General features: G+C 36.0%; 10 protein-coding genes, 1 long non-coding RNA gene and 2 pseudogenes across 16 annotated transcripts; 9 read left to right on the forward strand and 4 right to left on the reverse strand.

Annotated features, from left to right (window-relative positions):
• Positions 1–7533: 7533 nt before the first annotated feature.
• LOC103959206 (ankyrin repeat-containing protein At5g02620-like) lies at positions 7534–11018 on the forward strand. The gene is made up of 3 exons (XM_048575383.1): positions 7534–8918; positions 9037–9572; positions 9945–11018. The coding sequence occupies exons 1-3, from the start codon at positions 7880–7882 to the stop codon at positions 10617–10619; spliced, it is 2250 nt and encodes a 749-aa protein (XP_048431340.1). The 5' UTR covers positions 7534–7879; the 3' UTR covers positions 10620–11018.
• A 101-nt stretch (positions 11019–11119) lies between these two features.
• LOC125473026 (protein GET1-like) lies at positions 11120–13424 on the reverse strand. The gene is made up of 5 exons (XM_048575241.1): positions 13410–13424; positions 12641–12745; positions 12413–12492; positions 12154–12224; positions 11120–11425 (listed from the first exon to the last, which is right to left on the reverse strand). Exons 1-5 carry the CDS (start codon positions 13422–13424, stop codon positions 11340–11342), a joined length of 357 nt encoding a protein of 118 aa, XP_048431198.1. The 3' UTR covers positions 11120–11339.
• Positions 13425–13453: 29 nt separating this feature from the next.
• Positions 13454–14891, forward strand: LOC125473027 (annotated as a pseudogene).
• Positions 14892–15534: 643 nt separating this feature from the next.
• On the reverse strand, positions 15535–22332 carry LOC108868072. Its single transcript, XM_018650355.2, has 5 exons — positions 21904–22332; positions 21717–21800; positions 21314–21472; positions 16034–18304; positions 15535–15900 (listed from the first exon to the last, which is right to left on the reverse strand). The coding sequence occupies exons 1-5, from the start codon at positions 22076–22078 to the stop codon at positions 15818–15820; spliced, it is 2772 nt and encodes a 923-aa protein (XP_018505871.2). The 5' UTR covers positions 22079–22332; the 3' UTR covers positions 15535–15817.
• A 2479-nt stretch (positions 22333–24811) lies between these two features.
• Positions 24812–26816, reverse strand: LOC125473037. The gene is made up of 3 exons (XR_007254965.1): positions 26235–26816; positions 25940–26028; positions 24812–24906 (listed from the first exon to the last, which is right to left on the reverse strand). It is a non-coding gene; the product is annotated as an uncharacterized LOC125473037 (long non-coding RNA).
• Positions 26817–27099: 283 nt separating this feature from the next.
• Positions 27100–31939, forward strand: LOC103959205 (annotated as a pseudogene).
• Positions 31940–32384: 445 nt separating this feature from the next.
• Positions 32385–34623, reverse strand: LOC103959180 (protein GET1). Its single transcript, XM_048575345.1, has 7 exons — positions 34435–34623; positions 34208–34287; positions 33948–34018; positions 33292–33362; positions 33104–33185; positions 32944–32993; positions 32385–32596 (listed from the first exon to the last, which is right to left on the reverse strand). Exons 1-7 carry the CDS (start codon positions 34549–34551, stop codon positions 32525–32527), a joined length of 543 nt encoding a protein of 180 aa, XP_048431302.1. The 5' UTR covers positions 34552–34623; the 3' UTR covers positions 32385–32524.
• A 1724-nt stretch (positions 34624–36347) lies between these two features.
• LOC103959178 (high mobility group B protein 3-like) lies at positions 36348–38066 on the forward strand. The gene is made up of 8 exons (XM_009371529.3): positions 36348–36507; positions 36709–36764; positions 36887–36976; positions 37111–37168; positions 37285–37329; positions 37433–37513; positions 37600–37692; positions 37792–38066. Exons 2-8 carry the CDS (start codon positions 36721–36723, stop codon positions 37810–37812), a joined length of 432 nt encoding a protein of 143 aa, XP_009369804.1. The 5' UTR covers positions 36348–36507; positions 36709–36720; the 3' UTR covers positions 37813–38066.
• Positions 38067–40757: 2691 nt separating this feature from the next.
• Positions 40758–42424, forward strand: LOC103959177 (high mobility group B protein 3). Of its 2 annotated transcripts, none has more exons than XM_009371528.3 (8): positions 40758–40903; positions 41017–41064; positions 41215–41316; positions 41437–41494; positions 41639–41683; positions 41777–41857; positions 41950–42042; positions 42146–42424. In XM_009371528.3, the coding sequence occupies exons 2-8, from the start codon at positions 41024–41026 to the stop codon at positions 42164–42166; spliced, it is 441 nt and encodes a 146-aa protein (XP_009369803.2). In that variant the 5' UTR covers positions 40758–40903; positions 41017–41023; the 3' UTR covers positions 42167–42424. The 2 variants fall into 2 exon arrangements, with proteins under 2 accessions (XP_009369803.2, XP_048431531.1); XM_048575574.1 differs by having other exon boundaries at positions 40811–40903; positions 41014–41064.
• Positions 42425–43625: 1201 nt separating this feature from the next.
• Positions 43626–48417, forward strand: LOC103959176 (disease resistance protein RPV1). The gene is made up of 6 exons (XM_018650371.2): positions 43626–43815; positions 43914–44773; positions 44993–46100; positions 46228–46524; positions 46637–47494; positions 47572–48417. Exons 2-6 carry the CDS (start codon positions 44277–44279, stop codon positions 48106–48108), a joined length of 3297 nt encoding a protein of 1098 aa, XP_018505887.2. The 5' UTR covers positions 43626–43815; positions 43914–44276; the 3' UTR covers positions 48109–48417.
• A 1230-nt stretch (positions 48418–49647) lies between these two features.
• On the forward strand, positions 49648–50934 carry LOC103950156 (high mobility group B protein 3). Its single transcript, XM_048575242.1, has 6 exons — positions 49648–49775; positions 49946–50003; positions 50148–50192; positions 50285–50365; positions 50458–50550; positions 50654–50934. Exons 1-6 carry the CDS (start codon positions 49648–49650, stop codon positions 50672–50674), a joined length of 426 nt encoding a protein of 141 aa, XP_048431199.1. The 3' UTR covers positions 50675–50934.
• A 1482-nt stretch (positions 50935–52416) lies between these two features.
• LOC103959204 (TMV resistance protein N-like) lies at positions 52417–57268 on the forward strand. 4 transcript variants are annotated; one of them, XM_048575452.1, is made up of 7 exons: positions 52424–52565; positions 52661–52891; positions 53003–53506; positions 53724–54831; positions 54970–55266; positions 55405–56250; positions 56366–57268. In XM_048575452.1, exons 3-7 carry the CDS (start codon positions 53010–53012, stop codon positions 56756–56758), a joined length of 3141 nt encoding a protein of 1046 aa, XP_048431409.1. In that variant the 5' UTR covers positions 52424–52565; positions 52661–52891; positions 53003–53009; the 3' UTR covers positions 56759–57268. The 4 variants fall into 4 exon arrangements, with proteins under 4 accessions (XP_048431410.1, XP_048431409.1, XP_048431408.1 ...); XM_048575453.1 differs by having other exon boundaries at positions 52417–52565; positions 52664–53506; XM_048575451.1 differs by having other exon boundaries at positions 52661–53506.
• A 2300-nt stretch (positions 57269–59568) lies between these two features.
• LOC125473110 (disease resistance protein RUN1-like) lies at positions 59569–65414 on the forward strand. Of its 2 annotated transcripts, none has more exons than XM_048575449.1 (6): positions 59569–60939; positions 61247–62132; positions 62264–63169; positions 63290–63433; positions 63575–64528; positions 64642–65414. In XM_048575449.1, the coding sequence occupies exons 1-6, from the start codon at positions 60344–60346 to the stop codon at positions 64717–64719; spliced, it is 3564 nt and encodes a 1187-aa protein (XP_048431406.1). In that variant the 5' UTR covers positions 59569–60343; the 3' UTR covers positions 64720–65414. The 2 variants fall into 2 exon arrangements, with proteins under 2 accessions (XP_048431406.1, XP_048431405.1); XM_048575448.1 differs by having other exon boundaries at positions 59571–60939; positions 63284–63433.
• Positions 65415–67930: the final 2516 nt, after the last annotated feature.

A 67930-nucleotide genomic window follows, 5' to 3' on the forward strand; every position in this document is an offset into this window, starting at 1 on the left:
CTAAACGCTATCGTTTGTAAAAATAAATAATAATTATTATTATTATTAAAAAAATACTATGTGAAAGTAAATAAAAAGACATAATTTTTTCAAATATTATATACAATCCTTTTCTTTAAAGCGCTCTTAGTTCAATCTGGTAGAACGTTGGTCTCCAAAATCCCATGTCATAGACTGAAATCCTACAGAGCGTGATTCCATCCTTGTTAGGTCTAATTACAATGAAATAACTTTACTACTTCAATAGCAACCTCAATTTTTTAGCAAGTTGGTGAGGCAATAGCTTACCAATGTGATGATGGGGTTCGAATATTGTCTTTTCCGTTTTATTTGGGTAAGAAGCTGCTAATGATGATGAAGAAAAACTCTCAATTCTATTTTTTTTCCAAATTAATCCCGCAGATACATATAATTTTCAAGAATATGTGGGTGCTCGGGCGATAACACCAACAATTTGGGTTCCTTATGGATTTCCTTGTAGATCAACATATATAATTAAAAAAAAAATGTGTGTGAGAATACAAAAAGACTTAAAATTTTTTAAAGTACCATAGAAAGACTTTGTGAGAACAAATTAAAAAAAAAAAAAAAAAAAAAAAAAGAAGACGTAAGTATTTAAAATGCCATAAAAAGACTTTGTGGGAACAAATTTAAAAAAAAAAAAAAAAGACTTGAATTTAAAAAAAATGCTATAGATTTTGCGAGAACAAATTTAAAATAAAAGACTTACATTTTTAAAAGTGTCGTGCCATAGAAAGACTTTGTGTGTGACATCCCACATCGCCCAAGGGAGTGATCCTTATATGTATATTCTCATCTCTACCTAGCACAAGGCCTTTTGGGAGCTCACTGGTTTCGGGTTCCATGGAAACTCCGAAGTTAAGCGAGTAGCGTGCGAAAGCATTCCCAGGATGGGTGACCCATCGGGAAGTTCTCGTGCGAGTTCCTAGAAACAAAACTGTGAGGGCGTGATCGGGGCCTAAAGTGGACAATATCGTGCTACGGTGGTGGAGTGGGCCTGGGAAGTGGTCCTCCCCAGGGCGAGATGTGACAATTTGGTATCAGAGCCTAATCCTAGTCCTGTGTGTGCCGACGAGGACGTCGGGCCCTTAAGGGGGTGGATTGTGACATCCCACATCGCCCAAGGGAGTGATCCTTATATGTATATTCTCATCCCTACCTAGCATGAGGCCTTTTGGGGGCTCATTGACTTCGGGTTCCATGGGAATTCGGAAGTTAAGCGAGTAGCGCGCGAGAGCATTCCCAGTATGGGTGACCCATCAGGAAGTTCTTGTGTGAGTTCCCAAAAACAAAATCATGAGGGCGTGGTCGGGGCCCAAAGCAGACAATATCATGCTACGGTGGTGGAGCGGGCCCAGGATATGGTCCCTCCCAAACGGGGATGTGACATTGTGAGAACAAATTTAAATCAGAGACTTAATTTTTTAAAATGCCATAGAAAGACTGTGTGAGTACAAATTTAAAACAAAGATTTAAATTTTTAGTCAGTACAAGTTTAAAACAAAGATTTAAAATTTTAAAAATGCCATAGAAAGACTTTGTGAGAACAAATTTAAAGCAAAGACTTAATTTTTAGAAATTCCATAGAAAGACTATGTGAGAACAAATTTAAAACAAAGACTTAATTTATAAAAATGCCATTGAAAGACTTTGTGAGAACGAATTTAAAACAAAGACTTAAATACTTAAAAGGGTTTTTATCATAAATGGTCCTTGAAATTGACCCTTACCATCAAGATGGTCTCTGATATTGAAAATCAATCAATGTAGTCTCTGAAAATAAGTGTCGCAAATCAATGTGATCCTTCTGTGCAATTCTATTAAAAATTCCTTCAAGTGCTGATGTGGCACATAAATGAGCCCCGCAAGATTTATGGGTTTTTTTTATCACAAATGGTCCCTGAAATTGACCCACACCATCAAGATGATCCCTAAAATTGAAAATTGATGAATGTAGTCTATCAAAATAGGTGTTGCAAATCAACATGATCTTTCTGCCACAATTGTGTAAAAAAATTTGTTATATGCTGATGTGCGTTTAATAATTAATTTAAAAAGTTGCCTAAATACCTTTTTGCACAATGAATTTTGTTTTTTATAGTAGGGCCTACTCCGCAGATAGATCCCTTCCATAAATTCTCAAGGGCACAAGGCTTAACCAAGGCCTAAGAGGGTGTTTGGAAATAGTTTTCAACTAACAATATATGCACCTTGGTTACAACCTCATTATCTCAAGGCAGACCTTGCTATTCTTTAAGACACCAAACCATCAGGGAAGCGCCGAACGAGCTCTCCAAGAATAAAATTGCGAGGATGTTGATCCCTTGAATGTTAACGGTGATGTCCCAGAAGTCATTGCCAATCGATCAAGCCATCAGCAATGGTAATCTCATCCAGGTTCAATTTTGTGAATGGTATCGAAGTGTTTAAAGATGAGTGTATTGAGATTTTTATTTTATTTTAGAGAATAGACATCGAATGAGGTAGAGGAATGTGGACTATGATCGGAGGTGATTGCAAGACTGGGTTTTCGAGTTGACAACTTTTTATTAAATAATAAACTATTAAACCTATTTGTAATTTTTTTTTAATTTAATTAGACTTGTGTGACCATTTATGTGTCACATCAGCACATGATAGAATTTTTGATAGAATTATGACGGAATGACCACATTGATTTGGGACGCTTACTTGTAAAACTACATTGATCAATTTTCAATTTCAGAGACCATTTTGATGTCGCGAGTCAATTTTCATTTTGCAATTTATTTTTTCAATATATTGTAAGAGACTTATTGTAGACTTAAATGAACACACATTATAAGTTTGTTATCTACGTTTTCACTATGTTTCACTACTTCATAATATATATGTTATTATATTTTGTAGTTTTTGATAAAATTGTTTATTTTTTTAAGTATAAATTGACACTTATTTACACGAAATATAATAGATTTACATAAATCCGCCTAGTCCGGCTCCAACTCACCATCCGACTAAAGTCTAGCGTCTTTTAGAACTTTGATTTTTGAGAGAGAGAGAGAGAGAGAGAGAGAGAAAATAGACGTCTTAGGGGTATGTTTGTAATTATATACCGTGATGAGCGCACGTTTTTTGTGTTACTATTTTTTGGATCTCAACATTTGTAGTGGACCCATTCAAACCCAACGTCGGCCCATTAATTTAAGCCGAATAATACCCCTCGCCTACCAGTCCCTCAACACCACTTGAGCTAAACCTAACCCTGATGTGTCAATCATTGGGTCAAGTTCTATCTTTCTTACTTGCCAGAAAAGATTCTAAGCCTGGTTCTCCGTCACCCTGTGGAAAGAGTCATAGGGTGAGCAGGACATGGCACCGCTCGGCTCGATCCAATCGAAATCGACCACCAAACCAACGGCTTCACAAATCAAATTTCACATATTGAGACCAACCCAGCACTGAGCATCCACCTGCAGTTTCAGTTCACCGAAAATATGGGAACGCTCTTTGGAGTATTCAAACCGGTTCCTGACCTATTCAAGGAGACGGTTGCCAAGTACCACACACAAGTGGCTACATGGAGTATCTCCCAAACGCTCAATGCCAGCTGGACACTAATTAAAACAACCTATTAAAACTTAGTCAAATAAGTCCTCTGATTCCGATTAAGATAATCATCGTCATTAAGTCAATCTGTCATCAAAACTAGATCCGTAAGCATCGGACTTAAACGTGGGTGGGGATACAAACAATGTGTAATGCGGGGGGTGGACATACACGTGAAGTGTATGAGCCTCACATAATTAGATCCGTAATCATCGTCATTTAATTTTGCTCCTTGACTCTTCCAACATTTTAAAAAAGGTGGATCGTCCATTGACTCGGGCCGTGGATCGGCATCTTATTTCTCAACATAATTTTTAATATAATTGTGATAGAATGATCACATTGATTTACGATACCTATTTTCAAAGACTACATCGATTGATTTTTAATTTCAGAGATCATGTGTGATAAAAAAAAACTTTTTAAAAATGTCATAGAAAGACTTTGTGAGAACAAATTTAAAACAGACTTAATTTTTTAAAATGCCATAGAAAGACTTCGTGAGAACAAACTTAAATCAAAGACTTAAAATTTTAAAAATGCCATAGAAAGGCTTCGTGAGAACAAATTTAAAACAAAGACTTAATTTTTTAAAATGCCATAGAACGGCTCTGTGAGAACAAATTTATAACAAAGACTTAATTTTTAAAAATGCCATAGAAAGACTTTGTGAGAACAAATTTAAAACAAAGACTTAAATTTTTTAAAATGCCATAGTAAGACATTGTGTGAACAAATTTGAAACAAAGACTTAATATTTATCATAATTAAAAAAAATGTTGTGTGAATAACATCTTAACCAAGCAACATTTTAATAATTATCAGAATATCATCTTTGCAAAATAATCATTTGAATCATATCGTTTATGCATTTATATGTATGGAAAAAATCAACGGTATAAGTATCAACTAACATATCCATAATTTAGTATATTTAAATGACTAAATGATCGACTATCTAAATATTTTTCAATGGTTAAAAATATGTTATTCGTAAAAAATGAGATATGATAACCTTTGAAATACTGTAGGCTGACCATCAGGATCAAGGCAATCATGTGAAACCACCACCCAACCTCCCATTGACTTTGATTTTTCTCTTATTCTTTTTTAAGTGACGCGGGTTTTGAAAACGAAGTAGGATTCTATTTTTTTTTTTTCCTCTCGTTTCATTCTTTCTTTTTTAAATAATCATGATTATGTCACGTTAATATTTTATATTAATTTATTATACTGTTTTAAAAATCCTCGCCTAGTGCTGCCTATGCGTTAGAGGTTGGCCACCATCTCGATTAATGCTTAGGCATTTAAAAATTAAGAAATGACGCTTAGACCTGCTAAGGTACCCGCCTAGTCCGCCCAGACCCGTCTAGGCACCTGCTTAGGTTGCGACTCACTTAAACAGAAAATAGATAACTTTCATTTTGCATTTTATTTTTTCAGTAAATTGTAAGAGACTTATTTTAGACTTAAATGAACACACATTATATGTTTGTTCTCTATGTTTTCACTATGTTCCACTACTTCATATTATATATATATGTCATTATATTTTGTAGTTTTTGATAAAATTGTTTATTTTTTTAAGTATAAATTAACACTTCTTTACACGAAATATAATAGATTTAAATAAATTCGCCTAGTCCGACTCCAATAATCCTCCCTCTTTCATTCATTCGGCCATTCTTCCATATGTAATCAAATTTATTGCACATGTGACATAGTCTTATTGGGTGTTGCATCCTATATATGTTTTAGAAAGCAACCTATAAGTTGAAGAGAGAAGAGATAGTCCACAAGTCAAAGTATAATGAATTTTGAGTTTCATGAAGTAAAGTGATGATTTGTAAGTACGGAAGGTAAAGTGAGATCAAAATAAAATTTTGGAGATGTAACTAAAAATTAGCCCCTTTTTTTAAAAAACGTAAAAGAAAGACCTTGAATCCCTAAATAGCATTTTCGTAAAACAAAGACCTTCAATTTTTTACAAGTACTTTTTTTTGTCAATCTTTTTTTAATCAAAATATAAAAGAAAGACCTTCATTCCCTAAATAGCATTTTCATAAACACAAAGACCTTCAATTTTTTGTAAGTACTTCTTTTTAACAATACATAAAAGAAAGACGTTCAATCGCTAAACAGCATTTTCATAAAACAAAGACCCTGAATATTTTATAAGTACCTTTTTGTCAATTTCTTTTAAAAAACATAAAACAAAGACCTTCAATCACCTAAATAGCATTTGCATAAAACAAAGGCCTTCAATTTTTTATAAGTACTTATTTTGTCAATTTCTTTTAACAAATCATAAAATTAATTCTATTCTATTTAAAAATCAAAATTAACCAAGGGTGTGCATGCTGCGAAAACAAGTGTACAAAAATCGTTTTTCAATTGTCTTGTAAATAATATCAACCAGCTGATCTCCTGTCGGCATATAATGCGCGTCAACTATAGAATAAGAAATGCCAACTTGCTTACCATTTAATAATACATACATATTATGCAATTTACTATGTTTATTAAACAACTTCGCTAGCCCTTAAAGGTTAGCGCGTGTTTAGGGAATCCAAGAATTAAAAATAGGGAGCTTTAATGAAAAATGCTTAGACCAAGATTATTTTAATAAAAAATCACCTTGTAATTTTCTTTAACCAAAAGCACTTCAAAATTAATCATAAGGACAAAGGTCTCCAATTCTACATGGGCTGAATTACAGAGCCCAACAGAAACAAAAATAAGTTAACAAAATTAACCCAACAAGGAGGCGCATGTCTGAAACTTGTTTGTTCTCATGAAGGAGAAAACTCACGTCAGCTCCAAGTAGAGCGTCGATCAGTGTTTCGTTTTTTGGGTTTTTCTTCCTTCATTCTTGGTGCATATATCAGTTTTTTAATTTCCTTGTCCAAATTGGATTCAGATTTGGAGAATAACCAAACTTTGAGAAGAAAAAAATCCCAAATTATTGAATCCAATCTCCAAAAGTACAATTAAAAATAAACGAAAAGGAAAATAGTTGTGCAATTGAATCAAGGAGGAGGACACTCAAATTGAATCCATTTTCCATGGAAGTGGAAAAAACCAAAAATTCCAATTCCTTGCACCCATTTCTCCATAAAACTAGAAAGAAAAATATATCTCTACTTGTGATAGAACCACCTTTCCCAATTACAAAATTTGGAAAAGAAAAGGAAAATGGAAAAAGCAAACGAGAAAGAGAGAGAAAAGTGACTTCAACCATGGCGTTCAACTTTCATAACACTATTTCTGGAAAAAAAAAAATCAGATACAATGTTTGTTTTGTCTGTGCACAAACAAACACTGTATTTGTAAAGAAAATAACCAAAATCCATAAACAGTGATTTAAATTTCAGAAACAGTGACTTAAATTCCAGAAATAGTGACTTAGATTTTAGAAACAATCTATTTTTTAACCTTTGACTGTTTCTTTTATTTTCATGCATCAATTGATTATATTTAAGAAACAAGGTGCTTATTTTGCTTTGAATCGAGATACAGTAAATTTCACTATTTCTTTTCTAGCTTACGTTTAAGATACAATGTGTCTATTTCATTTTAATCCAGAAATAGTGACTTAAATTCCATAAACAGTAACTTAGATTTCAGAAACAATGATTTAGATTCCAAAAATAATGTTACTTAAAATCTAGAAACAGTTTTTTTTTACAGTCCAGAAACAGTGGCCCGTCGTTATTATTGAATAGCATGCGAATCTCAAATTTATTTTCTGGATAAACAAACGATGAACTCCACTAATGAAGAAAAATTGAAAAACATTACCTCAAATACACTGAATAATAACGACAATCACATTTCAATGAAATAATACAAAATATAAATTAAATAGCATAAGGATCTATATTTTTGTTTCAAAGAAAAAGAAGAAGGTCTACAAAACAACGATGAACTCCATTAACGACGAAAATCGACATATCATAATTTATTATAGTTGGGCTATTTTTAGTTGGACTATTTTAATATGGGTCTTGTACTAATCATTAAACAAAACTTATAACATAGTTTTTTTAATTAAAACTAAAACTTTTCAAATCATTTTCATTAGTTTTCCTTTAAAATAACAAAAAACGTAGGAATCATTCACCTAACCTCACTTGCAACAAAATTTTATAGGAATATATAATAAGACCTAAGTGATGAACCTTCAACAGATTGCAAATTGAACTAGTCAACAGAACTGGCCTTGTGATTTTTGCCTTTCTCCCCTTCCTGCATCTTCACCCCCCTCAACATGGATACCTCCAATTTGGCTGATCAGTCTGAGAGTTCTATTATTCCGTTAGCATCAACCGATGTCGGTAACCAGATCGAGCTAGCAGATCAGACCGACGTCCAAGAAGCTGTAAAGTTAGAAGGCAACAATAGTACAGTTTTAATAAGTAGCATGAATCCTGACGTTTTCAACGCTGCAAAACAAGGCAATCTCGATGTCCTTAAGGAACAAGGCAAGAATCTGGACAAAATGTTGACTGCAACTAAGAACACAGTCCTTCATATCTATACAGCATGCTGTATGCAACCACCGTACAGAGAATCTGAAGATGAGATACTCAAGTCAACGACCACTGTGGACGGTATCCTTGAAATGTGTCCAGCACTACTATGGAAGCAGAACGAGAGTGGTGATACTGCCCTACACATTGCAGCAAGATATGGGCGTGCTGGTATACTTAGAGCTCTCATCCAAGCTACAAAAACTTATTATCAAGGCGACCTTGAGCAAGGCTGTGCGATCTCATCAGAAGATGCCCCCTTGCACGTTGTGGCAAGATATGGGCCTGCTGGTAAACTCAGAGCTCTCATCCAAGCTACAAAAAGTTATTATCAAGGCGACCTTGAGCAAGGCTGTGCGATCTCATCAGAAGATGCCCCCTTGCACGCTGTGGCAAGATATGGGCTTGCTGGTATACTCAGAGCTCTCATCCAAGCTACTTATCATCCAGGCGACCTCGAGCAAGGCTGTGCAATCTCATCAAAAGATGCCCCCTCGCAGGACCAAAAGCTCATCAGGAAAACCAACAACAAGAAGGACACAGCACTGCACGAAGCTGTCCGCTTTAATCACTTTGCTGTGGTGGAGATATTAATCAAAGCAGATCCTGAGTTTTCCTACTCTGCTAATGATGCTGGCGAGACTCCTCTCTACCTAGCTGTCGAGAGGGGATACGATCATTATTGTCGTCAAATACTCGAAGGTTGCAAAAATCCAACTTATGAAGGCCCAAATGGTAGAACGGCTTTGCACGCTGCAGTTATCCGCAATGATGAAGGTAAATGTATATAGAAAATAGTTAAAGAATATTCCTTTTATCTGTCATTTCATGATTCATTAATATATATGTGTCTTGAAGTATTTATTTGTGTTTTCTTTTTCTTTTTATACATAAGTAATGACGACAGCATTACTAAAATCGGATAGAAATTTGGCAAAAGCAGCAGACGAACTAGGACACATTCCGCTTCACATGGCTGCAAATTTTGGTCACTTTTCAATGGTTCAGCAACTATTGGAATGTGATAAATCTATCGCCTACATTGCTGACAATGGTGGGCGCACAGCTCTTCACTTTGCAGCGTCCGAAGGCCATTTAGATATAATGAGAGAGCTTCTTACTCATTGCCCTGATTGTTGTGAACTGGTCGACAACCAATGTCAGAATGTGCTTCACTATGCCATAAAGAGCCATCAAGATGACATAGTTGATTTTGTGTTAAAGGATCTGTGGCTTAGCAACATCCTCTTAAATGACAAGGATGCTAACGGCAATGCACCTATCCATTACCTTGCTCAGTATCCCTTCCTCTGGAAGGATGCTATTATACTTGATGCTAAAATTGATATAATGTCATTCAACAAGAAAAACTTAAACGCTTTCGACACCATTCTAGCTAATGAGGACAGCATAAGCAACGCACTTGAGCTGGTATGTATCACCTCTAATTTTCTTTTACATTATTATGCAATTTTTCTTCAACAGTCTGGAAATTTTCTTTTACATTACTATTCAAATTTTCTTTTACATTATTATTGGACGATAAAAACTGATGTTAAGAAATCGAATGGTGAAATTGTTTAAAAAGTCGGGCTACCCAGTAGACTGGACTACAGAAGACAAACCTGTTACTATGTTACCCCACTAAAAAAAATCATTCCGGCTCTGTCCATGAAGTAAATCCTAAGCTATCCAAATAAGGATAACTTGTCCGTACAATTACATAACCGATAATAAGGGTGGTAATAAACTTCGTCCTTAGATTTGTCTGTGAAGATAACATTAGTATTCTATGTCTTGCAGAAAGATTTAAAAATAAAATTGCAAAGGAGGGACGGTAGACCAGGTCACAGAATTAAAAGCCACAACGCTGATGGCAAAGACACTGGAGAAAGCTTAACGAAAGCAAAAGAAACCCATCTGAAATTGCAGAGGAAGGACGGTAGACCAGGTCACAGAATTAAAAGCCACAACGTTGATGGCAAAGACACTGGAGAAAGCTTAACGAAAGCAAAAGAAACCCATCTGGTGGTGGCTACACTGATAGCAACCGTAACTTTTGCTGCGGGTTTTACCATGCCCGGTGGTTACCATAGCGAAAGAGGATCGGACCAGGGTTCCCCGATTCTATTAAGAAACACAGCGTTCAAGGCATTTGTTATAACAGATACACTAGCCATGGCCTTGTCTATTTGTTCTGTCCTGATGCTCCTGTATTCCTCCATTCAACCAAAGTACATGACCCAAACCTCTGATACTTTTCGCTCGGTAGTAAATTTTACAATGTCGGCTTTGATTGCAATGGTGATTGCATTCGTTACTGGCACATACGCAGTACTTGGCGGTCATTATCCGGGATTAGCCATTGCAGCTGTTGTGCTTGGCTGCTTTTTCTTCTACTATGCACTTATCAGTCTCTTCATGGAGAGAAATACTGAAGGCACCGGTTTCCTTCCGGCACCATTTGTATTTATTTAGGCATTGTATTGCTGATAATCGACCGTTAACTCAATTACTGCACTGTTTTAACTTTTAACGCGATGCTCTTGAAGCGAACTTACAGGCCTCGGCCGACTGAGTAGCTGTTGGAGCCTAAATCGTTTCTGGTAACTGGAATTCGAAGCAACAGAAGTAGCAGAAGCAGCAAGAAGTTTACTTTTGTTTGTTTTTTCTTTTTAATTTGACGGCTAGCTAGTTTTAAGGTTTAGTAATAATCAAGTGACAAGTGTACTGTCCAGATTAAATTTGCAAATGGTGTTGGTTAAGTGTTTGTCTTCTAGCTCCATGTTAGATAAGTTTGTGAGTTGGCAATGTACCAAAATTTGGAACATAAATATATAAATGTATTGTGATGTAAGAGCTGCTGCATTTGCACAACCTTTAGCCGTCACCGTACTGAAAATTCCTTATTCCATCCCTTGTCATTCACAGCTCCAAGAACAAGAATCATTTAAACACAAAATCCATAAACAGTATTATGATCTCAGAGCCCAGAACTGATCACTGAAACATTTTTCCACAATCTGAACCCGTTCATATTTACTGGAATTTCCTTATGCTCTATAAATTAAAAGAATCGTATTTTCACAAGAGGTGAGCTTTCTGCATACTACAACGATAAACTCAATTTCACAGCAACTGAAAGAGTAATGCACACTACTGGTACAAATTACACAAGTTGTAGCGATCGAGAACACGTTACCAAAGGGTTGCACAAGTTGTTGCGATATGGAGGCAACACGAACCCTCCAAAACCAGCAAACCAGCACAATATACGTCAAGACCTAAATGGACAACCAAGTGAATCTATTAAGAACCCTATCTCAGGCAATTCTTTGTTATCGAAGAAAGCTAATAAATATTTCGAAAGTCCAAAATACTGAGAACTAACTTTAAGATGAACAAAATTCTCAGATACAAATCATTTGAAAGTTTTATCTCCTTGCTGTGTAATTCTTGATCTGGAAGGCACGTAATATGTTAGAATCAACTCATAATAACTATACAAAAATGAAATGATCGAAATAAATTAAAATGTTTGAGACAAAATGATTATAGTACCGACAGAAAATTTGAAAGGTAAAGCGGGAAAAAGAGGGTGTAGAAACATTAAGCTATATGCGGTACAACAGAAGAGAGGGACGTGACAGACTGAAGAAAAACGGGAAATGAAATTTCAAAGTCATAGATTCACCTAATTGGCATTGAGACAAGACTAAACTTATACTAAACTCATCTCTCTGTATGAAATTTTTGTATCGGGACACCTAGACGCTAATGACATTGAACAACTACCTAAACTGTCTTCGCCATTCAATACTTTGCTTAACAACATCATACTCATAAAATACGTGGACGCTATTATACAAACACAACTTTGAGCCCAAGGATGTCATATAATTACTCTCTGCAACCATATACACGTAGTATACGTGTTTTAGGAATGCCTGGATATAATTATACATATGATCAACATAAACCAATAATCCAAGGGCTGGAGTTGCAAACTAACAATTTGCAAGTTCTTTCTCCTTAGCAGCTGCCATCCTCCGAAGTTTCACAGCTTGCGCAAATGTCGACGGCCTGGATTCAGGCAAAAACAAAGATCATGCAACTGCAAATAATCCACACTAACACCTGATGCTATAAAGCGAAGAAATTTGAAGCTGCAACCATCAATACAATGCCGAAAATCCAAAAATGAAAAAATAAATAAAATTCCATTTGATAAATTGGAGAAAAACATGATTAAATAATAAAAAATCACTCACTGTGACAAGGAGCTTGCCTCCTTCAAGAGGCCTTTAATTTCTCCACGCAATCGGGTTGCCGTAGCACTCTTAACTCCTCCCTGCCAACGAAAAAATCCACCCAAATTCAAATTTTAATTTCAGAATAAATGAAATTAAAGCATAAAAAAAAAGATTAAGAGCTCAATTTCGCACAAAAAATAGGATTAAATTGTTTGAATGCAAGTTAAAAATGGTCGAGGAAATTACCTTCTTTAACTGTTCCAGCCACCTAGAGAGGAATTGGAAAGCGACGACGACGATGAATACAATTGGCGCTGCGAAGGAGCTCCGGTGCGCCGGTAGGGTTTCTAGCTAATGAGGACCACCTTCTTCGCTTCGGATTTTCGATGCTTATCTGCAATCGGGTCAGTTGTTACAGAACCAAGTCTAAAACTCCCCTAGGTAACCCCGATTCAATTGGGCCTGTTGGGCCTAAGTTGTTTGACAATGGTCCAATTAACAAGCTCAATATTGCCCAAATCTTATAAATAACGAGTTTTTAGTTCTTGTAAGTTTTCAAAGAGATTTGTGGTATGTACACCTTAAGATGCAATACAGTTCCCTTCTCCTAAACTTTTTTTTATTTTTTATTTTTTAACAAACGATATTTTTATACTAATGGGATGGGGGAGTAGGCTAAGCCTCACAATAGGTGCAATAATATGGTTCAAATTCGCCTTTGACGAGAATCGAACCTAACACCTCTTACTTACAAATGAAGATGAATAATATAAGACCATATTACTAAGTGGCTTCCCCTAAACTTTTTTAGCAAAATGAAATATAATTCTAGATATTTGATTTGAATGATTTTTAAAACGTCTTAGTACTATTCATTACTGATATTCCTTTTCATTTATAAACAAGAAATTTTAAATTCGAATATTGAGAATGACGTTCAACAAGGAAAACTTCAACGCCTTTGATATCATTCTAGCTAATGAGGACAAGATAAGCATGTCATAAGAGCAGGTACATAATCAGAAGTCATCTCCTTCTTGTGTCCGAAAATTTTGAGTTATGTTTTCCGGCACATTGTCATACGTTTCTGTCTTGCAGGAAAATCATAAAGTGCAATTGCAAAAGCGGGGTGGTAGACCAGGTCACAGAATCAACAGCCACAAAGATGGTCGCGATAAAGTGGAAGAAAATCAAGGTTTCAAGGAAATCGGAAAAAGTTGGAATAAAGCAAAAGAAACACATCTGCTAGTGGCTACCTTGATAGCACCTGTAACATTCGCAGCCGGTTTTACCATGCCTGGTGGTTACCAAAGTGCCAAAGGCCTTGACCATGGTGCCATAGTTCTATCAAGAAGTGCGGCGTTCAAAGCATTCGTGATAATGGATACAATAGCCGTGGCCGTGTCTAGTTGTTCCCTCCTGGTGCTCCTTTATTCCTCCGTTTACACAAATCCAAATTATGAGAATGAGATATCTGACACGTTTTTCATGGTAGTGTCTTTGATTTTGTGGGCTTTGATTGCGATGGTGGTTTCGTTCATTACCGGCACATATGCAGTACTTGATGGCCGGCCCTTCTCCCGGACTTGCCATAGCGGCTTTTGTGTTTGGCTGCTTTTTCTTCTTTGTCTTGGCAAATTCCCTTCTTTCTAATGAAAGAAAAGTACTCAAGGGGCCACATTTCCTGAATCACATGTTTAGTGGCCTTGTGATGCTGATCGCTAAGTTCATGTTTACAGCATGTAGCAAAATACGCCAGATAGCAAAGTTGTTTACATCAAAGAGGTAAGGGTCCAAAGAAAATTAGAAATGGAAACTCTTTTGATGAGAGAAAATCAGTTAAGATGGTTGTACATGTGAACCAAGGGCCAACCGATGCTCCGGTTAGAAAATGCAATTATAAGAGTAAGGCTCAGGGCAAATGGGTAGAGAAAGACCTAGAAAGACTTGGAAATAGACTTTAAGAAAAGACATGGAATACTTGGAGCTAACGGAAGACTTGATGTAAAACCAAGCGCAGTAGAATTCTAGGATTCATACAATTGACCTCACTTAATGGAATAAAGCTCCATTGTTGTTGTTGTTGAAACTCTTTAGTTGAATGTAGTTTCTCTAATTATCTTTGATGCACTTGATTTTTAATCTAAAGTCGTTCATTGTCAGTGATCGTTCGATGGCACCTTGTTGCTCCACTTTGATAGGAGAGGCCATGAATTCAAATTGTACTGATGACATATCCAAGATTCCATCCATGCCTACAAAAGGAGAAGGCATCCACCCCATTTGAATCAACGAAGAGAAGCAATCAACCAAGACAAGAAACAAAAAAAAAAAAAAAAAAAAAAAAAAAAAGAAACAAAGCAAAGAACCAAAAAAAAAAAAAAAAAAAAAGGTGCATTTTTGCTCACCCATATTAACTTTGGTATATGCTCACCATATAACATATTAGCTGCCATGTGTCCCTTCTTCTAACCCTAGTTACTTTTTAATTAAATATATCATTTTCAATTTTTAAAACTAATTTTAAACATTAAACTTAAAATATAAATAAACTAGCCTCTCTGCACGCACTAACGTGCGTGCGAGAGGCATTTTTGCATCACGGGCGCTACGCGCCCCTAAAGGTGTATTGTGTTAGTTTTTCCCATTGTAATTGTCAAGATATACTTTAAATGTATTGTGCAAAGAGGAACTTTTTTTTTTATCATGCACGTCCTAAAAAGTTATCATGTTTTTCATTTTTACTTTGTGTAAAGTAATGATTTAAATGTTATTCATGCACTTATCAAACAACATACGATTTTAGATGCAAGTTCCTACCTAAAGCCTATGAACGATAGCAAGTATATGTAAATAAAAAAAAAATAGTAGATGAAAACAGTAAGTACTCGTAGCAAAATACAAAACAATTTAAATGTCAAAATATAAATCCTACATAACAATATGTACATTATTCACAATACTCATAGAGTGTATATGTCACTGTTTTTTTTTTAAAGAAAGTTTACATATTGACATCAATGCTGCAATTTCCACCCATTTGTTCATGATTGATGCTTCAAATTTTCATTGCCAATCTACAAACGATAGTGAGAAAATTAAAAATCAAATAAAAAGAGTTAATTGATAAGTGAGAAATGCATACTGAAAGGTTATCGTTAATAAAGCTGTTACCTATTAGGAATCACCATAATTAGCTGGAATGAAGCAAGACTTCTTTGTATACTACATTCCGTGTAAATACACCTTGTTGGCCTACTATGGAGCCACTTTTTACTAACACGGTTGTGGTTGACTTTGAGACCCCCCTCGATAAAGCCACATATAATTGTCCATGGCTGAAGACATGATCTGGAAGGTAAACGCCTACATGTGGTATTGTCTGACCTTGAGATTTGTTTATAGTGATAGAGAAACTTAGTTTCACTGGAAATTGCTTTCTTGTAAGTTCAAATGGAAGCCCAGCAGTATCAGTACTTTTGAGAGGGATTCTTGGTAAGAAAACTCTGGATCCGGCAAATTGTCCAGTTAGAATTTCAGCATCAATAAGATTTCGATAAGAACCACGACACAATAATCTTGTACCATTACACAATCCCAATTTCGGATCAATATTTCTTAAAAGCATGATTGGAGCACCTCTTTTCAGAGTTAACTTGTGCGGAGGCAAACCACCAAGTGAGATTGAATTCAAGAACTCTGGCTGATACAAATTCCTTGCGTCATCCTCAACTGAATCAAATGAATACATTGTCTCTTCTAAACCCGGAAACATATTGATTATCTTTTCATTCAACATATCAACGTCTTCATTTGTAGGAGTTACCACTGCCCTTTCCACCATGTAGGTTGCATCATTTATATGATCCTCTAAGTCAGGGAAGATTTTGGCAATTAATTGATTAATGGAATGCTCACTCTCCCATGGTATCACCATGCATTCAGGTAGTTTTACCATATCATCCATAATAACATCTTCATTCCCATCACCAACACGAAGTAAAAATTCTGAAAATTCACAATCATTTATGGATCTCATGTTTTGTTTGAGTTTTAAAATCTTTACTTGTGACCAAAATGATGCCTTAACAACACTTGCTTGGATTAGTTCGGACTTGGTTCCTTTCCGGATAACAGGAAGAACTTGTCGAAAATCTCCCCCAAATATCATTATCTTCCCCCCAAATGGTAAGTCAATATCTGTTAAGTCTCTGAACGTTCGATCGAGTGCTTCAAATGCATGACGATGCGTCATTGTTGCTTCATCCCAAATAATTGCCTTTGCCTTTTGTATTAGCTTTGCTAAATCAGATTGTTTACCGATCGAACACATCGATGATGCATCGAGACTAAGTGGTATCTTGAATTTAGAATGTGCTGTCCTCCCACCAGGCAATATCGTAGCTGCTATTCCAGATGATGCTGTTGCTAATACTATGTGCCCCAACCTTCTCAAGCTTGCTAACAATGCGCGATATAAGTAAGTTTTTCCAGTTCCACCGGGACCATCCACAAAAAAAGTTGCATTATCCGATCGTTGAACTGCACCCATTATTATGTTAAACGCACTTTTTTGGTCATCATTTAAGCGTTCAATTGCATCAAGATCTTGTTGTGGAATACATATGGATATTTCATCTTCAATACATCCCGTCATTCCTGAACTTGATTCATTTCTTCTTGTCATTTGGGGCAAATCAAACTCGTTTATACTCTTGTTAAATTGAACCAAAAGTATGTTCAACTCACGCAAGAGTATGTTGGTAGCAAGTGTGGGAGTTATGTTAGTCATGGAAACATAATCTTCCATCATGAATGGACAGAACTCATCCCATAACCCTCGAACACCAATTGGTGCACAATATACCAATATGGTGACGAATAATCTTCTTAAAGCCGACGGCATCTGAATTGTGGAGGCCTCTAACAAACATTGTCGAATACTGTCATCTCTTTCTAACAAACCTCGTTGTTCTGCTGCCTGCTTAAATGTTGGATGCAAAACCCCATTAACTGTTCTCAAGTTTGTGAAGGATGTTGGTCCTCTAACATGATTAAGAAGAATCCGAAGGTAAAATTTTTCGCCTTCAGCAGGTGAAACTGCATATATTCGCCCAATAACCTTGTTACGATTCTTTCTTTTAGACCACTTTCTTTGAGCTTGAATCCATCTGTAATGTGATGGTGTCTCCATGTATAAATAATGTCGCGCTTCTGCATCCACATGATTAAGTGTAAAAAATTCAGTCAACATTGTCTTTCTTGTACTCTCATCATGTAGAATATTTGTTATGCTTTCATCGGCACGAAACTGAACTTGGTGCATATTAGGAAGATGTATTTGCATTCGCTCAACAGATGGATAAATTCGATTAATAATGAACTTGAATATTTTCCATAATGCCTCTGGTGCGCAAACCCATCTTGCATCCTGAAACTGCTTTATTTCATCGTATTGAGGGTCTGATTGCACTTCAACTGTCACTCTGTCTGGGCCTTTGTAAACATACTTATATAAGTACTTGACACTTTTTATGCTTGCGCAAATTTCGACATTGATGTGACAATCATACCTTAACAGCAACCATGGATTATATGGAATGACCCAACTATTATCAACCATTATGTTTCCTTGTCGATTAAGTGAGACGGGCAATCGATTTCCTCGCCTTTGATAAATTGGATACGAATCATTCCCTTGAACGGTGACTGGTGCAAATGGTTTGGGAAACTTTCTCTTACAACTCCCATTTTTCATACATGGAGATAGAGGATTATGAATCCCACACGGGCCATGAATCATATGCTTTAACACCACATTATAAAGTTGAGGCTCTACATCTTCATTTGGTATTTCAGCTTTAACAATTCGGTCATACTCATCTAGGTTATTGATCTTATCATTTTCATCTAATACAACCAGCATATGCACATGTGGAAGACCACGTTTCTAAAACTCAATAACGTATGCGTAAGCAACAACACTGCCCAATACCCCCTTTTCAATGATGTCTTCTTTTATTTGCTCAAGTTTTGCACGAAATACTCTAGTGAGTAAGTCAGGGCGATCTTGTGGAGTTTGTCCAGCGAGTAATTCGCTTTTGATTTCTTCCCAACTTGGGTTACATGTCATGGTAATAAAAAGATCTGGCTTTCCGAATCTTTGAACCAAAGTCATTGCGTCTTGATATCGTTGGTACATGTCACGTGGGCTTCCAACAAATGATGATGGTAAAATAATTCTACGCCCGATGCTACCTAATAATATTTTATTTTCAATTAGCTATATATATTGTACACACTTTAAACAAAGTTATATTTCTAAATAACAATGACTGAAACGATATATATACCTGCATTGTGTTGACCTGCATTTAGAGAGTCTTCAAGTCCTTTGTAGAGATCCGCTCTAACTGTGGCTTCATTTTGCTGAACGTTAAAGACTGGAACTTTTTGTTAGTGTATAGCAATATACTGTATGATTTATGTAATTTGGATTTGGGAAATTTGGTGATGGGTTGTTTGCTTTCCCATGTTTGGTTGATCATCAACTGCTGCGGATTTGGTGCATTACCCAGTTTTATGAAAAAAATTATTTAGGATTCAGCTACATATGCTAATACGGTATTACAAATAGGTTTTTGTTTTAATTAGTAAAGTTGGAGCCGTTATGTAGGAATTTATTAAATTTGATTGCTAGAAAGATAGGGAGGAGGGGAAGATATTGGTTTTGAGTTGAACGTTATGTTTTGAATTTGAGTGAGTATTACTCATTTATGCGTTTGAAAATCTATTTTAATCATGAATCTAAATTTTCTTGGAATTTGGTATGAAGCTCGATCATGGTAGTTCTTTGGTCTTGCTACACTAAAGCGAGAATTTGTTCACATCATTCTGGATTTGAGTTCACAAAGTTGAATTATGTTTACGTAGTGAGATCAGTTTTAGAATTTTCAATTAAAACATGATTAATTTTGTAAGATTTGTGTAAATTGGTTGTAATCACGGATCCTACGTGCGATGTACAAAGTTATATTTTCATTTTAACATTTATGTTGTTCTTTTTTGATGATTTTAAGAAACTTTTCATTCGAATTTCTCTTCTGGCCTTCTGTAATATTGTATTTTACCACAAGCTATAAAATTCATGTTTCCCACCACAAAAAGTACAAACACCAATAGTTAAAGCACACAATATGTCAATAACAATCTTCTAAATTGTAAACAATATACCCTAATTCTTTTGTGTGTGAGTGCCTATATGTCAAACAAAGTAACATTAAATCAACTGAAATTTTGAATATAATTTGGAACTTGGGATAGTGTCATTTACAATTAATTATCTTGGGCGAGTGTATTTACAACGTAATTTCATCTTTGCATCAACTTGAGCTTAGTCAATTACTTGGAAAGTTAAAGATGCTAAATTAGTTGAATCTTTAATGGAGTTCGATTGCAATTCAAAGTCATTTTAAGTTCTATTGCAATTCAAAGTTCAGGGTTTTTGTTTGGTCATCATTGACGAAGTAAATGTAAGTTATTTCCGGATTTTGGGGTGTGCATTTTGTTTCTAGATCTTCCCAATTCAGTGCTTCTGTTACACTAACGGAAAAACTGTAAACCTAAAAGCGAATGGTTCCTTTTCTAGCAATGATATATTATGCCTCAGTGAACTTTATTGTGTTTAATTTTGCCCTGCTGCGTCTATTGCTTATTAGAACGTAAAACAAGACAGAAAGAAGAGGAAAATTAGTTTTCATTTCTTCTAAGTAAATTTGTTTCATCCCTTTGCCTCCAGTTTTCTGAATTTTTTTTATAAAATCGCTGTCATTGTTTAATTTGTCTAACTATTATGCCCCAATGAAATTTGTCAACAGAGAACTGAGATTTGATGACACGGTTGAAGAAGCCAACGTAAAGGCAAGAGAGAGAGAAGACAGACAAATAAAGAATAAAAGAGAAATACATTAGCTTTCTTCGTTGCTGTCAATTGATATTTTTTCCAAACGATCTTTTACGTTATGCCAAAGCTACATGTCATGTTCTAGCTTTTTAGCCTCTTATTACGGGTATTACACATTTTTAAAGATCCTTTTATATTATATCGACCCCACATTCGTCATTTGTTATATGAAACTATATTTTGGTATATTTTTTCTGCATTTTGTATTATATTTGTAACTGTATGTATTCCTTTACTACACCATTTGAATGTCATGTTTCTTTTCTATTACAGATATGATGATGAAAGCTTTTCTTCACTCGCCTATGGAGAAAAAGAGGCATGCATATAAAAGATGCAACTGCCTAGAACCTTGGTTCACGATGAAGCATGTCATCAAAGGGAGTAGTCAATTTATAGTTGCTACATGGTGTAATTAGCATCTTTTATAGAGTTTTAATTTTTATGTAAATGGCTGATAGAATTTTGAACTTTTTGTATAATGCTGAATAGCTTCGTATACCTATGATAGATGTGGACTTGACATAATATAAAAAGATCTTTAGAGATGTGTAACACCCGTCAATGTAGTTGTATGCTGAAAGATATGCTCTTTAACGCTGATTAGGATATAAGAATATCTAAAACAACATATCTGGTGGGGATTGTATTGGGGGTAAAAAAATTCTTCATTTCAAGCAACACATATTCAAAGTTTCTCGAGCAAACAATCGTGCATAGCAGTACGGACATGTGGTTGGAGCAGATAATTGGCAACCTAGGATACCCCGATTCTCATTATAATTTCTAGCACAATTGTGGTTTCTTCTTCCTCTGGTTTGGCGCACATGACAATTGGTTCTATTTGCATGTTCTTCTTCTGATATTTTTACATGAATATCCAACATTCAGTATAAGAATTTTCTTTGTAACTAATCACATATCTATATACAGATAAAATTATATACTAAGCTCACCATTGTGGGGAGGAATTGAGAGCATCCCATAAGATATTTGTGACCTATTTGAATGTGCTAACTGTCCCATATGAGTACGCATTCTAGTAGAAGTTTGGTCATCATGATTTGTGATATCTGACAAAACCCTTGAATTCGCGCTTTCATGCTCAATTTGTTCTAATAAATAGACCACATTATAATACGATTAGTTAAAAATTTTGTCTTTAATATTTAATATATTTAGTTGTGAGTTTAATATTTCGTAAGACTACCACTAAAAATAACTACAACATTGAGATCAATATGAAAGTATCGAAGAAAAGAATACAATGAGATTTCAATTCACTAAATTTTGTTCTTAAAAAATAACCTAATTTTTTAAGTGTGAAACAAATACAAATAAAGAAATTGAAATAAATACCAGGAATTTGTTGTTCTATATTACTGGGGTCGACCTCAACATCATAGTTAGCCAACTGAACCCGTTCTTGTATATTATTGGGACCTACTTGTTGCATAGTTAAAAGAAAAATTAGAAATTAGATTTTTTTTTTTTTTTTTTTTTTGCATTAGTATGAGTTAAAGGAAAAGGAATATGAAATAAATACCAGGAATTTCTTGTTGTATGTTACTGGGGGATGTCATAGTATGATCATCATATAGAGTTGGAATTTGTTGTCTTTTTTCTTGTGCTATTAGACGTCGTCGAGCTAGATATCTTTGATGTTCTTCAGGACTCAATGATTGACACCATTGTCTTGCACGACTTTGGCCACGCTCCATGGAAAAATTTATCTAAAAAATTAAAAAATAAATGAACCTAAATTGAATACAAATTCTGTTACATTCCATAAATACGAAAAAGTCTACGTAGATGCCTATGAACAGAAGAAGAAAAAACATTTATCTACACATCATTTTCGTTTACTATGATAATGGTGTTATCGTTATGCATGCCTTATTGTCATATTGCCATGTTCGTTGAAGAATTTAGCAGCATATATTCCATCCAATTTGCACAAATGTGAGTAATCTCTCATACAATTTTTACTATTTTTCCTTTAAAACAACAACGAAGATAAAATGGGAAAACATAAATGATTAAAAAAATCTGAAAATATGACATGTAATTTCATTTCTGAATACATGTTGAAAAAATTTAATGTCCTTAAATCAAAATTTTCAGATTCATAAGTTTTCAGTCAAAGTTATAGGACACGCACCAGGTAATAATGAACTTGATTTTAATTATGACAAATTCAAACTGCAATGAATAATTTGGAAATGTGAATGCCTCTAATTGTTTAACGTCAAGGGGTATTACTTAAACATGTATAGGATGCTTCACCTATTTGACGTTAAACAAATGTCCAAGTTGCAGCTGTTTCCCTCTCCTATTAATGGAAGTGATTTACTTAAAAACTTGGAAATGTGAATGCCTCTAATTTATATATGGACATTATATAATTGTCAAATATTTAAAAGTCAAGCATTTGGTTGGAGCATAATTCGTTTAATTTTTTTTTTTTTATGATTATAAGGGAGTGGGAATAGATGAAATATGGGATAGAGTTTGATACTGGGTAGCGTTTTGAGCATCAGTTTCAAATGCGAATAGAAAATGGAAATTTATATTCATTTACAAACGTAAAGGTGTAAACATATCAATAGGGTATGTGACGAAACTCTGTGATTGTAAGCATTTATAATGGAGTGTGTGATACTAAGATAGCTTGATTGGGAGTTTTCTAGAAGGCTGGTACATATGACATTGGGAGTTTCGTTACATTCATGCCTCTTCTAGTTATACTCGTGTATCAGTGTTTATTTGCTCCCTATCAGTAACCTTTGGAGTTGAGGATTCTAAAAATGAAAGAAATGAACCTAGAGATGCATCTGAACTTGGATTTGGAACTTAACGCATGTATAAAACAACACAGGTACATATTACAATTTTGAGTCCTCAAAGAAACCAAGTGAAGGCAACAATTCATACACAATTGAAAGATCGGATCCTCACCAATATCTGTCACTGGCTCTCCCTTATCTTTTCATTACCAGGAATACACTTTCCCCACCTTCCCTTTTCTTTGAGGCCTGACGAATAGGTCTGCAAACAAAATTGATGCATAAATCTTCATAATATATTCCAAATGAGATCTAGTTTATGCTTCTATCAATTATTTATCATGATTCCAAATGGTACTTAGCTTAATTATCGAACTAAGAAGGCACACAGCACACCACTTTATTACAAAATTGGAAAAAAGAGAGTGAAAAATATTCAAGGAATCAATTCCAACTATCTCTGAATCACACAAATCACAGAGCACACCACCAACTAAAATATTGAGCATTCAAGGAATCTGAGGTCATAAATGATTACTAACTTTTTTTTCCACTCAGCCAAATATGTGGTAAACCGCCAAAAAAAAAAAATCCAAAACATAAAAGCTGTACTAAAAAGCTGAAACATGCAAGGAGGGCTTTTGAGATTAGATGAAGAAAAGTTAAGGAAGGCTTTTGAGACCGAAGATGAAGACAACCCAGTAGGATAAAAAAAAGGTATCATGCACATTCATTGTTGATCATCTCATGCTTCTGAAAGTTAACATGCCAACTAAACGTTTCATATTACATTGTGCGATGAATTTTCAGCATAAATTGTGAAGGAAAGGATGTCGATGGAATGAAGACTCTTCTAATTAACTTCTAACCAAAACAGTGGGAGTGTAATTAAGTTGTTGGATGAGGTAAAACATCAGATAGATGTTCTGATAACTATAATTATTTGCATGTATAACATAGGAGGCCATTAAAAAAATGCAAACACATTCTGAAAGTGTTGAAAGTGCCAATGCTAATTAAGGTTAGGGGAATTTTTGGAAATAAGTCGGTGCTAAAAGAAAAAAGCCAACTGTTCTGCTATTCTCACCTTTCGTTTTCTTCAAGGTTCACTGCCAACATGAGCTCTACGGCAAGAATGGACTTTCCCACCTTTCCTTTTCTTCGATCTCCGACGAATAGGTCTGCAACCAATGAGTATGTAAAACCATAACAAAACATGAATTGTATTTGTTTTAATAACTTGAATCAGTTTTATAAAAATTGAAAGAGCCTGAAAAAAGAAAACATGACGACACAGTAAGTTGTAGGATAAAAAAAAGGGGGAGGACTGAGGTGTTAACTGAAATAATTCAGGGGGAGGACTGAGGTGCCAACTGAAACATCAAGTATTGGTACCAAAACACAAAAGAACTTAAAAGTCAAAATATAAAGCCTCCATAACAATATTTACTTTATCACACATCAAGTATTGGTACAGACAATTTATACATTTGAAGTAAATCAGTTAAGTTATTATCATGTTTCCTGATAACTATAACATAGGAGGCCATTTAAAAAATGCAAACACATTCCGAAAGTGTTGAAAGTGCCAATGCTAATTAAGGTTAGGGGAATTTTTGGAAATAAGTTGGTGCTAAAAGAAAAAAGCCAACTGTTCTGCTATTCTCACCTTTCGTTTTCTTCAAGGTTCACTGCCAACATGAGCTCTACGGCAAGAATGGACTTTCCCACCTTTCCTTTTCTTCGATCTCCGACGAATAGGTCTGCAACCAATGAGTATGTAAAACCATAACAAAACATGAATTGTATTTGTTTTAATAACTTGAATCAGTTTTATAAAAATTGAAAGAGCCTGAAAAAAGAAAGCATGACGACACAGTAAGTTGTAGGATAAAAAAAAGGGGGAGGACTGAGGTGTCAACTGAAATAATTCAGGGGGAGGACTGAGGTGCCAACTGAAACATCAAGTATTGGTACCAAAACACAAAAGAACTTAAAAGTCAAAATATAAAGCCTCCATAACAATATTTACTTTATCACACATCAAGTATTGGTACAGACAATTTATACATTTGAAGTAAATCAGTTAAGTTATTATCATGTTTCCTGCAAAAGATCGTAAGCACCTAACCAACTGCAGCTATATAATACCATGACTTCAATAATAAGGAAACATATAACATTGAGAGGTAATTTTAGACACAACTTCCCCCCATTTGTTCGGAATGCAACCATCTTTTTGTTCATCACCCTTTGTCTAGTATGATAAGGAAGAAAGGATACCAACCAACGCAAAAATTCACAGAAATGTGAAGGTCAAGTCAATCTATCCAAAAACTTAAAAAGTAAACTGTGAAATGAAAACATGCAGTTATTCCAATTTTATTTCAAGATGATTAAATTAAAAGAAAGATCAACCCAAAAAAAAACACAAACCAATGTAATTAGACAGATCCTTTAGCAAAAATCAAATCTTGGTAACATCCAAAGGTTCAAAAAACAATTAATCAAATTTGCAGCAATGAGAATGTTCATGAATAAAACCCATTACCAGAAAAAGCCAGCAAATGAAAAATCAAATTTGCGGATATTAATTCATTTCTGATGCAATCAGAAGATTCGAAACACTACAGAAAGCAAATACAATTCAGAAAAAAATTTACAGATACATTTTTAAATTAAAAAGTACCAAACAGAGGTGGAAAGGAAGTGGAAGAACAGAGATGGAGATTGACACAAATTAAAGAAAATCCAAAAATTGCTCTTCAAAAGGGAGAATAATAAAAAATAACTCACGTTTTTTTCCTTTTACTTTTGCTTCTCTTTTCTTCACCGACCTCCTCCTCTGCTTGTTCGTCTTCGAGTTTCAGTCTTGCTGTCTCAATCTACAAAACCCAAAATTGACTACAGTAAACACAAAACCCACCAAGAAATTACCTCTAAAAAAAATACCACAAAAAAACACATTAAGCTCCAAATTCAATCATCAACCCAAAAACTTGAAATCCCTCGAGAACTTGAACAAACCCCCCGAGAACCAAGGAAAATACAAAAAATCTAAGACTGTATCACATAAAAAGAAAATGCTTACCAGATTGTCTTTGAGTGAGTACGTGTTCTGCCTCAATGCAATCTTTGAGAGAGCAAGAGTGATGGAAGCTACTAAGGACACATAAGGAAAGATGGAAAAAAAAAAAAAAAAAAAAAAGTGTGCAGATGATGGGACCAAATAAAAAAACTGCAATTGGAAAAAATCTTGAATCAAAGGTTGAAATCGAAAGCTAAATGGAAAGGAAAGTTGGGGTTAGAGATTTGTACAAAATGGAAAACTTACTTAAATATGGCGATCGGAAGAGAGAAGGGAAGATGAGCAACAGCCAGGAGATTGGGCTCTTGAAAGTGGGCGTCCGGGATCGAAGGTGTGAAGAGGATGGGCTCCAAGACGACGTCCCGAAGTCTGGTTTCGAAAATTGGGCTCTTTTCGAATATTCATCTGTATATAGCGGTGGTATGTGGGCAGTTGTTGTTGAACCTTCAACTAAACTCAGATCATGGGAATCGGTGAACTGCTCTTTGGTTTCGTCGTGGAAATCGTCAAACTGTTCTTTGGTTTCGATCGTGGGAAGTTGGAGTAGGACTAATAACTGAACTGGCAACTATCTCTTCCTTTTCACTTTCCATTAGGTTTCAAATAGTTAATGTTATTACCTCTTTATCCTTCTTTTGGTACTAAATCCTTGATTTTCGCAGAGTCATTAAGTAAGGGTATTTTAGGGATTATCGAATGCTTCACCAAACTGGGGCTCTCACTTTATATATATAGGTACTAAATCCTTGATTTTCGCAGAGTCATTAAGTAAGGGTATTTTAGGGATTATCGAATGCTTCACCAAACTGGGGCTCTCACTTTATATATATAGATAACTCAAACCCTGCCCAGGCCCAGCAGTGTTTCGTTCCCCACCCACGCCAACCATTCAATTGATTCTTCAAAGTTCCACCACGAAGGCTACGCCTTTGCAGCCATGAAATTCGATAGCAAACTCACCTCAAGAATCAACCCTTTCTGTTTCTTGCGAGGATATTTCTGTGCACGTACAGATTTGATTTTCCAATTTGGGATTATTTTCTTGGCGAGGACATTTGTTGGGTTTCTTTATAAACTAAAATAAAATTAGAGTGTGTAAGAAGGAGAACGGAGACATGGTGATTCACCATGGCACGAAGAAGATTGGCTGGGTGGGGTTAGACTTTGAAGAATCAATTGAAGGGGTGGCGTGGGTGGGTAGTTGTTTCTGGTGTTTGGCTGGGTGGGGAACCTGAAGGGTTTGAGTTTTTATTTTTAATTTTTAATTTTAATGTTTAAAATTAGTTTTAAAAATTAAAAATGATATATTTAATTAGCAAGTAACTAAGGTTAGAAGGATGGACACATGGCACCTAATAAGGTGTATGGTGAGCATACCCTAAAGTTAATATAGGTGAGCAAAAATGCACCCCAAACAAAAAAGAAACAACCAAAAAAAGAAGCAAGCAAAGAACAAAAAACAAAAAAACAAAAAAAAAAAGAAGAAGAAAAAAAGCAAAGTAAAGCAAAGAACCAAAAATAGAAGCAAGCAAAGAACCAAGAAGTGGGTACCCCTTAAGTAAGACTGGAGTTGTTAGCGAGTAGTTTTTGTGAGGAGTGTGAGTGATTAGAGTTTGCCTCTGAAAAATAAAAGTGTCATAATTTCTAAAATTGTGTATTTAAGAATTGTATGTTGTAGTATTTATGAGTGTAATACAAATAATTTGTTTATTGATTTTGTCTCTCCAACATTTATATTAGAGTTGTGTACTCTAATTTTCTCAACACAACCTCCAACAGGTTGCAGCTTGAACTAGTCAACAGAACTGGCCGTCTTGTAATTTTACCTTCCCTCCAGCATCACTCTTCACACCACAACACCACCCACACCACCACCCCCCAACCCAGCATGGATGCCTCCAATATGGCTAATCAGCCAGAGAGTCCTATTACTCCGTTAGCATCAACCGATGTCGGTGACCAGATCGAGCTAGCAGATCAGACCAACGTCCAAGAAGCTGCAAAATTAGAAGGCAACAATAGTACAGTTTTGATAAGTAGCATGGATCCTGACGTTTTCAACGCTGCAAAACAAGGCAATCTCGATGTCCTTAAGGAACAAGGCAAGAATCTGGACAAAATATTGACTGCAACCAAGAACACAGTCCTTGATATCTATACAGCATGCTATAGGCACCCAACGTACATAGAATCTGAGGATGAGATACTCAAGTCAACGAACAATGTGGACGGTATCCTTAAAACGTGTCCAGCACTACTATGGCAGCAGAACGAGAGTGGTGATACTGCCCTGCACATTGCGGCAAGATATGGGCGTGCTAATATAGTTAAAGCTCTCCTCCTAGCTACACAAACTTATTATCAAGGCGACCTTGAGCAAGGTTGTGCGATCTCATCAGAAGATGCCCTCTTGTAGGAGCAAAAGCTCATCAAAAAAACCAACAAGAAGAAGGACACAGCACTGCACGAAGCTGTCCGCTTTAATTACTTTAGGGTGGTGGAGATATTAATCAAAGCAGACCCTGAGTTTTCTTACTCTGCTAACGATGCCGGCGAGACTCCTCTTTACCTAGCTGTCGACAGGGGATGCAGTGCTTGTTGTGTTGCAATACTTGAAGGTTGCAAAAATCCAACTTATAAAGGCCCAAATGGTAGAACGGCTTTGCACGCTGCGGTTATCCGCAATGATGAAGGTAAAGGTATATAGAAAATAGTTTTTTTTTTAAATAAAAAAAAAGGTTAGTATCCGGTTTCTAGTTATTAATATTCATTAACTAATATCTTGTTAGTTTTCAGATTTCAATCGAAGTTCCTATTATTAATGTAATAATATATTTACATGTCTAGTTACATAATTTTTTAAAATAAAAATCAGTAATTGATTTAGTGTTTTAATACTCACACCTTTATTAAACTCATAATTAAGTTTTAATTTAAAACAATTACAAGATAAAAAAAATTAGAATAAGTTTGTACCTATTAGTTTTTTATAAAAAGATTTTTGTTGTAGGTCTAATTTACTGAATAATATAAAGGGAAGAGAGGGGGGCAGTGGCACAAAGAGAAAAACAGAGATGTGTAATTATGAGGTGTGTGTTATTTCACCTCATTATGCCTTTATTTATAATAATAGGGAAGATAAATTCTTTACCCAAATAGAATTACAACTCTAATATGATAATATATAGTCTAAGAGATACGACAGAATCTCATGGATATCATAGGTATGAAAGGATTAACACGATCAAATTCCTAATCTAATAGAACTGCAACAAATTTTATTTTTTAGTCATAAATGTACTCATTCATATAATTTTTCAATTTTCTAAATCTTAAATTGACTCATTCTTAAATATACCAATTTTTATATGTAAAATATACTATTTTTAATATAAAATGTACCTATTTTTCTTTATATAAAATCCATTCAATTACTTTCTAATCCATTTTAAAACTTATATGGGTACATTTTTTTTCGTTGATTTGAGATGTATGTATCCCTGTCAAGTTCAATTGAAGAAATTTATTAATGTTATTAAGCCTAATACCTTTTTTTTTTTTTTTTTTGTGTTTTTAAGAATGTAACCATGTTTATATATACAATATATCAAGAGTACAACTTCTATTTTAATATTATTAATCCCATAAATTTTGAGTTTTATTTAAAATCTCATTAATATAAACAACTACTAATTTCAAATGTTAATTTAAAAAAAATATAGTAACATACATAAAAATACATTATTACATTAATATCAGGACTTCAATTTAAAACTGAAAACCAACAAAGTTTCAGTAGAAAAACATTGAAATATAGGGAGCGCATCCAAAGTCTCCCTTAGAAAATTCCTTTTATCTTTCATTTCATGATTCATTAATAAATATGTTTCTTGAAGTTTATATTTATGTTTTCTTTTTCTTTTTTTACTTAAGTAATGACGAGGGCATTACTAAAATCGGATAGAACTCTGGCAAAAGCAGCAGACGAACTAGGATGTATTCCGCTTCACATGGCTGCACATTTTGGTTACTTTTCAATGGTTAGGCAACTATTGGAATGTGATAAATCTACGGCCTACGTTGCTGACAATAATGGGCGCACAGCTCTTCACCTTGCTGCGTCCGAAGGCCATCTAGCTATAATGAAAAAGCTTCTTACTCATTGCCCTGATTGTTGTGAACTGGTCGACAACAAATGTCAGTCAGAATGTGCTTCACTATGCCATTGAGAGCGGTCAATATCACGTAGTTGATTTTGTGTCGAAAGATCTGTGGCTTAGCAACATCCTCTTAAATGCCAAGGATGGAAATGGCAATGCACCTATCCATTACGTTGCTCTTTATCCCATGTTTGCGATGACTAAACTTGTACTTGATGATAAAGTTGATATAATGTCGTTCAACAAGGAAAATTTAAACGCTTTCGACATCATTCTAGCTAATAAGGACAACATGAGCAAGGCACTTCAGCTGGTATGTATCATCTCTAATTTTTTTTTTATGTTATTATCCAATTTTTCTTCAACCGTCTAAGATTACTGAGTACTCCTAAATTAACCCTTCAGCTGGTATCTATCATCTCTAATTTTCTTTTATGTTCTTATCCAATTTTTCTTCAACCGTCTAGAATTACTGAGTATTCCTAAATTAAACGATGAAGATTGACATTAAGAAATTGTTTAAAAAGTCGACTATTCGATAGACTGAACTACAAAAAACAAACCTTTTATTATGTTGCCCACTAAAAATACCTTTCCGGCTCCGTTCATAAAGAAAATCCAAAGCTGTCTAAATAAGGATCACTTATTCGTACAATTACATGACCAATAATAAGGATGTTACTAATCTTCATCCTTAGATTTGTCCTTAAAGATAACATTAATCTTCTATGTCATGCAGGAAAATATAAAAAAAAAATTGCAAGGCAGGTATGGTAGACCAGGTCACAGAGTCAAAAGCCACAACGATGATGGCAATGAAGTGGAGGAGGAAAACCAAGGTAGCAGAGACACTGAAGAAAGCTTAATGAAAGCAAAAGAAACCCAACTGGTGGTGGCTACACTTATAGCAACAGTAACCTTCGCCGCGGGTTTTACCATGCCTGGTGGTTACCATAGCGAAAGCGGATCGGACCAGGGTTCCCCGATTCTATCAAGAAACACAGCGTTCAAAGCATTTGTTATAACAAATACACTAGCCATGGCCATGTCTAGTTGTTCTGTCCTGGTGCTCTTGTATTCCTCCATTTACACAAAACGAAAGTACATGATCCAAACCCCTGTTACGTTTTACACGGTAGAACTTTGACAATGTTGGCTTTGATTGCAATGGTGATTGCATTCGTTGCTGGCACATACGCAGTACTTGGCGGTCATTCTCCAGGATTAGCCCTTGCAGCTCTTGTGCTTGGCTGCTTTTTCTTCTATTTCTTTGCACATTCCATTCTTTCTTTAGAAAGCAAAATACTTAAGGCCTCGCATTTCCTGCACCATTTGTATTTAGGCATTGCATTGCTGATAAGTTACTCACTTTTTGCGCTGCTTAGATCGATAAGCTTGAAGCTACATAACAGGCCCCAGCCGACCAAGTAGCTGTTTGAGCCTAAATCGTTTCTAGTGCAGATGCAGCAAGAAGTTTACTTTTGTTTGGTTTTTATTTTTATTATTTTTAATAAATTTAACGGCTTTCTAGTTTTAAAGCTGTGGTAATCAAGTGACAAATGTACTGTCCAGATTAAATTTGTAAATGGAGTCGGTTAATTGTTTGTCTTCTAGCTCCATTGCAGATAAGTTTATGAGTTGGCAACGTACCAAAATTTGTTACATATATATAATATATAAATACATATGTATTGTGATGTATGATCTGCTGCATATGCACAACTTTTAGCCATCACCGTTCTGACAATTCCTTGTTCCGTCCCTTGTAATTCACAGCTCCAAGAACAAGAATCATTTAAACACAAAATTCATAAACATTATCATGACCTCAGAGCCCAGAACTGATCATTGAAACATTTTTCCACGATCTGAACCCGTTCGTATTTACTGGAATTTCCTTATGCTGCATAAATTCAAAGAATCGTATTTTCACAAGAGGTAAGCTTTCTGCATACTACAACGATAAACTCGATTTCACAGACAACAGAAAGAGTAATGCACACTACCGGTTCAAATTAAATGAGTAGGTAACAATCTTAAGTTCATGACTAGACATTGTGGAGTAAATGTCAGAACAAAATCATGTTTCCGTTGGTACAATAAAAACTTGACAGGACACAAATAATTTAAACTCTAGAACTTGGCAAGTCGACATACGAACTTGCTAACCCTGGTAGATAATATCAACCAAGGAATAATTCCTACCTGCAAAAACAAATCAAGAAGAATCAGAAGCAATACTCAAAACCGTGCTTAAGAATTCGCTATATCGCATACTAAGCAATGCACATCTCTTTTCTTTCTGACCCGAGATACGTAATATGCAAACATTGGCAGTCTAAACACGAAAGTGACAGTACATAGTATTGACGAGACATTAGAGTGCCAGCAAATATAGATACTCTTACAGAAGTGATAAGAGACTGGCATTTTTTAGATCATTTATTTAAGGCACCTTTAATATATGACACATAACGATCAAAAGTAATTCCAACTTTATTTACCATAATATATGACAAGTAACGATCAAAAGTAATTCCAACTTTATTTACCATAACATTTTCGTTTACAAGTCCTCCGGCCCTCCATGATATCAGCTTCCCTGCAGGGACAAGAGATAGTAATCAGTAACTTCTATCAATTGTTATAGATGTACCATCTCAATAGGAAAGAGAGGGCTTGAAAAGTAAATTTGGATCGAGAAAACGCTACCAAAGGGTTGCACAAGTTGTTGCGATATGGAGGCAACAGGAACCCTCCAAAACCAGCAAACCAGCACAATATATGTCAAGACCTAAATGGACAACCAAGTGTATCTATTAAGAACCCTAGCTCAGGCAATTCCCTGTTATCGAAGAAAGCTAATAACTATTTCAAAAGTCCAAAATACTGAGAACTACCTTTAAGATGAACAAAATTCTCAGATACAAATCATATGAAAGTTTTATCTCCTTGCCGTGTAATTCTTGATCTGGAAGGCACGTAATATGTTAGAATCAACTCATAATAACTATACAAAATTGTAATGATCGAAATAAATTAAAATGTTTGAGACAAAGTGATTGTAGTACATACATTAAGGAAAGAGAATTGCAAGTACCTACGGAAAATTTGAAAGGTAAAGTGGGGAAAAAGAGGGTGTAGAAACATTAAGGCATATGTGGTACAACAGAAGAGAGCGACGTGACAGAGGACTGAAGAAAGATGGGAAATTAAATTTCAAAGTCACAGATTCACCTTATCGGCAGTGAAACAAGACTAAACTTATACTAAACTCATCTCTCTGTATGAAATTTTTGTATCGGGACACCTAGATTCTAACGATATTGAACAACAACCTAAACTGTATTAGCCATTCAATACTTTGCTTAACAACATCATACTCATAAAATGCGTGGACGCTATATACAAACACAACTTTGAGAACAAGGATGTCATATATAATTACTCTCTGCAATCATATATACGTAGCATACGTGTTTTAGGAATGCCTGTGTATAATTATACATATGATCAACATAAACCAATAATCCAAGGGCTGGAGTTGCAAACTAACAATTTGCAAGTTCTTTCTCCTTAGCAGCTGCCATCCTCCGAAGTTTCGCAGCTTGCGCAAAAGTCGACGGCCTGGATTCAGACAAAAACAAAGATCATGCAACTGCAAATAACCCAAACTAAAGGCTGATACTATAAAGCTAAGAAATTTGAAGCTGCAAGCTTCAAAACATCGCTGAAAATCCAAAAAAAAAAAAAAAAAAAAAAATCCATTTGATAAATTGGAGAACATATATGATTAAATAATAAAAAATCACTCACTGGGACAAGGAGCTTGCCTCCTTCAAGAGGTCTTTAATTTCTCCACGCAATCGGCTTGCCGTGGCATTCTTAACTCCTCCCTGCCAACAAAACAAATCACCCAAATTCAAATTGTAATTTCAGAATAAATGCAATTAAAGCATAAATAAAAGATTAAGAGCTTAATTTCGTACAGAAATTAGGATTAAATTGTTTGAATGCAAGTGAAAAATGGTCGAGGAAATTACTTTCTTTAACTGTTCCAGCCACCTAGAGAGGAATTGGAAAGCGACGACGACGATGAATACAATTGGAGCTGCGAAGGAACTACGGTGCGCCGGTAGGGTTTCTATTACCTCTCCCATGTCTGCTTGCTTCCTTGCTCGATCCGAACGTGACACCACCTCCTTCGTTTCGGATTTTCTATGCTTCTCTGCAACAGGGTCAGTTCCTATAGACCGAAGTCTAAAACTCCACTGGGCAACCCCGATTTAATTGGGCCTAAGTTGTTTGACAATGGTCTAATTGAACAAGCCCAAGTTAGCCCAAATCTCATAAATGACGAGTTTTTAGTTACCGTATATTCTCAAAGAGATTTGTAATATGCCCATATCCACACCCCTAAGACGATGTAGAATTCCCTTCTCCTAAACTTTTTTAACAAAAAGCCATTCAAAAAAATTCTCTACAATTCAAGATATATTTTGTCGTAAATTGATTTCAATTATTTTAAAACAATTTAGTACGATAGTTTACTGATTTTCTCTTTTATTTATAAGTAGGAGATTTTAAGTTCGTATATCGAGAATGATGAATTCTTAACTATTTTATTTTCTCATCCATTAGTCTAAATATATGATTATTGAAAAAATGGGTTTCAAAGGAATTAGAAATATTTTATTATTAGATTTTAAGCTTCCACAATCTCACAACTCAAGTATAGAGGGATTTTAATCACACTTAACATAAAATATCCAGAAACGAATACAAACTTCATCAAATTACATAAAGTCATAAATCTATCAAAATTACTAAAATTGAATACGCTTCCATATCAAGTTTGATTTAATAGAAAATACACGACATAAAAATAAAATAAAATAAAATAAAGGAATGAAAATGTAACGATGTAATGATTTTACCGAGAAATAGTTTAGTTTGTCGAGAAAATGACTCGATACACCAAGTATCATAATAGGATTTATTCAAATTTAAATTTTAAATTCCTTCAAAATTGTGTTATTACAATTGTTGTTCAGTGCCGTAATTCTTAAGCATTCAAGGCTGACTTGATAATGTGGTGCTTAAAAAAAAAAAAGCTTAAAATAAAATTTGGGACATCAAATGTGTTTGGTAAAACAAAACAAAAAATACTTTTAAAAACATTTGCTATTTTTTTTATTCAAAGCATAGTAATCAAGGTCTTTTTAATGAAATTTTCAAATGATAAGTATATCCGCACTTATTTACAAAATTACAATCATTGACCCCATATTTTTCTTTGACAATTTTCATATTACATTAAATTTTATATTTTTTTAATCATTTAATATATTCACAACAATTTATATAAAAGTTTACTAAACATTCATACACTATTTTTTTGTTAAAAGCACTTGTACAAATAATAGTTTACCAAACATTTATTTTACAGCTCTTTGTTCTTACGTCACAATAATCAATTTTTTTTAAAAAACACATCAATACCAAACTAGTCCTGAAAATGTCTCGTTTCTATAAAAAAAATATCGAGCAACCAATTGACATATTTACCCCCAAAGCAATAATATCCCATAAATAAATACAGGAGTAGCTAGCTCCAAATTTAATTTAGTGAATCGATCACCCTCCCACAAACATCTAGAAGCGCCCTAACCCCAAACTTGTAATTTCACCAAGAACTACGCACGTGCCTTCCATATCCCACGCACACATCGTCCACGTGTCCTCCTATTTCCACCGATTTCCAGTGTCCCGGCAGCGGAAATAGAACAAAGAAACACAAGGAAGCACAAACGGGATCCCAAGCGAACTTCCCAACCAATCGACCCCCATCACGCGGATCCCCAACGTGGCACCAATATTTTGAAATCCCGCCCAAACCCGGACTTCAATCCTTTCAATAAATCAAAATTTAATTGTCCGCCATTTTTATTTTTTATTTTTGCGCCACGGCCTTCCCTTCTTGTCCCTCCACACAACCAAGGGCAAATTTTACACACGCACACCGCACCAAAACAAAGCAAACGACCCAAAGGCATATCTCTCATTATTCTCCATCTGTCTCTGCGTCGTCGCCTTATCCTCTCCCTTCACCAAAGGTAAACTCGCCCGCCTACTCGGGCCGAGTCGCTTCGTTTTCCGCCGTTTCCGAACGATTCTCGTCGTTTTTCGCCGTGTCCGAGCGATTCTCGCTCGTTTTGGAGGCGTTCTCGTCGTTTTCCGCCGTTTCCGAATGGTTTTTATCGATTTTGTGCCGTTCCTGAACGATTCTCATCGCTTAATCGCTGTTATCTGTGCAGGTTTAGCTGAATATGGGGAAATCAAGAGCTGCTGCTCCCAAAAAAGCCGATGCGAAGTGAGCTTCCGGTTTTGTTTTCCGTTTTGCTGTGAATTTTTTTCGATTTTATCGTTTCAATTCGAGATCTATATATGAAACGGTGATTTTGAATTTACGTTTAATTTTTTGAATTTTGATAGATTGAAGACCAAAAGCGCTGGCGCGAGCAAGAAAGCTGCGAAGGATCCGAACAAGCCTAAGAGGCCTGCAAGCGCCTTCTTCGTTTTCATGTACGGTCAACGCTCTCTCTCTCTCTCTCTCTCTCTCTTTTTCTCTCTCTCCTTTTTGTGCAGATCGAACGATTTTATTATCGTCTGTTTTGTAATTATATTTTTGTATGAATTTTTGGTTCAATTTTATACAGGGAGGATTTTAGAGTGAAATACAAGAAGGATCATCCTAATAACAAATCCGTCGCCGCTGTAAGTGAATCTCATATTCTCAGATCTGCGCTTTTAATTTTATTTTATTGAATATATTTTGTTTAATTTAGCAAAATTAAATTGTATTTATTCTTATTTTCGAATAATTTGAATAGGTCGGTAAAGCTGGTGGTGATAAATGGAAATCGCTTTCAGAGGCTGTGAGTATTTAGGCCAATCAATTTTGTTAATCGATTTGTTAATTACATGAATATTCTGTAACCTTTTTATTAATTTGTTGGTTAATTTAATTAAATTATTCAGGAGAAAGCTCCCTACATTGCCAAAGCAGAGAAAAGGAAGACCGAGTACACCAAGACCATGAATGCGTACAACAAGCGCATAGTGAGTGCTCTCTTTTTTATTTACGTTTTTTCGGTTGAATTTATTTGTGTTGTGTTGTGAGAATTGTTGCATCATTGCGAAATTAGGCCGAGGGAGGCAATGGAGCGGAGGACGAAGAGTCTGATAAGTCCAAGTCCGAGGTGCAAAACGAAGATGAAGATGATGACGAGAGCGGAGAGGTTTTTTCGAATTGGCTCTTGTTATTGTGTTGATCTTGTTTTCTCTGCGTAGTTCTGTGATTAGTGTGATTGAACTGTGTTGGTTTTGTTTAATTGTAGGAAGAAGATGATGACGAGTAGAGAAGGAAAGCCGGAAATTGAATGAAGGAGAGGAGCAATTTGTGGTTAGGGTTATTGGTTAGAACATATCGAATGACCTGCATTTTCTGATTAAAGCTCTGTGTCTGATGATAAGATAGCTACATTTTTAGGATTAGGGAAGGAAAAGGAAAAACACAAGGGGTTATGTTTCGGGACTCATCCACCTGATTCCCCATATCGTTTCTGTACTTAATGATCGTTTTTATGCTCAAATGACTTCTGTTTTGCTCTAATTAGTATCCCTTTTATTATATGCTTGGGATTGATTTGCTTTGTGCATTTTCTTATGGTTGTGGCATTTGACTTCGTATAACATTCGTGTCATGGTGTCGGTATTCCAAATGAATTGCAATGCGCGTTGCGACGTATGATAACCTTTTTTACAAGATTTTGTGATTCGCTTGGAATACCGGCAACTAGCCATCTTCAAGTGAGGATGTGTTTTATCTGCAGTTCGGTTTGAGATTTTGCATCATTGTTCTCTATTCACCATCTTGTTTTATGTGATGGTGGTTGTTTGGCTTCAATCTGCGTCTCTCTCTTTTGACTTTCTGCCATTGGTTCCTTTGGATTGCTTTGGGGATTCTTCGTTGGTTAACAACACCAATTGGATGACAACCTGTCAGTGTTTTTTTAGCATGGCATGAATGTCAACTCTTCCAGTATGCTCGAGTATTTTAGGGATTGTTTGAAAAGTGCTTTTAAATTACCGAAAGTGTTTTTTTTTAAAAAATTTTGAATTTCAAAAGTATTTGAAATGCTTTATGCTAAAAGCATTTGTTATGTGATTCATGTTAGAAGCATTTTAAGTGTTTTTTTAGAATTAATTTGTATTTTTATCAAGTTTTGATTTCGAAATTTTTATTTAAAAGGGTTTTCAGTCGTTTAAAAGCAATGTTTGCATGAGCACTATATATGAGACTTTCGATTCCTAAATTCTAGGTTAAGGAGTCGAGATCTAACGGCCAAATTTCTCAAGTGCATGTTTTTGGGGGGGGGGGGGTGTGGAGTAGTATAATCTTCGTTTTTCAAGATTGAACTAGATTTTGTTTCATTTTTGGGACCTGGTGTTGAATACTGCCGGTACTTTTGATTTGGCGGCCTTGCTTCAGTATTTGTGATGTTATCAGAAGTTTTCAATAAAAAATAGGAGAGTGTTATTTATATATCTTTTTTTATTTCTTGTTCTTAATCTGTGACTGTCGAATCAAATGAATCAAATAAAACCAATGGATAAAAATTAACAAATGATGTGTGAGAAGTAAAAAAAAGGAGTGTGGTTAACCCTCTTTATTATTCAATCAGTTAATTGAAAGCCTCCAAATCACGTTTAACCTACAACGACAAGAATATTGTCTCCATTGCGGGTTTCTACTACCCCTCCCTCCATATCGAAAGATTTTTAGGGCAGCGCGTGCAAAGCGATGAAATACAAGGGCCTGTTCGAATTGCTTTTGGAAGAGCTAAAAGCATAATTCGTGTTTTGTAAGGTGTTCGCACTATTAAGTGATACGATAAGTAAGTATTAAGGGCGTGTTCTAGACTGATTATAAAAGGGCCTAAGTTCTTATTTGAGAAAGGTATTGTCAGAGAGATTAAATTAGATAAAATTTGTACATTAAATGATGTGTCATCAATAACATTATACACGTTTATGAATGCTTATGTAATAATCCAATCATTAACTTTTATGTCAGTTAATTAACAAAATTTTATTTATAAATTTAATCTTCCTAGCATTATTTATTGGAGAAATACATATAAAAAATTATTTCTTAGTTTTGTGTTTTGTGTCAAGTTATCACTATGCTAATCTATACTAAATCCAGGGGGTGACGTTATTAGGAATATAGTGGGTTGAAGATTAATGCTTATCTATAAAGACAAAGAGGAGCGACAAAGGTTAAAAAAAAAAAAAAAAAGAAAAAAAAAAAGAGAATGGGGAAATCACTTCCCATTGTACATTATCTAAAACTACATTAATGAAATTCTCTTTGTCAATCAAAAGAAGATAAAAAAAACATATTTATCTTCCATCACAACAAAAAATTTAAGGATAATAACGTAATTTCACAAGGCAAAAATTTGCTATTTTTTTAAATCTCACCAACATGTCGTTTCTAGCTAAAAAAAAAAAAAAATGAAGAAACAACCTCTCTCCCTCTCTCCCTCTCTCCTTGCTTCCATGTCCTCTCTCACTCTCTTCCCCTCTCCTTCAATTTGAACAGCAAAAGTAAAAAAATTCACAGAATTTTTGTGTGGGTATATACTAGATTATTTTAGAACATGCTCCACTTGTCGTGAGGTTCTTGTGTAAGATTACTGGATACTGTGTGAGGGGTAGTGGTACACAAATTGGGGTCGGGTGAACCGAATCCTGAACCGTAGGGATACGTGGTTCGGTCCGAACAGGGAAGAATTCTCCCTACTTGTGACCTTTTCTATCCGTACCAAGTGCAACGGGGTTCAGTAACTTCAGTTTAACCAAGTTTTTGCTTCTCTACAACCCAACAGCCCACTTAAAAATATCTCCAACTTTTCCGCTCCGTCAAAACCCTAACTAAAAAAATAATCCGAAAATCCCGAAAAATCAAGCCACCACATTTACTTATTTACCCCCGCTTCAATAATATCCCACGCCAATACAGCTGTTGCGTACTACACCTTTTATTCTATCGATTCGATCGCTCTCAACCACCAGACCCCCACCCACAAAATCAAACCCCAAATCCGTCATTTCACCCCTACCCCTATCACGTGCATCCCCACGTGCCCTCCTCGCTAGCGAAGAAGCACACAAGGAAGCACATAAGGGAGAGCCCAGCAGCAAATGAAGGCGTAGCGCACGGATAGCTGACGCGGCAAAACATTTTCGAAATCCCGCCGAAAACCCAAAACTTCAATTTCTTGGGTTAGTCGAAATTCGGTTTTGCCCCTTCTTAATTCCTTCTTATTCCACCCTTCGGCCCTTTCGCCAATTTCACACCCACGCATCGCAACAACAAAAACAAGGGCGTAGTTTACTCTCTCTCTCTCTTTTGCGTCTTCGTCTTGTTCTCGAAAACCCTAGGTAACCTCGCGCCTCCGCCGCTATGACTCGTTCCGAATCGAGCAGTTTTTGACCGTTTCCGAACGATTCTCGCTGATTCTCACAGAATTTTGACTTTTTTTGTGTGTTTGCAGGTTCGCCATGGGTAAAGCCAGAGCTGCTGCTCCCAAACGCGATACGAAGTGAGTTTTGTGCTCTATTGTGCTTTGATTACTCTCCGATTGCATGGGTTCGATCGGAGAACTGTGATTTGTTCTCTCGTGTTTTGATTTCTGCCTTGCTTTGTGTGTTTGAATTTTTGCTGATTTTTTTTTTTTTTTGAATTTTGAAAGGTTGAAGAGCAAGAGTGCCGGAGCGAGCAAGAAGCCGGCGAAGAAAGCCGGAAAGGATCCGAACAAGCCGAAGAGGCCTGCGAGTGCCTTCTTCGTTTTCATGTACGGTCAACTCTCTTTCTCTCTCTCCGGTTCCAGTTTTAGATCTGACCTTTTCTGCATTTTTTATTTTTTAGATATTTTTCCTTTACCGAATTTAAGTTTGCTTTCGTCGTTTTACAGGGAGGACTTCAGGGAGAAGTACAAGAAGGAGCATCCAAACAACAAGTCGGTTGCTGCCGTAAGTCAAAATCTCATCCTCTCGGATCTACCAACTTGTTCTTCGATTTTACTCTCTAATTAGTTGTTTTGGTTAATTAATTAATTAGTTAGATCAAACATTAATGCAAATTAATCTTGATTTTGTTCAATTGTAATCAAACAGGTCGGTAAGGCTGGTGGCGATAAATGGAAATCGTTGTCAGATGCCGTGAGTGTTCAATTATCGTTTTAATTTCGTTGATTAGTGAATAATGTGAAATTATTTTGCTGAATTTTGATGGGTTGTGCTTGAATTAATCAGGAGAAAGCTCCCTATCAAGCCAAGGCAGACAAGAGGAAGGTAGAATATAACAAGAACATTCAGGCATACAACAAGCAATTAGTAAGCGCTCTTGCTCCGGCTTTCATGTAATTCGCTTAGTTATCAGGTTGAGGATATTTGTGAGATTTTGTTGGTTTATTTACGTGAATTAGGCTGAAGGAAATAACGAAGCTGATGAAGAAGAGTCTGACAAGTCCAAGTCTGAGGTAAATGATGATGATGAAGACGAGGACGAGAGCGGTGAGGTCAGTTGTAATTAATCGAGCTCACATTGTGTTTGTTTCTGTTGTTTCGCATGTTCAAGTGGTTGAATTGGTTACTTAATTGTTTGTTTTGGTTGTGTTGTAGGAGGAAGACGATGACGAGTAGAGAGTAGGGGAATTGAAATGGAGGGGGAGAGGCGATATGTGTAGGGTTGCTTAGAGGACAATTGAAAGGCCTGCCTGCACTTCGTCTTCACTATGGATAAGTTGCTGGCTATCTACTTTTGTTTTTAGGGATTATATTTAGGAGAAACACAAACAAAAATCGGATTAAGTTTGAAGATTGTCTGCTCCCCTTGATTCCCATATCGTTGTTTTTGTACTTAATGATCCTCCTTATGTTCAATGAATTTCAGTTTGCTTTCGTTAGTTTCTTATTATGCAAGTTAGTGTTGTCATATGTGACGTGATGATATTGGTGTTCGACAATACTCTGGTGCTAGTGTTCGACCTTACCCTGGGGATGGTGATTGATTTTACCTCTGGACATTAGAATAATTTGTGTTGAGAGATTCTCCCAGGATTAAGTCTTGGGACGAGAATCTGGGAAGTTAATGTGGCGGTATTTTGCTTAATTTAAACTATTCAAGCGACGTATTGGCATGGGATTATATGCAGTGTACTCATGCCATAGAACGAGAGAGCGACTTATGTTGGGGAATCGGAAATTGATAGTTGTAGATAAAACCTGGCAGTGAAATGGTTGCCACTACCTTTGCTTGAGTAAGAATGAGCATGTTTATGAATGTTAAAAACGCTTTTATATGAGTTAAAACAACTTTGGACAATGCTTAATTCAATGATGCACATGACGATACAAGGTAGAGGGTTTGCCTGATTCACTAATCTTACCTTACCTCCAGACTCATTGCTTGGGTGATGCTAAACTATCTTCCAAGGGTCAATACTAGTACATGGGCTTGAGTTTCCTATGCTTTTGAACGGGTATTTTTCAATGGTTAACTCAACTATTTCAACCATTTTCAAACACCTAATAGCATCTTCCGGACATTCGAGGGCGGACAAAAAGTTGGAAAAGTGCTCCTATCGAAAGTGCTTAGAAACACAAGTGTGGTTAAAGTATGCCCTTGCGCTTGAAATTTGGGTGTGAGGTATTTCAGATAAGTACTTTTTCGTTAAGGTTAATTGCATAGAGTTGCAAAATAACTTAATTTTCTTAGACAAAGATCTAATTTTTAACCAACGGAAGAGAAGTAGTATTATAGGAAAATAGATAAACATTTATAATTATGATCTGTTGCAAATCATCCGCGACTGGCAAAAATATATTTAGATTCTTTGTTTTCGACTTTTTTAATTACTGAGAATTTTCTATTTTATAATGACGACTTTAAAAAGTGTTTTTGAAACATAAATAACATATCTCGTGCCTTGCTAACAAAATTAAAGAGCATAAAAGAAATGAAATGCTTTAATCCCCCAGATTATTGACAGTGTCGCCCTGTTTTAATATCAAATTATTACGGTTACTATGGGATTAAAAATTAAAATTACCACACGGAAGGTCAAGTTTTTTGGGCTGATATGGGCGGGTCGGGCGTAATATCCAACATGCCCAGCCCAAAGCAGTGAAGATAACACCCGCGTGCCGTCTCTTCCACAACGACATGTGGATTCTGTTAGTCGTGTTGGCTGATCCAGCGGGGGTAAAAACGAACGACAGTGGAAGAGGGGGCGGAGGAGAAGCGAGAAATGGCCGGTCCCGGAAAGTGCTTGCTGGTGACTGGACCTCCGGTAAGCTATTCAACTTCCAGTCACTCTTAACTCTTGATTTCACATTTGTACTTATTCAATGCTTTTCTAAAAAGTACTTTTGGATGTTGCTGCTGCAGCTGATTTCGGGTGCGGGGTGTCGGCATAGGCACTGTTGCTGAAATCAAGTTTCCACGAAAGTTCTTGTCCAGATTGAAAGATAGTAGGTAAGAAAATGCTTGGTAGAAATCACTTTTGGAAAAAAAATTGCCACGAAACTTCCTGTCCACATTGAAAGGTAGTAGGTAGGAAAATGCTTGGTAGAAATCACTTTTGGAAGGAAGTAGCCACGAAAGTTCCTCTGCTTCAACTTGACCAGATTAGGTAGGAAGAAAAGTATGAGGACTGATATAACAAGAGAGAGTCCGTTGTCCATACCGTACTGCATATTCCAACTCTTTTGAGAGGCTCCTTTCTTTAGTTTATCTGGCTTTAGTTCTCCTATGACCAATCAAGTTGTCTCTTCTTCTTCCTTCAGCAGTACTCCTTCATGGAAATACGATATCTTTTTGAGCTTTAGAGGGGAGGATACATGCACCAGTTTTACAGATCACTTATACAAGGGTTTGGTCGATAAAGGAATCCACACCTTCATCGATCGCCAACTTCCAAGAGGAGAAGAAATATCTCCGGCTCTTTTCAAAGCAATTGAAGAGTCGAGAATTTCTCTTGTCATATTCTCTAAAAGCTATGCATCCTCAAGGTGGTGCTTGGACGAGCTTGTCAAGATCCTTCACTGTAGAGAATCAAAGAAACAAATAGTTTTGCCAGTTTTTTACAAGGTGGATCCGTCCCATGTACGAAATCAAAAGAGTAGTTTCGGTGACGCATTTACAGACCACGAGAGCAAATTCAAAGACAAGAAGGAGAAGGTCTTGATGTGGAGGAGAGCTCTTAGAGAAGTAGCAAATTTGTCAGGATATCCTTTCCTAAAGGGAGAGTACGTATATTTCTTCCCCTTACAGTGTTTTCTTTATACAGTTAATTCTCTATAATAATGTCGATTTTGTGTTTCATTTTTACTCTTTAGATTTCTAGCAAGCGACACATGCTGGACTTTAGTAATCACTAGTGCAATTTGAAACCCTTTTTCATTTGGATAGAAATATAGAAAAAAAAAGTTCACTGATTAAATGTGTTATTTGTTTTGAACTGCTAGCTCTGAAGCTACATTTATCAGCAACGTTGTTGAGGATATCTTAGTCAAGGTACGTGGTGACACATGTTTGAATGTGGCCAAACACCCAGTTGGAATACAATCGTGCGTACAAGAGGTGAAAGAGCTTTTAGGTGTTGGTGGAAATGATCGTTGTGTGGTTGGGATTTGGGGGATATCTGGAATAGGCAAGACAACAATTGCAAAAGCTGTTTATAATGCAATTGCTCATAAGTTTGAAGGTAGATGTTTCTTAGCAGATGTTAGAGAAACATCGACATCAAGTCAAGGCGTAATCCAGCTACAAAACACTCTTCTTTCTAAAGTTCTATGCGGTACAGAGTTGAAAGTTGTCGATGTTCATGAAGGAATCAGCCTTATAAAGAAACTGTTGAGGGGAAAGAAGATTCTCTTAATTCTTGATGATGTGGATCGATTGGAGCAGTTAAACAACTTGGTTGAAGTTGATTGGTTCGGTGAGGGTAGCAGAGTGATCATAACCTCAAAAAATAGAGGATTGCTGGAATCTTATGGAGTTGAGTTGATATACGAGGTCCAAAAGCTAATGGATGACAAGGCTCTTGAGCTTTTAAGTTTGAACGCCTTCGGAATAAATGAACCTCCGGATGATTATTTAATACTCGCACATCGTGCAATAGCTTATGCTCAAGGCCTTCCGTTAGCTCTTAATTTGATAGGTTCTCATTTGCGTAAGAAAAGTATAGATCGTTGGAAAGCTATATTGGATAGTTACGATTCTTACGTAGGAGAACCTTATACAGATATTCAAAGAATACTTCGAAAAAGTTATGATGCCTGGGATTATGTCGTGCAACAAGTTTTCCTAGACATTGCATGTTTCTTTAAGGGTGAACATAAAGACTACGTGTTACAAATATTAAAAAGTTCGAAACTCAATGTACCTCAAGATTGTATTGAAGTACTTGTTGAGAATGCCATCATAACTATTGAATATAATAGGATTTTGATGCATGACTTGCTAGAAAAAATGGGTAAGCGTATAGTTTACGAAGAATCTCCCACTGAACCAGGGAAGCGTAGCAGGTTGTGGTTTCATGAAGACGTGTACCATGTTCTAACTGAAAATCAGGTAAGTACAATATATTTTCTTACATTTAATTTGGCATGATATAGAAAAAAAAAGGATTTTAAAACAGCCTTTGTAAATTCTTTGTTATATGACTTGTTTGCTAACATTATTTCTTTTTTCATCTTAGGGAACAAAGAAAATTAGAGGCATTGTGGTGGAGCTGCCCGAACCAGATGTGATAACCTTGAATGCAGAAAGCTTCCTGCGGATGGTAAATCTTGAAATTTTTATAAACCGTAATGCACGCTTTTTTGGGCGCGTTGATTATCTGCCCAACGATTTGAGGTGGATTGAATTGGGTGGACAATCCAATTTTCAGCAAAGGCACAGACTTGTGTTCAATTTACCATCCAATTATCATCCAAGACATCTCGCTGGGTTTGATGTGCCATATAGTGGCATCAGACCATTGAAGGAATTTAAGGTACATATTTTAAATTATTTAAACAATTATTTATTTGAACATATATTTTATTTCTCCCCCCCCCCCCCCAAAAAAAAACTGAAGTGTTTTGGTTTTGGTTTTGGTTTCACAGAATTTGGCAAAGCTTACAAATATGAATTTAAGTGGTTGCGAATTCTTGGAAAAAATCCCCGACTTATCTGGAAGCCCAAATCTAAAGCACTTGGTTCTAAGTGATTGTAAAAGTTTGGTTGAAGTTGATGATTCTGTTGGATTCCTTGATAAACTTGTTGAATTGAATCTTTATGGGTGCTCTAAGCTCACGAGGTTTGTAACAAGACTTGGATCGAGATTCCTTAAAACGCTTTCTCTTCGTAGTTGCGCAAGCCTCGAGAGTTTCCCAGAAATAGAAGAGCGCAAGATGGAGTCTTTGACGGATTTGGATATAGGAGAAAGTGGCATAAGAGAATTGCCTTCATCAATTGCATATCTTACTGGGCTTGCCTATTTGTTTGCAGATAAATGTGAGAACCTTATAGGTACATCATTACATCATCTTTCTGGGTTGCAATCTCTCTCAGAGATTTCTTTGCGTCAATGCCCAAAACTGGTGACATATGGGAAGAACAAGAGGACGTTTGATGAAGTTTCATCCAGCAGTACCGAATCTCAACTGCCTTCAACTGACTTAGAGACTTCACAGGACAACTGTAGCACATGGCTTGATCTCTCGAGAAACAATTTTGTTAGTCTTCCGGATTGCATTAGCAAATTTGTCAACTTGGAAACACTTTATTTGACTGGTTGCAAGAGGCTTCGGGAAATTCCACAACTCCTCCCACCAAACCTAAAGTTTTTATATCTCAATGATTGCACATCATTGGAGAAAACTCCAAAACTACCTCCGACGCTGAACTATCTGGACTTGACTAATTGCTATAAACTAAGTGGCGATGAGGTGACAAAGCTGGAAAACAATTTGTTGAATGAGGTTCCTCTCTCTTCTTAACTTCTGTTGAAATGAAAATTAACTTTGCAGGTTAACTATATATGTACCTACTATTGCAGGAATCTCTTTGGTGCCCGGGATTGGAAGTTATTTATCCGGGCAATGAAGTTCCAAATTGGTTCAGCTATACCTCTAACCATCCCACAACCATTGAACATCTACCAGAGGATGATGAGATAGAAGAATTTGTTGGAGGCAGTGAATTTTGTTTTGAGATTCCTCTAAATTTACAAGGGGAGACGTTGTTAGGATTGGCTGTATCTGTGGTTCTTGATGCACCGGGTACTAATCTTTATAATTCTTATATTCTCATCAACAGATCTCCATGGTTGGGACCATATTTTTCACGTTACAAGCACATCGAGGCAACTCATGTGTGGCTCAAGGTACTGGATTTAGACGAGAACGCGCAGCGGAGAGATATTTGTCAAGTTATATTTCGTTTCAGCGAAGGCGCACGCATTAAAAGATGCGGGGTGCACCTCCTACGCGCAACCAAGACGAACGGCTTGCCCAACGAGTACTATTGGGAAGAGACCTCCTACTCGGAGGGCTCAGATATCTTCTATGATGCATATGATCACCAAGAGCAATGACTTTCCTTGTCTTCGGAGCTAGAGGATGATCATTCTAAGCGGACACATATTGATGTCTAGTGGAGGAGCCAGAATTTTCAAATAATGAAGCTATAATTATGAAAAGAAAAAAAAATAAATTCATTGGACCATTTCGTCAAGCACATGTTGGGCACTTCCCAATTCCTGCCGATATTTGTCAAAAGCTTACGCCAAGGTATGTCAACAATTACTGTGATCAATAGAGGCTTGTGTTAGTGTAAAATTGGCAATTCCTTGTAAAACGATTAAGTTTGTAATGTCTGAGATTAGTGCATGTTTCAATTGTAATTATTTTAGTCTAAGTATATGTCCCAAACCTAAACACAACATTGCAAAATAATTATTAAAATGCAGTAGATAAACCAACCCAAAACCTAAGTTCGATCATTCGTTCATCGAACGTCAGAAAATAAATCAGAGGAAAACATAGTGCAGAAACTTGCCTCAATGTGTTTCTTGGTATTTACATTTAGAAGTATGCCTTGGTTATCCATAACTGAACACAAACCTCACAATTTACATCAGACTATCAAATCAGCCTACGAACCAACTAATATACTTTTCAAGACGAACAAAAGGGTCTCAAAATTTCATTCGTTAACATGAAAACCGAAACAAAACAGTTAGAGATCGAAGAAGGCAACAAGTAATACTTGTACAAAATCTGTGTAAAAACTTGCTTGGAACTGCATTGACAGACTCATGTAGAGCTTGGGTGTTATCTTTGCCAAATAATTTGATTCTGCCAGTGCCATCCCTGTTAATGTGAAGAAATCATCATGCATGTTCAAGTGAACGAAAATGAAGGCAAAAGACGAACGTCCTGCACAAACAATTTCTCAAAGGCAATAATAAGGCTAAATTTGGTAGAAGAAATGGACTCACTTGGTTGAATTAATTGCAAGTAATTTTTGATGGAGTCATAAGCCAACAAGTTACAGCCTGATGGTATATTCCATGATGGAATAATACACGTGGATCTATATCAGTGCCTCTAAGATTATCAGTTTCCTCCAGGCCACAAAATAGATAACAAATAAGTAATGTTAACTCTTGAACTGCCTTTAGAATCAAATGGATAAATCTCAGTTTTAATTTAATATTATCTTCAACTGTTCCTTGCCACAGAAGCAACAACATAAACACTGAGGACCAACAAACAAGATGAAGTTTGAGTACTCCGACTTCAAAGATGAACTTTTAGTTAGTATTTAAAATATCAGTATTTGAATCACATTATTGTAAGTGAAAGGTTTTAGGTTTGATTCTTGCCAAAAGCAAATTTGAATCATATTATTGTTAACCTATTGTGAAGCTAAGTCCATCCCCTCCTCTTAGCGTAGACAATATTTGTTCTAAAAAAAAAATTAAAATTACCGCGCTGGAGGTCAAATTTTTTGGGCTTATATGGGCTGGTCGGGCCTTATTCTCCAAACATACCCAGCCCAAAGCAGTGACGATGTCAAATTATCAACAGCGTACCCTCTCTTTCACAACGAATTGTCGTTCCTGTTAGTCATGTTGGCTGATCGAGCGGGGGTGAAAACGAACGACAGTGGAAGAGGGAGGAGGAGGAGAAGCGAGAGATGGCCTTCCCGGAAAGTGCTTGCTGGTGACTGGACCTCCGGTAAGCTATTCAACTTCCAGTCACTCTTAACTTTTGATTTCACATTTCTACTTATTCAATGCTTTTCTCAAAAGTACTTTTGGTTGATGCTGCTGCAGCTGATTTAGATTTTGAGATATTTTTTGCATCTTTTTTTTTTTGAGATGTTTTTTCTTTTCCGAATTTAAGTTTGCTTTCGTCGTTTTACAGGGAGGACTTCAGGGAAAAGTACAAGAAGGAGCATCCAAACAACAAGTCGGTTGCTGCCGTAAGTCAAAATCTTATCCTCTCAGATCTACCAACTTGTTCTTCGATTTTACTCTCTGATTAGTTGTGTTGATTAATTAATTAATTAGTTAGATCAAACATTAATGCAAATTAATCTTGATTTTGTTCAATTGTAATCAAACAGGTCGGTAAAGCTGGTGGCGATAAATGGAAATCGTTGTCAGATGCCGTGAGTGTTCAATTATTGTTTTAATTTCGTTGATTAGTGAATAATGTGAAATTATTTGCTGAATTTTGATGTTCTGCGCTTGAATTAATCAGGAGAAAGCTCCCTATCAAGCCAAGGCAGACAAGAGGAAGGTAGAATATAACAAGAACATTCAGGCGTACAACAAGCAATTAGTAAGCGCTCTTGCTCCGCCTTTCATGTAATTCGTTTAGTTATCGGGTTGAGGATATTTGTGAGACTTTGTTGGTTTATTTACGTGAATTAGGCTGAAGGAAATAACGAAGCCGATGAAGAAGAGTCTGACAAGTCCAAGTCTGAGGTAAATGATGATGATGAAGACGAGGACGAGAGCGGTGAGGTCAGTTGTGATTAATCGAGCTCACATTGTGTTTGTTTCCGCTGTTTCGCATGTTCAATTAGTTGAATTGATTACTTAATTGTTTGTTTTGGTTGTGTTGTAGGAGGAAGACGACGATGAGTAGAGAGTAGGGGAATCGAAATGGAGGGGGAGAGGCAATATGCGTAGGGTTGCTTAGAGGATAATTGAAAGGCCTGCCTGCACTTTGTCTTCACTATGGATAAGTTGCTGGCTCTCTAGTTTTTGCTTTTAGGGATTAGATTTAGGAAAAACACAAACAAAAATTGGATTAAGTTTGAAGATTGTCTGCTCCCCTTGATTCCCATATCGTTGTTTTTGCACTTATGATCCTTAAGTTCAACGAATTTCAGTTTGCTTTCGTTACATAACGCTTTCGTTAGTTTCTTATTATGCAAGTTAGTGTGTTTTTCAATTAGCATTTAATCATTGCGTAGTCTACATTTGAGGTTTTGGTTTATGATGTTAATTAATATTGTTCAATGTCGTCGTATGTGACGGGATGATATTGGTGTTCGACAATACTTTGGTGCTAGTGTTCGACTTTACCCTGGGGATGGTGATTGATTTTACCTCTGGACGTTGGAATAATTTGTGTTGAGAGATTCTCCCGGGATTACTGTGTGGGAGTATGGGACACAAGTCTTCAGACGAGATTCTGGGAGGTTAATGTGGCGGTATTTTGCTTAATTTATACTATTCAAGCGATGTATTGGCACATGATTATGATGTAGTGTACTCGTGCCATAGAAAGAGAGAGCGACTTACGTTGGCAGGGGATGCCACTATTCCGTTAATACCCAGGGCTACCATGAGTTTTAACTTGGCACTGTTCGGATCTGTTTTTGTCCGAGTTGCTCTGTTGGGGAATCGTAAATCGATAGTTTTAGACAAAACATGGCAGTGAAATAGTTGACACTACCTTTACGTGTGTAAGAATGAGCATGTTTATGAATGTGTTAAAAATGCTTTTAAATGAGTTAAAACGACTTTGGACAACAGTTAATTCAATAATGCATGTGACGATACAAGTCCTGGTTCCAGGTAGAGTGTTTGTTTGATTCAGTAGTCTTACCTCCGGACTCATTGCTCGGGTGATGCTAAACTATCTTCTAAGGGTTAATACTAGTACGTGGGCTTGAGTTTCCCATGCTTTTCAACGGGTATTTTTCGATGGTTAGCTCAACTATTTCAACCATTTTCAAACACCTCATAACATCTTCTGGACATTTGAGGGCGGACAAAAAGTTGGAAAGTGCTTGTATCGAAAGCGCTTAGAAACACACGTGTGGTTAAAGTATGCACTTGCGCTTGAAATTTGTGTGAGGCATTTCAGATAAGTACTTTTCATTAAGGTTAGAGTTGCAAAATAACTTATTTTTCTTAGACAAAGATCTAATTTTTAACCAACGGAAGAGAAGTAGTATTAGAGGAAAACAGATAAACATTTATAATTACGATTTGTTGTAAATCATAAGAAGATAAAATATTTAAAACAAAAAAAATCCTCTGCAACCGGCAAAAATATATTTAAATTCTCTGTTTTCGTCTTTTTTAATTACAGAGAATTTTCTATTTTATAATGAGGACTTTCGAAAATGTTTTTGAAACATAAATAACAGATCTCGTGCCTTGGTGACAAAATTAAAGCACCTAAAAGAAATGAAATGCTTTAATCCTCCAGATTATTGACGGTGTCGGTCTGTTTTAATATCAAATTATTACGGTTACTGTGGGGTTAAAAATTAAAATTACCACACAAGAAGGTCAAGTTTTTTGGGCTGATATGGGCGGGTCGGGTCTTATATCCAACATGCCCAGCCCAAAGAAGTGAAGATGTCAACGGCGTATCCTCTCTTCCACAACGACTTGTGGATTCTGTTAGTCGTGTTGGCTGATTGAGCGGGGGTAAAAACGAACGACAGTGGAAGGGGGAGGCGGAGGAGAAGCGAGAGATGGCCGGTCCCGGAAAGTGCTTGCTGGTGACTGGACCTCCGGTAAGCTATTCAACTTCCAGTAACTCTCAACTTTTGATTTCATATTTCTACTTGGTCAATGCTTTTCTCAAAAGTGCTTTTGGTTGCCGCTGCAGCAGCTGATTTCGGGTGCAGGGGGTCGGCAAAGGCACTGTTGCTGAAATCAAGTTTCCACGAAAGTTCTTGCCCAGATTGAAAGATTTGGTTGGTAGAAATCACTTTTGGAAAGAGATTGCCACGAAAGTCCTGTCCACGTTGAAAAGTAGTAGGTAGGAAAATGCTCGGTGGAAATTGCTTTTGAAAGGAAGTTGCCACGAAAGTTTATTTGTTCAACTTTACCAAATAAGGTAGGAAGAAAAATGAGGACTGATATAACAATTGAGAGTCCATTATCTCTACCATAGTGTATATTCCAATCCTTTGAGAGAGGCTCTCTTTTTAAGTTTATCTGGCTTTAGTTCTCCTATGGCAGGTCAACTTGTCTCTTCTTCTTCCTTCACCAGTAATCCTTCATGGAAATACGATGTCTTTTTGAGCTTTAGAGGAGAGGATACACGCGCCAATTTTACCGATCATTTATACAAGGGTTTGGTCGATAAAGGAATCCACACCTTCATTGATCGCCAGCTTCCAAGAGGAGAAGAAATATCTCCGGCTCTTCTCAAAACAATTGAAGAGTCGAAAATTTCTCTTGTCATATTCTCTAAAAGCTATGCATCCTCAAGGTGGTGCTTGGACGAGCTCGTCAAGATCCTTCAATGTAGAGAATCAAAGAAACAAATAGTTTTGCCAGTTTTTTACAAGGTGGATCCGTCCCATGTGCGAAATCAAAAGAGTAGTTTCGGTGACGCATTTACAGACCACAAGAGCAAATTCAAAGACAAGAAGGAGAAGGTCTTGATGTGGAGGAGAGCTCTTAGAGAAGTAGCAAATTTGTCAGGTTATCCTTTCCTAAAGGGAGAGTACGTATATTTCTTCCCCTTACAGTGTTTTATTTATATAGTTTGTTCTCTATAATAATGTCGATTTTGTGTTTCATTTTCACTCTTTAGATTTCTAGCAAGCGACACATGCTGGACTTTAGTAATCACTAGTGCAATTTGAAACCCTTTTTCATTTGGATAGAAATATAGAAAAAAAGGTTACTGATTAAATGTGTTATTTGTTTTGAACTGCTAGATCTGAAGCTACATTTATCGGCAACATTGTTGAGGATATCTTAGTCAAAGTACGTGGTGACACATGTTTGAATGTGGCCAAACACCCAGTTGGAATACAATCGTGCGTACAAGAGGTGAAAGAGCTTTTAGGTGTTGGTGGAAATAATCGTTGTGTGGTTGGGATTTGGGGGATATCTGGAATAGGCAAGACAACAATTGCAAAAGCTGTTTATAATGCGATTGCTCATAAGTTTGAAGGTAGATGTTTCTTAGCAGATGTTAGAGAAACATCGGCATCAAGTCAAGGCGTAATCCAACTACAGAACACTCTTCTTTCTAAAGTTCTATGCGGTACAGAGTTGAAAGCTGTCGATGTTCATGAAGGAATCAGCCTTATAAAGAAACTGTTGAGGGGAAAGAAGATTCTCTTAATTCTTGATGATGTGGATCGATTGGAGCAGTTAAACAACTTGGTTGAAGTTGATTGGTTCGGTGAGGGTAGCAGGGTGATCATAACCTCAAAAAATAGAGGATTGCTGGAATCTTACGGAGTTGAGTTGATATACGAGGTTCAAAAGCTGATGGATGACAAGGCTCTTGAGCTTTTAAGTTTGAACGCCTTCGGAATAAATGAACCTCCAGATGATTATTTAATATTCGCACGTCGTGCAATAGCTTATGCTCAAGGCCTTCCGTTAGCTCTTAATTTTATAGGTTCTCATCTGCGTAAGAAAAGTACAGATCGTTGGAAAGCTATATTGGATAGTTATGATTCTTACGTAGGAGAACCTTATACAGGTATTCAAAGAATACTTCGAAAAAGTTATGATGCATGGGATGGTGTCGTGCAACAAGTTTTCTTAGACATTGCATGCTTCTTTAAGGGTAGAGATAAAGACTATGTGTTACAAATACTAAGAAGTTCGAAACTCAATGTACCTCAAGATTGTATTGAAGTACTCGTTGAGAATGCCATCATAACTATTGAAGGTAACAGGATTTTGATGCATGACTTGCTAGAAAAAATGGGTAAGAGTATAGTTTACGAAGAATCTCCCACTGAACCAGGGAAGCGTAGCAGGTTGTGGTTTCATGAAGACGTGTACCATGTTCTAACTGAAAATCGAGTAAGTGCAATATATTATCTCACATTTAATTTGGCATGATATTGAAAAAAAAAGAAAAGAAAAAGGATTTTAAAACAGCCTTTGCAAATTGTTTGTTATGTGACTTGTTTGCTAACATTATTTCTTTTTTCATCTTAGGGAACAAAGAAAGTTAAAGGCATTGTCGTGGAGCTGCCCGAACCAAATGTGATAACCTTGAATGCAGAAAGCTTCTCGCAGATGGTAAATCTTGAAATTTTTATAAACCGTAATGCATGCTTTTTTGGACACGTTGATTATCTGCCCAATGATTTGAGGTGGATTGATTTGAGTGGACGATCCAATATTCATCGAGAGCATACGGTTGTGTTCAATTTGCCATCTAATTATAATCCAAGGCATCTTGTTATGTTTGATATATCATATAGTGGCATCAGACAACTAAAGGGATTTAAGGTACATACTTCAAATTATTTTGAATCATTTTTATTTAAACATATATTTTTTTCCCAAAAAAAAGATAGTCCAAGTGTTTCATAATTTTCTTTTTAAAACCAGTGAATTTTTGTTTTGTCTTTGTTTTTGGTTTCACAGAATTCGGCAAAGCTTACATCTATGAATTTAAGTGGTTGCGAATTCTTGGAAAAAATCCCCGACTTCTCTGGAATCCCAAACCTAAAGCACTTGGATTTAAGTGAATGTAAAAGTTTGGTTGAGGTTGATGATTCTGTTGGATTCCTTGATAAACTTGTCGAAATGGATCTTAGTGGGTGCTCTAGGCTTACGAGGTTTGTAACAAGACTTGGATTGAGATCCCTTAAAAAGCTCTCTCTTTGTGGTTGCACGAGGCTTGAGACTTTCCCGGTAATAGAGAACAAGATGAAATCCCTATGGCGTTTGGACATAAAAAGAAGTGGCATAAGAGAATTGCCTTCATCAATTGTTTATCTTACTGGGCTTGAAAGCTTGGAAGCACGTGGTTGTGAGAACCTTACAAATATGTACATATATGGATGTCCAAATCTGACCACAGCCGATTTGGATATTTTAGATGACAAGTGTATCACAATAGCCCTTTCCAACCTATACTATCTTGATTTTAGAGGATGCAATCTTTCAGAAAGTAATTTTCTTGTGCCTCTTGATTGCTATTCCAGATTAAAATTTCTTGACCTGTCGAGAAACAATTTTGTTAGTCTTCCGGATTGCATTAGCCAATTTTCCATCTTGGAGGAACTATCTTTGAGTGGTTGCAAGAGGCTTCGGGAAATTCCACAAGTCCTTCCACCAATACTAAAGCACTTATATCTCGATGATTGCACATCTTTGGAGAAAATGTCAAAATTGCCCCCGATGCTTGAGCGTCTGGACTTGCGCAATTGCTTTGGACTAAGAGGCGATGAGGTTGCAAAGTTGGAAAACAATTTGTTGTTGAATCAGGTTTTTCTTCCTTTCTTAATTTCTCTTGAAATTTAAATATATTTTGTTGATGCTTGAGAGAGAGGTCAGATCATGACTAATTGTAATTAGTTATCTACATTATTTACTATTGCAGGAATCTCTTCGGTGCTCTAAATTGGCAATTATTCTTCCAGGCAATGAAATTCCAAAGTGGTTCAGATATATTTCCTTTGAAGAGCCAACAACATTTGAATTTTGTTTTGAAATTCCTCTAAATTTACAAGGGGATATGTTGTCAGGATTGGCTCTATCTTTTGTTCTCGAACCACCATTTGATCAACCTCGTTATATTTCCATCAGCGGAATGCCAGAGGTTCGGTATTTCTGGTATGGCCAGGACATGAAGGCAGCTCATGTGTGGCTCATGTTAGTGGATTTAGACGAGCACAAGCAGCAGGGAGATTTTTGTCAAGTTATATTTTGTTTCCAGAAAGGCACATGCATTAAAAGCTGCGGGGTGCACCCCTTACGAGACGAGTGGTTTTAATATAATTGGTTAGAAACTTGGAATTTTTCCTATTAGACAACCAAGACGAACAGCTTCCCTTGTCTTTGGGACCAACGAGTAGTCTTGGGAAGAGGCCTCGTCCATATGGATCCTTAGATATCGTCGATGATGAATATGATCAGCAACAATAACGGCTTTCCTTATCTTCGAAGCCAGCGGATGATCATCCGAAGCGCAGGCAGATTGATCTCAATGTTCCTATTCGTATTGAGGAGGAGGAGGAGCAAGGGCAACCGTCCATTTCAGATGATCCACAATTTCTGATATAGTAGGAGTTTGGGTACGCACATATATATAAATTAATGTGTGAGTTCGTTTGCACTTTTCTAATCTTTAAAACTAAGAGGCCGTTTAATGACCATTTCAGGTTCTAGTTTCCATTTTTTAAAACTAGTAACCGAGAACTCGTTTGGTAACTTCTCCTTGTTCTACTATCTTTTGCCCTTCTGTTTTCTTGATCTATATAAATATACATGTTAGTGTTTTAGAGTTTTCTGGGTTGATTTTAGTGAGGATTTTGTATGAAATTCAACAAGAAATTGAAGTGCTCAATGAACTGGGATTGTAGAGAATACTCAAGAACAAAAATGGAGTTTGTTGCTCCTGGAAATCACGTTGGATTTGAATGCTAGGTTCTCAGCATCAGAGCCGAACATTATAGCGTTGCCTTCATATGCAACGTGATGGTGATCACGTGGAAGGCACACGGTTTCACTTAAAACATAACAAACTAGACGCGTACCAAGCTATGCACCGTTAAGATGTTATAATCTTGACCGTTCATTGCAAAGTAAGAACACTAATAAAACTAAGAACAAATCCTTCAATTCTTCAAACTTGAACTTCACCAATTCTGGACTTTGATCCAGCAACCATGCTTACATATCAACACTTCCTTCTAAGCTTGTTACTGGTTTAACATCAAACATTTCTCTGAATATACAAAACCTGTCCCTTGGCAATGCCTTTGTGAAAATGTCAGCTAATTGTTCCTCAGATTTGCAATAAATCAAATTGATTATATTTAACTGCAGTGCCTCTCCTATATAGTGATATCTCCTCGCAATGTTCTTTAATCTTTGATGGAACATTGGATTCCTTGTCATTGCAATTGCAGTGGTATTGTCACAACAAGGGGGAGTTGCTTCAGAATTTCCTCCAAGCTACCCAATAGATAACAAATAAGTGATGTTATCAACTGTTCCTTGCCACAAAAGCAACAACATAAACACTGAGGACCAACAAAAAGACAAAGTTTGAGTCTATTCCGGCTTCCGGGTGACTTGTAGCTCTAATAGTTTCGAACTTTTACTCATGTTTTTGAAGTTTTTGTTCGAAAGTGTCTTTTTCACTAGAGAATCAGGTCTATTAAGTGCATTCGAATATGGATGTAAGAAGGCCGGTCCCGGAATGTGCATGCTGGTGTCTAGACCTCTGGTAAGCTATTCAACTTCCAGTCAATCTTAACTTTTGATTTCATATTTCTATTCAGTCAATGATTTTCTCAAAAATGCTTTTGGTTGATGCTGCTGCAGCTGATTTAAGGTGCAGGGTGTCGGCAAAAGCACTGTTGCTGATATCAAGTTTCCACAAAAGTTCCTGTCCATATTACAAGATAGTAGGTAGGAAAATGTTTGGTAGAAATCACTTTTGAAAGGAAATTGCCACGAAAGTTCCTGTCCATGTTGAAAGGTAGTAGGTTGGAAAATGCTTGGTAGAAATTGCTTTTGGAAGGAAGTTGCCACGAAAGTTCCTTATTTAATGTTACCAGATATGGTAGGAAGAAAAATGAGGACTGATATAACAAGAGAGAGTCCATTGTCCATACCATACAGCATATTCCAATCCTTTGGGAGGCTCCTTTTTTAAGTTTATCTGGCTTTAGTTCTCCTATGGCAGGTCAACTTGTCTCTTCTTCTTCTTCCTTCACCAGTAATCCTTCATGGAAATACGATGTCTTTTTGAGCTTTAGAGGGGAGGATACACGCACCAGTTTTACAGATCACTTATACAAGGGTTTGGTCGATAAAGGAATCCACACCTTCATTGATCGCCAGCTTCCAAGAGGAGAAGAAATATCTCCGGCTCTTCTCAAAACAATTGAAGAGTCAAGAATTTCTCTTGTCATATTCTCTAAAAGCTATGCATCCTCAAGGTGGTGCTTGGACGAGCTCGTCAAGATCCTTCAATGTAAAGAATCAAAGAAACAAATAGTTATGCCAGTTTTTTACAAATAATTTGATTCTGCCAGTGCCATCCCTGTTTATGTGAAGAAATGATCATACATGTTCAAGCGAACGAAAATGAAGACAAACGACGAACGTCCTGCACAGACAATTTCTCAAAGGCAATAATAAGGCTAAATTTGGTAGAAGAAATGGACTCACTTGGTTGAATTAATTGAAGTAGTTTTTGATGGAGTCACAAGCCAACAAGTTACAGCCTGATGGATAATAAATGGGAATCTATATCACTGCCTCTAAGATTATCAGAGTTTCCTTCAGGCTACAAAATAGATAACAAATAAGTAATGTTAACTCTTAAACCGTCTTTAGAATCAAATGGATATATCTCATTTTTAATTTAATATTATCATCAACTGTTCCTTGCCACAGAAGCAACAACATAAACACTGAGGACCAACAAACAAGACGAAGCTTGAGTACTTTGACTTCTGAGTGACTTTTAGTCAGTGTTTAAAATATCGGTATCTGAATCATATTATTGTAAGTGAAAGGCCTTAGGTTTGATTCTAGTCAAAGATGAATTTGAACCACATTATTGTTAGCCCATTGTGAGAATAATCTCACCCCCTCCTCCTTAGCGTACACAATATCAATTGTTCAAAAAAAAAAAATTACCGTGCGGGAGGTTAAATTTTTTGGGCTCATATGGGCTGATCGGGCTTTATTCTCCAAACATACCCAGCCCAAAGCAGTGACGGTATCAAATTATCAACAGCGTACCCTCACTTGCACAACGACTTGTCGTTCCTGTTAGTCATGTTGGCTGATCGAGCGGGGGTGAAAACGAACGACAGTGGAAGAGGGAGGAGGGGGAGAAGCGAGAGATGGCCTTCCGGAAAGTGCTTGCTGGTGACTGGACCTCCGGTAAGCTGTTCAACTTCCAGTCACTCTTAACTTTTGACTTCACATTTCTACTTATTCAATGCTTTTCTCAAAAGTACTTTTGGTTGATGCTGCTGCAGCTGATTTAGATTTTGATGCATGACTTGCTAGAAAAAATGGATCTTGACAATTTCAATCTGACCTTTCAAATACAGTCACATCTCATACATTGAAGTATCATAGAAAAAACCCTAATTTAGATTGCAAACAACTAGGCTCTGGGAAACTTCATTCTTCATTTTTATATTATACATTTTGTTTACGGAGGCGCATGCGAGGTTTTTTTTTATTAGTTTTACCAATGTGAACGGAAGACTAACTCTAATATAAGGCAGAGAAGCAACGATGCTTTCATTGTGTTATATATATATATATATATATATATATATATATATATATATATTCAATAATTGAAAATGAAGTTGCCAAGAAAAGCATGAGGACTGATATAACAAGAGAGAGCCCAATGTCCATACCATACTGCACCTTGCAATTCTTTGAGAGGCTCTTTTTCTTTAGTTTACCTGGCTTTAATTCTCCTATGGCCGATCAACTTGCCTCTTCTTCTTCCTTGCCTCCTTCATGGAGATATGATGTGTTTTTGAGTTTTAGAGGAGAGGATACAAGCACCAATTTTACAGATCATTTATACAAAGCTTTGGTCGATAACGGAATCAACACCTTCATTGATCGCCAACTTACACGAGGAGAAGAAATATCACTAGCGCTCCTCCAAGCAATTGAAGAGTCAAGAATTTCTCTTGTCATGTTCTCTAAAAACTATGCATCTTCAAGGTGGTGCTTGGACGAGCTCGTCAAGATCCTTCAATGTAGAGAATCAAAGAAACAAATAGTTTTGCCAGTTTTTTACAAGGTGGATCCGTCCCATGTACGAAATCAAACGAGTAGTTTCGGTGTCGGGTTTGCAAAACTTCAGGGCAAATTCAAGGACAACAAGAAGAAGGTGCTCATGTGGAGGAGAGCTCTTAGAGAAGTAGCAAATGTGTCAGGACATCCGGTCAAGGAGGAAGAGTACGTACATTTCTTCCCCTTACCGTATATTCATATAGTTAATTTCCTAAATAATGACATCAATTTAGTTTTGTATTTCATTTTTACTCTTTAGATCTTTAGCAAGCAACACATACTTGACTTTAGTAATTACTAGTGCATTTTGGATAGAAACAGAGAAAAAATTTCCAGTACACTTTTTGTTAATATCGTGTAATATTTGTATCTCTCTATTTGTTTTCACATCTCTGAAATATAGCAAAAAAAAAAAAAAAAAAAAAAAAAAAAGGTTCACTGATTAAATGTGCTTTTTGTTTTGAACTGCTAGCTATGAAGCTACAATAATCAATAACATTGTCAAAGAGATATTAGTCCGAGTACTTGATCGCACGTATTTGAATGTGGCCAAACACCCTGTTGGATTACAATCTTGCGTACAAGAGGTGAAAGAGCTTTTAGGGGTCGATGGAAATGGTGGTTGTGTGGTTGGGATTTGGGGGACATCTGGAATAGGCAAGACAACAATTGCAAAAGCTGTTTATAATGCAATTGCTCATAAGTTTGAAGGTAGTTGTTTCCTGTCAGATGTTCGAGAAACATCAATGCAACACGGAGGCCTAATCCAACTACAAAACACTCTGCTAAGTGAGATTAATCGTGGTTCAAAGTCGAAGGTTGTCAATACTCATGGAGGAAAGAGCCTTATAGAGAATTTGTTGAGGCAAAAGAAGATTCTCTTAATTCTTGATGATGTGGATGAATTGGAGCAGTTAAACAGCTTGGCTGAAGTCGAATGGATTGGTGAGGGTAGTATAATGATCATAACCACAAAAGATAGAGGATTGCTGGAATCTTATGGAGTTAAGTTCATCTACAATGTCCGAAAGTTAAATGATGACGAAGCTCTGGAGCTTTTAAGTTTGAATGCCTTTGGAAGAAATGAACCTCCAGACAATTATTTCAAACTCGCACAACGTGTAGTAGCCTATGCTCAAGGCCTTCCTTCAGCTCTTAATCGTATAGGTTCTCATCTGCGTAAGAAAAGTATAGATCGTTGGCAAGTTATATTGGATATTTGCGATTCTTGCAAAGGAGAGCCTTACTATGATATTCAAACAGTACTTCAAAAAAGTTGTGATGACTGGGATGATGTTGTGCAACAAGTTAGTTGTGATATGTCATACAGTGACATCAGACAATTGAAGGAATTTAAGGTACATACTTTAAATTATTTTGAACCATTATATATTTACACATATTTTAGATAAAAAAAAAAAATACTCAAGTGTTTTATTATATTCTTTTAAAGCACGTAATTTATTTTGTTTTGATTTTGGTTTTACAGAATTTGGCAAAGTTTACATCTATGAATTTCAGAGGTTGCAAATTCTTAGAAAAAATCCCCGACTTATCTGGAAGCCCAAATCTAAAGCACTTGGTTCTAAGTGAGTGTAAAAGTTTGGTTGAGGTTGATGATTCTGTTGGATTTCTTGATAAACTTGTTTACTTGAATCTTAACGGGTGCTCTAAGCTTAAGAGGTTTGCAACAAGACTTGGATTGAGATCCCTTGAATGGCTTTATCTAAAAGGTTGCACAAGGCTCGAGAGTTTCCCAGAAATAGAAGAGGGCAAGATGGAATCTCTAACGGATTTGGATATACGACAAAGTGGCATAAGAGAATTGCCTTCATCAATTGCATATCTTAGTGGGCTTCAAAGATTGAAGGCAAATGAATGTGAGAACTTTACAGGTACATCATTACATCATCTATATGGGTTGCAAGATCTGATTCAAGTTCATTTCGGTAAGTGCCCAAAACTCGTGACATTTGGGAATCATATGGTGAAGTTTGATGAAGTTTCATCTTGCAACTCTATCACATTAGCCCTTCCCAACCTATTTGATCTTGATTTGGGAGGATGCAATTTATCAGAAAGTGATTTCCTTGTGCCTCTTGGTTGTTGGTTTGCATTAGCAAGCCTTGATCTGTCAAGAAACAATTTTGTTAGTCTTCCGGATTGCATTAGCAAATTTGTCAACTTAATGAAACTTAGATTGAGTGGTTGCAAGAGGCTTCGGGAAATTCCAAAAGTCCTTCCACCAAGCCTATGTGACTTATATCTGAATGATTGCACATCATTGGAGAAAATTCCAAGATTGCCCCCGATGCTTGAGCTTCTGGAGTTGACTAATTGCTTTAGACTAAGTGGCGATGAGGTGGCAAAGTTGGAGAACAATTTGTTGAATGAGGTTGCTCTCTCTTCTTAATTTCTCATCAAACGAAAATTAATTTTGTTAATACTTGAGAGAGCATTCAGATCACGACTGTACTGTTAGTAATCAGTTATCTATTCATTATTTAAGTTTCAGGAACCTCTTCAGCGCGATGAATTGCAAGTTATTCTTCCAAGTAATGAAGTTCAAAAGTGGTTCAGACCGTCCAATTACCATGCAGGACATCTCATTAGTTTTGATATGTCATATAGTGGCATTAGACAATTGAAGGGATTTAAGGTATATAATTTAAATTATTTTGAACCATTCTTTATTTACACATTTTATTTTCAAAAAAAAAAAAAAAAAACTCAAGTGGTTCGTTATTTTCTTTTTAAAGCATGTGATTTTTTTTTTTTTGTTTTGATTTTGGTTTTACAGAATTTGGCAAAGTATACATCTATGAATTTCAAAGGTTGCAAATTCTTAGAAAAAATCCCTGATTTATCCGGAAGCCCAAATCTAAAGCACTTGGTTCTAAGTGAGTGTAAAAGTTTGGTTGAGGTTCATGATTCTGTTGGATTCCTTGATAAACTTGTTTACTTGAATCTTAATGGGTGCTCTAAGCTTAAGAGGTTTGTAACAAGACTTGGATTGAGATCCCTTGAATGGCTTTATCTAAAAGGTTGCACGAGGCTCGAGAGTTTCCCAGAAATAGAAGAGGGCAAGATGGAATCTCTAACGGATTTGGATATACGACAAAGTGGCATAAGAGAATTGCCTTCATCAATTGCATATCTTAGTGGGCTTCAAAGATTGAAAGCAAATGAATGTGAGAACCTTACAGGTACATCATTACATCATCTATATGGGTTGCAAGATCTGATTCAAGTTCATTTCGGTAGGTGCCCAAAACTCGTGACATTTGGGAAGAGTAAGGTGAAGTTAGATGAAGTTTCATCTTGCAGTACCCAATCTCAGCTGCTTTCAACTGACTTAGATATTTCAGATTGCAACTCTATAACATTAGCCCTTCCCAACCTATTTGATCTTGATTTGGGAGGATGCAATTTATCAGAAAGTGATTTCCTTGTGCCTCTTGGTTGCTGGTTTGCATTAGCAAGCCTTGATCTGTCGAGAAACAATTTTGTTGGTCTTCCGGATTGCATTAGCAAATTTGTCAACTTAATGAAACTTAGATTCAGTGGTTGCCGGAGGCTTCAAAAAATTCCACAAGTCCTTCCACCAAGCTTGTGTGACTTATATTTGGATGATTGCACATCTTTGGAGAAAATTCCAAAATTGCCCCTGATGCTTGAGCGTCTGGAGTTGACTAATTGCATTAAACTAGGTGACGATGAAGTGGCAAAGTTGAAAAACAATTGGTTGAATGAGGTTGCTCTCTCCTTAATTTCTCTTGAAATGAAAATTAATTTTGTTAATACTTGAGAGAGCATTGGAATCACAACTGTTAGTAATTAGTTATCTATACGTTATTTAATTTGCAGGAATCTCTTCAGCGCGCTGAATTGAAAGTTATTCTGCCAGACAATGAAGTTCAAAAGTGGCCCAGCTATACCCTTTGACCATCTTACAACCATTGAACATCTATCAGAAAATGAATTTGGTTTTGAAAGTCCTCTACATTCCCAAGGGGATACGTTATTAGGATTAGCTCTATCTGTTGTTCTTGGAGCACGAACTAATTATTTTGATCATCCTTATATTCTCATCAAGGGAGTACAAAAGCTTGTACCTTATTTATGGGATGAGATGAAAATTGAGGCAACTCGTGTGGCTCAAGTTAGTGGATTTAGACGATCACGAGCAGCAGGGGGATATTTGTCAAGTTATAGTTCCTTTCCCCAACTCTGCATGCATTAAAAGTTGCTGGGTGCACCGCCTATTGCGGAACCAAGACGAACGACTTCCCTTGTCTTTGGGATCAACGAGTAGTCTTGGGGAGAAGCCTCAGCCAGTTGGTTCCTCAGATATCGTCGATGATGATATGATCTGCAACATTGGAGCCATCGGATGATCATCTAAAACACAGGCATATCAATCTCAATGTTCCTATTGATATTGAGGTGGAGCAAGAGCAACCGTCCACTTCAATCGATCAACAATGATCTCCGATCTGTTAGGAATTTGGGTACATTCATTTGGAATTTCCTCATCTTTTAAAGTTAAGCATTAACTTCTCCTTATTCTACTTTCTAGCGTTTGTCCTTCTATAACTTGTCCTTGTTCTGCTATCAAATATATACATTTGGTATATTTATATTTATGGCCAAACTTTGTATCATATATTTCTAGTTTTAGTTTGTACTCATTTTTAATTTGCAACCTTTTTTTTTTTTAAATTGAACACATTTTCTTTTTTCAGTTTTAATTTGTACTCATATATTAATTTCTTTGCCCATATTTTTTAAACTTTTATTTATACTCATAAATTTTTTAACCTTTTATTTGTACTCGTAGTTTGGTTATAATGTGCCCATTTTTCTTTAAAAATGTACCACATTGTTATACGCAAAATGTACCAATTTTTTTTTGTTTTGTAAGTACGATTCTTTTTATAAAAAAATATATGTGAAGTCAATTTATTTTTTTGTTAAATCTAAAATGTACCCATTGTTTATATATATATATATATATATAATGTACTCATTTAATTTAAGGAAAACTAATGAAAAAGTTTTGAAAACTTTCAATTTTAACGATAAGGACAAAATAAAGGATAAAATGAATAGTACCAAGTTTGACTTTTTAGTGTAAAAATGTGGTTTTTCGTTAAAGTGAATAGTACCACGGGTTTTTCGTTAAAACTCCCTTTAATTTATATAAAACGTGCCCCTTTTTTTGTATAAAATGTACCAATTTTTTTTTATGTCAAATGTACCCACATTTTAATATAAATATACCAAACTTTTATATGTAAAATGTCCCTTATATAAATGTACTCATATTTTATAAAAATAACAATAAATCTAGAATGCACCCATAAACAAATATTTTTTCTTATTGTTCATTGTTATTGGTCCCTAACTAAATTTTCTTAGGCCATATCCAATAGAGATGGTTAAAGGTTCAAAAGCCAAATCCAATAATTGATTTAAATTTAATGGTCAGGTTTGAAAATATCCAACGTTAGTTTAATTAAATTAATCAATAAATTTAAAGTATAAACTTTTTTTTAATACATATGATATTATCTACACTAAGGAATGGGGGAGTGAACTAAGTCTCACAGTAGGCTAGTCATAAAAATATGGTTCGAATTCACCTTTGATGAGAATTGAACCTAAAGGTTAAAACCTCTCATTTACAAGTTTAAATTAAAAATAATAAATTGTTGAGGAGACTATGTTTAGCCGCTTTAGTTGGCGATGATATATGAATATGGTCTAATATTGTTTATTTAAAAATTATTTCTTGCATGACTATAATTCTGAATGAGACTATTTTTAACCTTTTCTATTGGAGATGACCTTATAATAACGTTTAACTATACAAACAGTTTAGAAATACTCCAAATTAATATTGTAGAAAACTTTATTTTAGTCTTTAAAAGAAATCAATTTTCAACTAAAAGTCTAAAATCTTGTGTAAGATAATTTCAGTCCCTTAACTCAACGTACATGTTATCATACATTTAATCACCTCATATATTAAGATATTTTATTTCTCCTTTTTTTCCTAATTTTAATGTATTAATTATATTTAATCCTAATTTTTATTTCACTTAATAATATATTTTGTTATAGAAATTTAGATAATTTTTTTTTTTTTTGTATAATATATTGTGATTTTTGATAAAATGTGCTTCTATCGAAAGTGCTTCTGCTAAAATGCTTAGGAACATGAGTACTTACGCAAGCATTCTCAAATGAGGATCGAGTAACACTTGCGCTTGAGATTTAATTGTGAGGTTTTTCCGCTTAAATATTTTCTTAGCCAACAGAAGAGAAAGTATTAGAGGAAAATCATTAATCTTTTTAATTATGACTTTGTGCAAATAATAAGATGAAGAAAATATTTAACCAAAAAAAGGGATATAACCTGTGAAGTATTTGGCTCCATTTGTGGCCGACTTTAAAGGTGATTTTCTGGCGAAATTGTGGCATAATTTTAAGGTGCTGGATGCTTCAAGAAGATTTTTAATGAAATGTGGTTCTATCGAAAGTGCTTAGGAACACATGTGTTTACACAAGCAACTTCGAATGGGGTTTGAGTGAACACTTGCGCTTGAAATTTGGCTGTGGGAAATTTAAGCTAACAACTTTTTTTAATGTTAATTGCATAGAGGGTTATACAATAACTAATTTTTTCTTAGAGACACACACAAAGAACCTTGTATGATAGAGGGCAAGGCTGGCCTTCAGGATAGCTGAATATGCGCCTGCCAAGGGCCATCAATTTTTTTTAAGTGTATATATATATATATATATATATATTTTCACAATTAATAAAATATCAAAAATAAAATTATAGGCAATAATATAATTTTTCAATTTTTTTTCTTCACATTTTCTTCTTTTCCGTCACCCATATGTAACTCTAGTATTTCTCTATCCGTAAAATGTAGTCCTCATAATCCAATTATTTATTCATTTATTAAACGTAATAAGTAACTTTGCAAGAATAAAAAGAGATTGCAATTTGATGTATTGTGACACACCCTGATTTGGATTTTAGTAGGCACCAAAATTGAGGCTTGTTGGCTATCATCCAGATGGGTGACGAAGGCATGACTGGAGCATTCTCATCATCTGATTCATGCTCTCTCTCCTCATT

The sequence above is a fragment of a genome, unplaced genomic scaffold (assembly GCF_019419815.1).
Source record: "Pyrus x bretschneideri cultivar Hongxiangsu unplaced genomic scaffold, Pyrus_bretschneideri_v1 Contig8, whole genome shotgun sequence".
Taxonomy (NCBI): domain Eukaryota; kingdom Viridiplantae; phylum Streptophyta; class Magnoliopsida; order Rosales; family Rosaceae; genus Pyrus; species Pyrus x bretschneideri.

Excerpts from the sequence above, each read along its gene's own strand:
- LOC103959206 (XM_048575383.1), top strand. The coding sequence starts at position 7,880 with ATGGATACCTCCAATTTGGCTGATCAGTCTGAGAGTTCTATTATTCCG. Across the intron at positions 8,919-9,036 it reads AGTTATCCGCAATGATGAAG|TAATGACGACAGCATTACTA; the intron begins GTAAATGTATAT and ends TTTATACATAAG. Across the intron at positions 9,573-9,944 it reads TAAGCAACGCACTTGAGCTG|AAAGATTTAAAAATAAAATT; the intron begins GTATGTATCACC and ends TATGTCTTGCAG.
- LOC125473026 (XM_048575241.1), bottom strand. Across the intron at positions 12,493-12,640 it reads GGCTGGAACAGTTAAAGAAG|GGAGGAGTTAAGAGTGCTAC; the intron begins GTAATTTCCTCG and ends TTTCGTTGGCAG. Across the intron at positions 12,225-12,412 it reads GAGGCAAGCTCCTTGTCACA|GCCGTCGACATTTGCGCAAG; the intron begins GTGAGTGATTTT and ends GCCTGAATCCAG.
- LOC108868072 (XM_018650355.2), bottom strand. The coding sequence starts at position 22,078 with ATGGAGCGTGGCCAAAGTCGTGCAAGACAATGGTGTCAATCATTGAGT. Across the intron at positions 21,473-21,716 it reads TATAGAACAACAAATTCCTG|AACAAATTGAGCATGAAAGC; the intron begins GTATTTATTTCA and ends TCTATTTATTAG. Across the intron at positions 15,901-16,033 it reads CAAGTTAACTCTGAAAAGAG|AGTTTTCTTACCAAGAATCC; the intron begins GTGCTCCAATCA and ends TGCCGGATCCAG.
- LOC103959180 (XM_048575345.1), bottom strand. The coding sequence starts at position 34,551 with ATGGGAGAGGTAATAGAAACCCTACCGGCGCACCGTAGTTCCTTCGCA. Across the intron at positions 34,019-34,207 it reads GAGGCAAGCTCCTTGTCCCA|GCCGTCGACTTTTGCGCAAG; the intron begins GTGAGTGATTTT and ends GTCTGAATCCAG. Across the intron at positions 33,363-33,947 it reads GGAGAAAGAACTTGCAAATT|ATCAAGAATTACACGGCAAG; the intron begins GTTAGTTTGCAA and ends CGTGCCTTCCAG.
- LOC103959178 (XM_009371529.3), top strand. The coding sequence starts at position 36,721 with ATGGGGAAATCAAGAGCTGCTGCTCCCAAAAAAGCCGATGCGAA. Across the intron at positions 37,514-37,599 it reads ATGCGTACAACAAGCGCATA|GCCGAGGGAGGCAATGGAGC; the intron begins GTGAGTGCTCTC and ends TTGCGAAATTAG. Across the intron at positions 37,693-37,791 it reads ATGATGACGAGAGCGGAGAG|GAAGAAGATGATGACGAGTA; the intron begins GTTTTTTCGAAT and ends GTTTAATTGTAG.
- LOC103959177 (XM_009371528.3), top strand. The coding sequence starts at position 41,024 with ATGGGTAAAGCCAGAGCTGCTGCTCCCAAACGCGATACGAA. Across the intron at positions 41,065-41,214 it reads GCTCCCAAACGCGATACGAA|GTTGAAGAGCAAGAGTGCCG; the intron begins GTGAGTTTTGTG and ends GAATTTTGAAAG. Across the intron at positions 42,043-42,145 it reads ACGAGGACGAGAGCGGTGAG|GAGGAAGACGATGACGAGTA; the intron begins GTCAGTTGTAAT and ends GTTGTGTTGTAG.
- LOC103959176 (XM_018650371.2), top strand. The coding sequence starts at position 44,277 with ATGACCAATCAAGTTGTCTCTTCTTCTTCCTTCAGCAGTACTCCTTCA. Across the intron at positions 46,101-46,227 it reads ATGTTCTAACTGAAAATCAG|GGAACAAAGAAAATTAGAGG; the intron begins GTAAGTACAATA and ends TTTTCATCTTAG. Across the intron at positions 47,495-47,571 it reads AAAACAATTTGTTGAATGAG|GAATCTCTTTGGTGCCCGGG; the intron begins GTTCCTCTCTCT and ends CTACTATTGCAG.
- LOC103950156 (XM_048575242.1), top strand. The coding sequence starts at position 49,648 with ATGTTGGCTGATCGAGCGGGGGTGAAAACGAACGACAGTGGAAGAGGG. Across the intron at positions 49,776-49,945 it reads GGTAAGCTATTCAACTTCCA|GGAGGACTTCAGGGAAAAGT; the intron begins GTCACTCTTAAC and ends GTCGTTTTACAG. Across the intron at positions 50,004-50,147 it reads ACAACAAGTCGGTTGCTGCC|GTCGGTAAAGCTGGTGGCGA; the intron begins GTAAGTCAAAAT and ends GTAATCAAACAG.
- LOC103959204 (XM_048575453.1), top strand. The coding sequence starts at position 53,010 with ATGGCAGGTCAACTTGTCTCTTCTTCTTCCTTCACCAGTAATCCTTCA. Across the intron at positions 54,832-54,969 it reads ATGTTCTAACTGAAAATCGA|GGAACAAAGAAAGTTAAAGG; the intron begins GTAAGTGCAATA and ends TTTTCATCTTAG. Across the intron at positions 56,251-56,365 it reads ACAATTTGTTGTTGAATCAG|GAATCTCTTCGGTGCTCTAA; the intron begins GTTTTTCTTCCT and ends TTACTATTGCAG.
- LOC125473110 (XM_048575448.1), top strand. The coding sequence starts at position 60,344 with ATGAGGACTGATATAACAAGAGAGAGCCCAATGTCCATACCATACTGC. Across the intron at positions 60,940-61,246 it reads CATCCGGTCAAGGAGGAAGA|CTATGAAGCTACAATAATCA; the intron begins GTACGTACATTT and ends TTGAACTGCTAG. Across the intron at positions 62,133-62,263 it reads GACAATTGAAGGAATTTAAG|AATTTGGCAAAGTTTACATC; the intron begins GTACATACTTTA and ends TTGGTTTTACAG.